At 38.8% G+C, this 60,948-nt stretch overlaps 1 protein-coding gene across 1 annotated transcript; it reads right to left on the minus strand.

Annotated features, from left to right (window-relative positions):
- Window positions 1-4,393: 4,393 nt before the first annotated feature.
- On the minus strand, window positions 4,394-59,551 carry CUL3 (cullin 3). The gene is made up of 16 exons (XM_059855278.1): window positions 59,376-59,551; window positions 40,618-40,815; window positions 33,702-33,815; window positions 26,826-26,986; window positions 25,827-25,941; window positions 24,320-24,548; window positions 22,550-22,695; window positions 19,483-19,659; window positions 18,278-18,448; window positions 16,813-16,920; window positions 13,570-13,694; window positions 13,110-13,206; window positions 12,004-12,138; window positions 6,917-7,103; window positions 6,027-6,172; window positions 4,394-5,387 (listed from the first exon to the last, which is right to left on the minus strand). Exons 1-16 carry the CDS (start codon window positions 59,439-59,441, stop codon window positions 5,256-5,258), a joined length of 2,307 nt encoding a protein of 768 aa, XP_059711261.1. The 5' UTR covers window positions 59,442-59,551; the 3' UTR covers window positions 4,394-5,255.
- Window positions 59,552-60,948: the final 1,397 nt, after the last annotated feature.

A 60,948-nucleotide genomic window follows, 5' to 3' on the forward strand; every position in this document is an offset into this window, starting at 1 on the left:
ACACTTGTTACTGCAGCTAAAGTGCAGAAGATGCCAAAGAATCTAAAGATGCTAAAAAGTACAGAAGCAGAGTGCTTTGAGAACCTGGAACCTATCTCCTGTTCTTTGTGATAGTATTTTCACTCTTTCCTACAATTCACCAATTCCTAAAAGCTCATTTTTCTGTTGCTCATCCTTTTATGATGCCATTATTACCTGAGCAGATTGAGAACGAGTATTATTCCATGTGGACATCCTTCTCTATCACAACCATCAGAGAAGAGCAGAGTGGTGCAGTTTCAGACATTACTCCCTCACCTGGGTTCCAGTTCAAAAAAGACCAACAGCTGCATTTGAATCACAATTCCTAGAACCAGAATTTTTACTTGCCTCTTGGTGAAATTTGCGTCCCTGGAGGAACACAATCCCCAGCTTCATCCAGAGCGCAATGAGACACAAACTGCAGGAGCAGCTGTTTAACAGAGCTTCAGCCAAGGAAAGCAGAGGGTGAGAAGGCGTACCGGGAGCCCTGTGAGACAACGGGCAGCGGGCTCCCCGCCCCAGGGCACAGCTCCGGATGTTCACAGCAGGTCTGTACTGCACACCCCGCATCCCAGTAACACACATGGCGTGCTGACAAGTCCCCCAGGCTGCCCGAAGCCACCAGCACAGGTTAACGTCTTACACATGGGGAGCACAAGTTACTGAACCTGCCTTTTGCACCCCTCTGCCCCGTGACATCCAGCACTACCTCGGAACACGTTTTACTCCAGCCCTCCGTCGCTCTCCCCCGAGATGGACCTTCCTCCCCGCAGGGCAGCCGGAGCGATGACAGCACCAGCCCTTCAGAGCAAACACACCTCCCTCTGCTGCCCTGAGCATCCCCCACCCGTGCTTCAGCTCCTGCCAGACCAAAGATCACTGCTCTGACAGGGTTTGAAGGACATGGCACACAAATGAAGTGGACCACAGCAACACAGTGTTCACAGAGGAGGAAGAGAGTAGCTCTGAGATCCAAGGGCTCCTCTGCATCTGTTGTACCTGGAATAAAAGTTAACTTTTAAACTGCAGGAGAAAGAATGATTAACAAAACATCACTGCTGTATGTTCAAATGTTCCTTTTTTTCCTACACATAAACTCTGTGTTCACCTAAAAGCTACTGCATGCATTAGCTCCCATGGACTTACATCCCGTGAAAGCTCGTTTTGGAGAAGAAAGGAAGGAAGGAAGGAGCAGAAATGAAGCTGTTTATACAGTTGACACATACTAATGCCAGCACAACAGGACTGTCCTGGGGCAAGAGGTCCAGCCATGTCCATGCAGTTACACCAACCACAGCTGAAAGATTCAGAATATTAAATGCAGTTTGGGGGCACAATCTATGAACACTTCCCTGCACAGTGAAGGACAGAAAAGTGGGTGAACTAGGTCTATTGTCCTATACCTTTATCCAGCTTTCAGCTGGATATGTAAGTTCTGCATCTTACAGTCTTTTCAAACAAACATTCCAGAGGACCGAGGAACTATTAAACTCACACTTCAAACTGAGCACAATGGTTATTACATTTTGATAGCTTGGTTATTACTGCCCAAGCTATCAAAATGAGAGTACCAACAGAAATTCAGCTTTGTCCCAGACACACACAAGATGATGCCAGCTGTACACATTATTTAGTCCAGTTCCAGGCTGTCAAACCAACCCTTGCTCTAAAGGGCTCCGTGGATGGGGAGCTCAAGATCAGAGTGCAGCTCCCCCTAAGCACTACAAGGACCAAAGCAGAGCCAAAGGGTTTGATTGAGCTACAGAGGTTCTGGCTAGTTTTGGACATGCAGAGGCCACAAGTAGTTCCAGTTTTTGGTACTTCTTTAAAGACTGGAACCCCATCTCTGTGCAAGCTTATCCCAACTCTGCATTATGAAAGGCTCTATTACCATATGTATATATATGCAAGTGCCACCCATCAGGCACTACACAATTTGACTGCAGTAAGTGTGAATGAAAATACTACAGCCATCCAGCATATTTAGTGCAAAGCTTCTGTTTCCACAAGGTGAGGGAAAGTAAATCTGACACCAGTGGCTGATTCTAAATAAGCAGTAGCCCGTAGAACAAATTGTGTTGCATTGGATGCTTCGGGTCAACAGAGCAAAGTTTTTCTTTGGAAAAGAGGAAAGACAATGCATTCAGGAGTAGTTTAACATCACAGACTTGGTCTGCTTGGCATTCATTTATTCTGTGCATTGTGAATTAATATGGATTAATTCCAGGGGACATAAAGAGTAAATCAAAGCTGCAAAGGTAGTGAACAGGGAAAAGACCAAGAACTGCACCAGGGATCCATAGGATCACCACATTTGTTATGATGGTAAATGAGGAATACTCTAAATCCTTTTAAATAAATTCATGTACAAGGAAAATACATGCCTACACATCTTCAAACAGCTATAAAACTCAAACCCTACTTTTAATTTTAAAAATTCCAAAGAATTAAACTCCAAGTTTATTAAGTCTTGTTACTGCATTTAGCTGCACATTAATGCAAAGAAACCAAACTTATTAATAACTGCACTCACACATGTAATCCATACAATCCTACAAATGAAATTTTAACAAAATTACAAAGAAGCTTTAAGTAGAAATTAAGAGAGAACTGAAATAAGGCTTAGCAGAATTTTACTATATATTGTAAATGAAATCCCTCTAAGATACAAACATGTAAACATCAAACTCACCTTAAGCACAGTCCTAGTGACGTCTTGTTCTCTTACTGGAACTTTCACATTCTCCATTTTTCAATCCTCTACCTCATGTTCAATGGTAAAGGGCATATTTTTGAAATCTGACTTCAGCAGAAGTCTCTTCCTGAATAGCATCTTCAAAATTCTATTAAAATTGAAACTATACTCTTAATATTTTTCACTGAAGACAGCCATCACCACCTGCTGTTCTTCTGGCAAACACTCTTGCCCACACAGCTTTTAAAAAGACACTCTTCAACACCTAATTATACAGTCACTCACACAACATTCAGCCTCAGCCTCCCAAAAGCCACCAGAAGTGGGAAACTTCAGCTGATGTACAACAGAAGTACAGAGGCAATGCACAGGACAAAGACCTCCTGCCCCAAATCACAACACTCACATCTCTGTAAACTTCATAGGGAAAAGGACTTGAACCCATTCCTCCCCTGCAAAGCACATGGGAAAACATTAACATGCAGTATCACAACACTGATGCTAATAAAGAGTCAGTTATACATAAAAGAAAACCTTCATGTTGGTACATGGAAGAGTGATTTACATTTTGAGGAAGATGTTTCTGTTGACTTTAAACAAAATCAAACCCCCAGATCCCTGTGTTTAGTACTGTTGTACTGTCTAAACAATGACATCTCTACTGAAGATTTGCATACCCTGTGCAGAGACAGAGGTGTTTTAGTAACAGCCAGCTAACACCTTTTCAATAGGGCCAATGGCCCAGCTCATTTCTTTTGGGGATAAATTCCTGATGGACAAGGGCAAGAAAGTTCTTTAGCCACCACCTCCTTCTGCTGATCCAAAAACTACTCTGTGTGTGTGTGTGTAGGTGTGTTGGGGGTGTGCAGTAAACTTAAAGCTTCATAAAAAAATCTTCCCAATAGTCAAGCTAAAATATCATGCTAATTCCAGTCCCTCTCTTTAGAAGAAATATCCTACTTTTGAACAACAGCCAGGACTTGTACCTTAACAGGCTGGAGAGGGGTAAAATTGTGGACACATTGTGAAAAACACCCTCCAGTCACACTGGAACGTTGCACCAGCACCATGTACTCGTTTAGCACAGCCCATCAAGAACTGCTCTGGCAGATGCTCTACAATCAAGCTTTTCTTTTTGCTTCATTTCTAGCTCTTCATATTGGAAAGTCCATCCTAACAAAATTTTCGAGATCTATGGGTGAAAGTAATGTGATCCAAGACAAACAAATACTGTTCTGAATTAAAGCAGAAAAATAGTTATGGCTGGGAAAGCACAGAATATGTGCATTGGAATGTCAGAAATATGGTTTAATAAAAACTGCAGTACAATGCACACTCAAAAAATTTCTAACTGTGAGAAGAATGATGCCACCAAACTGCTATTTTTAATCTATTTTTGCAGCATACTGTCAAGAAGAAAAAAAGTTTCAGGGTAAGAACTAAAATTTTCATTACAGTAACAATTTTTTATTGCATGTTTAAAATGCATTTTTAAAAACAAATAGTGCACGCTGGCTTCACTTTAATCTCCTGAAATATGCGTTTTTGATGGGAAGCCCTGGGGCTACACCTCCATCTATGATGTTTATTAACAAAATATAATCCCAGTACATACCCAGGGGACAGTATTTAGTTCCAAAAGATTGTCAACCCTGTACTCTAACACACTTGAATTAGTTGTTTGTGTACACTAAATCCATTTATTTTAAATTTATTTTGTCTACATTTAGTGAAATAAAAACATCGCCCTGTACAATCCACCATCAGCAGTGAGTACAACAGCAAAAATTATTATACAGTTTATACACACTAAAATCTTGTCCTTTTTCCTATTAAGAAACCAGAAAAAAACCTAATCAATATAGAGTTTAATTTAGAAGAACTCAAATTACAGAAGGGAAAGCCAAAATTATTACGGTCTTTTCTGAGCCCCCAGAAGTTCCTGATTCATGTTGTTGGAACAGTGAGTGCAGCTGGAAGAGTGAAGCATGCTCAAGTTGTCTTCTTGGGTCTTCAAAAAATTAGCAAGTATTTAAATAAACATGTCTAGTTAAAAAAAAAAACATTTGAAGCAGAGCAAGGTAAGAGGGAATTTTGCCTTACCACTTGTGGTTTCTTTTAAACCCAACTTATACAATGCGCGAAGTGCTAAGCAACACTACAGAAACACATTTACATCAACACTGAAGATCTGGGGAAATGAAATTCCAACAAATTTATTTTTTTAAATGAGCTGTATTTTCTAAAGTCATTTTTATTTCTCTGTTTTCGTACAGTATTGAAAACAAACGCGGCACATTCACATTTTCCCGAAGAATTGTAAGGATGATCTCTACAGGGATAACGTTGAAAAGCCTGAAGCTCAATTAATTCATGTCAAAAACTCTCAAAAGGAGTAAAAGGCTTGATCTGAATGGTCTAGAACATGTACTGTAATTTAATAGAGAAGATGGTCGTCTTAATATTAATGATTTAAAAGAACTTCCCAGTTCATGCGAAGAGTATAGTCCAAGAATAAATCAAATTTTCTGAACGCATTTTATGCTACGTAAGTGTATACTTTGCGATCCTCAGGTGTTCGTGCCAAATATTCTCTCTCAATAAGTCCTTCAATACGTTTTTTAATAACAACTGGACTTGGTAAGAATCGGGCCTTCAGCTGCTGAGTTACCTAAAACAAAATAAACCCAACAATATAAAATCACAGCACACCGAAAATCTTGATGTACCCTAACAGAACACAACAACCAGAAAAATGTATTAAGACAGAGATGGTGACAACAACAATAACTAAAAAGCAGCTTGCAGACTTCTGACAGTCCCTCCACTTGCTTGCTCATGTTGGGGTATGATTCAAAGCTCCACAGAGGCATGGTCACAAGCTGAGAATGCTCTCAGTTTCACAGCTCTAAGGCAGTTCAGAAGTGCAAAATGTGTCACGTCCTGGAGCTATGTGAGCTCAGCAGTGAAAAGCAGCAGGACTGCTTCTCTGCTAAGAGCTCAAATCTCTCAAACCTGGACCCAAGAGTCAGTAACAAGATCAAAGCCAAAAATAATGTAAAGCACACTAGTTTCCTTTTCAAGGAATTTAACATCATAACAGCACTAAAAGTAGGAAGGAAAATTACATACACCCATGAGTACATCCTAAAATGAAGGGTAAGGGTTTAGGTATGTCTTCAGATAGACACGGAGAAAAGAAAGGATGGGTTAAATACAGCATCTCTCAAAAGCCTTTCAGAATCATGTTAGTAAAAGCTGTGTAACTTCAATGAGATAACAGCAAAAGCAAAACTCTGTACCAGCATACCTCTGCTACTAGCACATTGTGCTGCATCTTCTTTCTAGATTTCATTATCCGAACTATAGCAGCTTCTATCTCATGTTTTCTGTCATCATCTACTTTCTGCCTTGTTTCTTTCCTTTCTGGATCAGATTCTCCTTGTTTGGCAGCAACTTAAAGAAAACAGAGAATGTAAATTATGTTAGCAAAATTAAAATGTGCTTCATTGTGTGTTAGCTTCACTATTTATTTTATCTAGACATCAAGTTATATTTTCCCGAGTTTTGACATTTTCAAAGTTGATTTTTTTTTTTTTTAAATGAAAAGCAGCCACAAGAACATACTAACACTTTCTGGCATATTTTGATAGCAACTGACAAGATAACAAACTGTTATTTAATTACGACTATGTTAAAATTTGAACAGTACTCAAATCTGCTTACAGGCACAAGCACCAGCACTTCTATAAGCTAATGAAGTGGTGATCATACACTCAGCTTCCTTATTTGTTAAACCCAAATCACTGCCCAAAACCATTATAAGCTACCTGGTACTTGAAAATGGCTGTTGTATCATGGGCTAAAAACATCACTCATTTCACTGCAGTACAGCAACTTATGAGGCAATTTTCCTATTTCTGAATCAATCAGTAGCATAATTTTTCATATTATTTTTTAATTTGAATTATATTTTTCTTTCAGTATTTCCTGTAAGAGATAATTATACATTTTGTAAAGTAAAAGGCTTAACTGACTTCCACACTTATCTTGGCATTTGAATTTTCATTTTGATGCAACTAATCACCAAGAAAATAATTCTCTCCTTTTACCTCTATGGACATTAATCCTGCAAAAGATAATTTGAAGTTTTAAGGCAGATTTGGGACTGCAAGAGAGTAGAATATAAGGCTAACTTACCCGTCTGAATCTTGACTCTGTGTAGTTTAGATGTGAACTGATCATTCACTGTAAATATATGACCATTTTCTATTTCTTTTGACTTGGGCTCTTTTGTGAGAACACGTTGTGTTGGTTTGCCACATGCAAGGGACTGTAGGGCTCTAACCAGTTCTCTTTCAGGGATATCAGTTTCTTGCTGAATTTCCTAAAGAAGAATACTTAGTTAGCTCACGGCTGTGGCAGAAGTATTGTGTGTTGCACACATCAGGGATTGCTTAAAAGTAATACTGTGACAGTTGTGGCACTTGAAAGGTCAGAACTCATTCAGCAACAAGGTCTCAGTGGGTACTGTGCAAAATGATCCACCTGGGTCAGCAGTCAGCAAATTCTGTCACATGAACAGTCACCATGAGCTGGAAGGAGAAGAATGAATAACCAGCTGCTCCATTTCCCTGCGATTTCTGAGAGGGCTGAAAGGATTTGTTAACTGTTTCCAGGGTTTGTTGAACAGGGTGAAACCAAACCTTGTGACTAACTCAGTGATGCTGTTCATGACCAAGAGCTGCACAAACACTTTTGTGTTCAGCCACACTGTTAAAAAGATCTTTATAAATGGAGCAAACAATGTCTGGTTTCACTGTAGCATACAAATACTCTAGATCATAATACCTCCCTTCTGAATAGCTCCAACAATTTATTTACAGCCCAGATGCCTTTGGCTAGAACTTCTCCAGGTGAAATACAAAAAGAGCCCATTACAGTGCAGCAAATATATGAACTTTGAAGAAGACTCTTTGTAAAACATGTACATAACCTGGTGTACCTCTGTCAGTGCTCTCAAGAGTCAGCTGAGAGATGGATGTTAGGCAAGTCAACAGTGGTCATGAGCTAGTAAATTAATTAGACTGGATGCAGAATGATGCCTTAATATGCTCTAGGAGAAGGCCAACTATGCTGCTCTCTCAGACCATATGTGTTTACTGAGCTCTCATTCAGTAAAAGTTTGTTTCTTCTCATCTCTTTTCTTCCTATTTCTAGCCTGAGGAAACTGCAGACACTTCTGATTTCACATTCCCATTCAGACTCTTGAGGGACTTGTAGCAGCTAAAGAGAGAAAACAAACCTTGCAGACATGCAGCTGTCCACAAGAGCTATCCCTTTCTCAGCTTCCCCAACTTTGTTTCCAAGGCCAGTATTCAGCCCTTACACTGTCCCCATAAACTCCTGATTCTTGTGGCACACAAGTCCATGTCATGACCTTAGATTAAAAACACCAGTAACAACTCCAAGTGGTCAAAATGCTAAGATCTGCAAAGAACTATAAACAACTTGTTAAAAGTTCTTTAAAGAGTGACCAGAAAAATCAAACTAAGTTCTATCAAATAATGTTATTTCTTGAGTATACTCAAGTTATTTCTTAAATCAACCCAGAAAAAACAGCCACTTTTCTGTCATCAGGCACCACTGACAAAAATGATTTGGATGTAGTGGCTTTGACTCAGACTTTTATCAGGAATTAGACTGCACCTCATGCACAGCACCTCACTACCACCAGCTCCCTGTGATGCCAAGGCTCAGATAAAATAGGCATTATTTTTCAATTTGACCCAACACTACACACAGAGAGGTGACTTTACGTGAAGCCATGCAAAACTGTTTTGACATAAGGTCAAGTTAACTAGAATGAGGTAAAAAGAATAAAAACCAAGTCAAAAAAAAAAAAAAATCAGGATTTTTGATATCTTCTGCTTATAGAAGATTTGGAAATACTAAAACGTTCCTAAGAGTATTCTTAGCATAATGCATTCAGAAACATTTATACCATTTAAAATTGTGAATATCCACATGTTTCAACTATTTCCTAGTATCAAATTGTTTCTTCCCTAGCTGCTCACAGAAAGTTACTATTTCTTCCTTTGCGGCTTTATTTCAAACACAGTCGTCACCTTCACACATTTTTTTTTTTAGATTCAGTACACAGTAGTATTAAAAAAAAAAAATCCCAAGAAGCTATAATCCTTTACATGGTCACAACAAAAAAAACCTTACTGTACTGATCAGCATAAGATTCACCAAACCAAGGGAAGGTGAAAGACTTTAGAGCTTAGATAAATGAAAAGCCTTGAAGGTTACAAACCAAACCCAGCTTATTAATGATGTAATGCCAGTGACATGCAGGCTCCCAAACTGTGATTTTTGATCAACAATTAAAATTAATCCTTTTAAAACACCATCGGTTCTACAAGGCCATATATATATATATATATATATAAAAAAATATTCTGCTCTTAACAAAAGTGAAACTAAGAGCAAAAGGGAATTTGAGGGGGTTTCATGCTATCCATCCTTATATAAACCACTATTTGCTGTTGTACTTCACTCTGCAGCTGAGCCATGAACACACTTGAACCATCTCACTTTTAGAATTTATAACCCAGCATTAAAGAAAGGACCATAAAGAATTGCACTGCAATATGCTGCCTCAGAAGGAGCCAGAAATTTCAAGCTGAATAAAAAAAATGCAGCTATGAATGTAAATGGGAATAACAGATGTTCCTGTGCTCTCTATGCCTCAGCCTGTGTATAACGTTTTCCTGAACATATTTTTATGTAGATATTTGATGTAGCAGTGAGAAATGTATACTTCTTCCTCATCTCCAAAAATGCCTTATTTTAAAAAACACATTAGATTTGTGCACAGGAGTAGTACTGATTACACAATCTCAGTGGTAAAATATTACCAAGTGAGAGCTCTGAGGGCTACAAAAGGATCATTCCAGGTATGGAACTCTGTCAAGAAGGAACTCTGTCAAGAACACATTATTAGAAAGAAAATGTGCAGAAAAAAACAAAGGAAAAGAACTGTCATCTTGTTGAAATAATAAAAAGTATTTTTAGTTTTATTTACAGACTGCAACTTGTGTACCTTCCAAAGCAGACAGCAAAAGAGGGAACAGGTAATCTAATTTGCAGTTCTAGTTTACAGTTCTAATTTCACATTTTTGTGGAATTATTCCACAATTCTACTATGGTCACATTTGTATTTCTTGTTTGATAAACATAAAGAGCCACACTTATTTCTGATGCCATTACAAAAAGTGAGCATTTCACCTTTGAAAATACTGAGTTGTAATGTAAATCAACTGAAAAATATGTTGAGTATAAGACTTGATTAGAAAATGAATTTGTAGAAAAAAATTAGCATTCTTTGAAGGCCTGCATGAAGATTCTTCCTCTTCCACTTCAGTAGCATTAACCTACACCTATATGGCCAATAGCTATTTTGCATATATAAATAAAATGGTGCTGTGCAGGAATACAATAAATGCATACATTTTTTGTGAAGAAATTTTTCTATGCAATAATCTTGTAAGTTTCCATAGTATTTTATGGATAATTTTTGCATTATCAGTATCCCATTTTCTCCCTCAATCACATGGCCTAATGGTTATTAGGATTATTATGAGGATCTTATCAAGTTTGCAATTAATAATCACACTGAATGCAAAATAAAACAGCAAAGTCTGTTCAGCTGTGAAGGCAACTTCAGATGAATCTGTTGAGCTGTGAATGTGCAGAAACACTTTGTGTATCAGACAGCTTTAGGATACACCAGCACACACAAGTCAGCTCACGTGCTGTGCTGCACTGAAAGCACTCATCTGACACAAGAGAGAAGGAATGGTTGCCCAGCACTCAGCAGTTCATCAGGGTATCCAGTAATCAATGAACAAAGATAAAATGCATTCTCCCCTGAAGTGTTCACAAGCTTTCCTGGCTGGGGTTAAAGACAACTCCCACATACTTCACCAAAGAAACCAAACAACACAAATATGCCTCCTTAATGTTTTAGTTCAAGTTGGACACAAAGCAAGAGCTTAAGAACTCCCAAACCAGAAATAAACAAAACATACAACCTAAAATAAGATGGACAAATTTCTCTGTCATCTGGTCTTGGTAAAATAAAGTATAATTTAGAGCATGTATTAAAAACTGTATTTTTCACTGCTCTCCCAAGTGTTATTTATTCATATATGGGTAAGGCTCTACTATCATTAAGCTTGCAATTTGGTGGAAAAAGGCAGCTACCAGCCCAAAATCAGCTTCAAGAAAAAAGAGCTGTTAAGTTCCCCTCCTTGTTTTCACTCCCTCAAATATTCTGCAAAGTCCTCAAAGCTGTAATGCTCCTGCGATGGATCTCATAACACAGAGGACTTTGTGTTCTAAAATAATGTTCTAAATTATCAGTAGTTTATTAAGAGTCCCTTATCAAATCCTGCCTTCCTTAATCACTACTGAGACCATTTCAAAGGAACTTACTTTATTAACAGGCTAGAAATATGCCAAATAAGCTGAAAACACAATCCAAACAAAAAGGCAGATGATTACTATGCATAGCACAGTCAAAAGCAGATGAGAAAACCTGGAAATCAACTGTTTCAAACTGCACCCGTACTGCTTTTCAAGGCTGCCAATGCTCTCTCAAACAGAAGATAATGTCCAAAACAAAACTAACAATTTATCTTAACAATATAGTGCGCACACAACAAAGCACATGATCCTCCTCCTCTCCTTAAGCCTTCTTCATCATCATCATCTCAGCAGACATTTCAACCTTTCTCAGCAACACCCCTCTGGTCTCCTTGTTAAGAATCTATCCAGACCCTTTTTCACTGTCCTTTCTGGCTGATCAGCTCAGAGTAGGGCTGGAAGTTCTTTGAAGCATGGTCCAGCCTGCCAATTTTACTTAGGTATTCAAGAAGCCAGGATACAAACTCTTCCCCACCCTCTGGCCTCTTAATCCAGCTTCTCAAAGACAAAATGAGGAAATGGAGCCACCTGCTGCATTTCAACTTCAGCTTTTCTACAGCTCAGTGGCCTAGAACAACCACACTCACAATTCTCAAACATTTCTGAAACCTTCAACCTCCCAAAAAATTTCCTCCCCAGAACTGCTTGCCAGATGCATTGCTAATGATCTGCTTGGCCTGATCCATACTCAAATAAAATGAGAGGCACCTGATCTTCAAATGCCTAACTCAAGAGGACAAGAAAGTGCCCAAACCAGTTTTATTTAGAATCAGGTAAGAAACCCACACACTTACCTCAAAAGTGTATTTTTCTCTGTTGTTAAATAGCATTAATATTGTCATCTGGAAAGTGGAGACTTGCAATATGTGCTTCCGTGTATTTGAGCCAGTTACTTGGGCACCTCCTACACCGACTTCTGAGCCATCTTCCTATTTTAAAATTCCAAAACTACTGTTAGATTATTCTTCACTGAAAAATGTTTTATCCTGATAAGATCAAAGCTTCACGATGAAACATTTCTCTAGGAGATCAGCCTACAGAAGTGACAGAAAAGCAAACACCTTGGGGCATGGCCAGGATGCTCCTCCAGCAGCTGCCTTACAATGCCAGGGAGGCTGAGCTCCATACAGAGTCCAGGCCAGGCCATCTACAGCCACCAATCAAACACTGACCACTGCTAAGCATGGAGACTTCACCACCTCTGAGGCCCCTGTTCCATTACTTATCCATCCTTCAAGTTCTCATAAGCTTATCTTTAAAGTTATCAACATATTTATCCTACAGTAACACAATTTCAACATCCTCACAAGTGCATGTTATTAATACTTTGTTGTAAGAATTTTGCTTTCATTTTGCATTGCCTCCTACATCCCCAAACATCATACCATTACTAGTTCCAGCTTAGCATTTTAGTGTTGGTCTAATCACTACAAAATGCCTTTCCTGTACACATACAAATTAAGCATTGTACTTCTATAAACTCTGCTAGAGTCTTGTTTTTGAAAAAATGTTGTCTACATTGCACTCTGCATATGAAAAGCAGGCTAAACTTGGCTTAGCAAAAAGAAGTAACAAGTCTCTTTTCACTTTTCACTGACAGTCAAAAAAATCCAAACCACTCAAACCATTGAGGTCCCTTCAAGATCACATTTATTACTTTTCTTCAAGTAAAAGATGATGCTGAGTGATGCATTCAAATTAAATTCAGAGGGGAAAAAATGTCAAAGCAAAACTTCTACACAGAAAGAATCAGACTATAAGGCTGATGGAAAGCATCTTTTTCTTATTCTTACATTCTCAATGGGTTTGCTTTTATTTTACAAAATTCTGAAGTTACAAAAAAATGCATTTGCTTACTTCTACCAAAAGATACAATATTTATACAATCTTGATTCTCTACCTTTTTAACAGGCCCGTAGAAAGTGGCATTGAGATCTGCAGAGCCCATGTGATGCTGGAGTGTCAGCTGTCGCCCACTGTGTTTGGCTAAATAAAATCTGTAATAGAATTGAAATGAAAACAATATATAGCTCACATTTTGTACTGACGAGGAAATAAATTTTAAAAGTTACATAGCCTTTTGGAGCTATTGAGGACATTCTTAAAACAGTTTTGCTTTTTCAAAACATTAACTTTTGTCAGAATTTTATTTAAAATCTCCCAAAACCTCAAGCATCATAATGCAAGTATTGCATTCTCTAATTTTCACATGAGCTGAGAAAGAACAGTTTGCCAGCACATCTTTAACAGTAAAGCTGTTAAAAAAAACATCTGTGCAGGTAAAAACCAAAAAATCTGTACAGCTAAGTTTAGAAAGTTTCTTCTTAAACCTCTACCTAAAAATCTGCAGTAATACATACCTTCTAAATATTTCAAAAGCATGTCTGGGAGCTGGAGGGATGTTGCACTTTGGTGTGGCTGACTGGGTAGGCCAGTAACCTGTTGTGAGGACACGCACTGTGAGATCAACACCTCCTAGTGAGACCTAAGGGGAATTGGAAGAAAACATACACTATTTTAAAACAAGACCATGTTTCACCACTTTGTCTGTATCAGTGTAAAATACTTATAATTTTGTCTAGCTACAAAAGAAACAGACATAGCTGTAAACATTCCTTTTACAAAACCAGACAAATACATTGCTTCATCACTATCAGAGTAGATGGTACAGCAAAAATCCTCTACATTATTCCCCTCTGGCATTTAAGACCATACAGAATTGAACAAAAGGAATTCTTAATCAAGAACTAAGTGTCTGTGATCATAAACAGAACTTGTGATACGTACAACAAATCTTTGTAAATAGGGTTTTTGATGACATGCAATAAAGCCAGGTTGCATGAAATGTGTCAGTTTCAAAATAACTCTTTCTAAATGCACTCTCTGGAAGTAGAGAGGAAATACTGCCTATCTAATGTTAAGCTCCCAATGGTTCATCTCTGGGCTGCAATGCCAACAGTTACTCACTTTTGCACAGCCCACCTACTCTCTTTCCCTAAGGACAGCCATGACTCTCAATATTCAGCACTGGTGAGGAAACATTTCCCAGCTCAAGTGCTGATCTATAAAGATGTGTTGGTAGATGATAAAGGTCTGGCTACCAGTGATGCATAATCCTCATTAGGTATCCCAACTAAGTTGAGCATTATTAAGCTTAAAATTGACTTTCAGCTTTAGGAGGTAGAACCAATACCTTCAAAGAACACACATTATGGACAAAAAAACCAAAGCAAACAATATTCAACTTCTATAAATCAACTACCCAGAAATAGAGCACATTATGTTTTAGAAGATCAAGACCTGCCACCCGAACTCAAACTTTCACTATTCAATAGCAGAGTAGCATTTCCATGCACTACAGGAGAGTTTTTGTCTTGTGTGTACTGAATGCCTGTGTGCACCAACCAGCTTGTGCTCAGGAAACTTCTGATAAACCTAAACAAGCTTCAACAATTTTCTTCCTCCAGACAAAGTGTGGGAAAAGGCCATCAGTGCAGACAGAAAGATACAGAAAATATATTTAACTGGAACTGAAACATTTGAGTTGAGATGGCAACAATTTCCCAACATTTTTTGGTCTTTGCCAGACCAGAACACAGCACTAATTCAGAATGTCTCCCATCCTACACTATGAGCACTAAGCAGTTGGTAAGACAAAAAAGTTTTGGCAGCACTTTATTTACAAGATGTCTTTTCAGCATGAAAATGGTATGAACTAGTGGAAAGTACCCTGAAGTGACCCAGTCTTTACAGAACTCCAAGATATGTTCCAGGATCACAGTTACAGAAATTTCTCAATCTAGAAGCCTGGACTTCCCCTGGTGCTGAGCTTTCCACTTCCTGAGAGCAAATCAATCATCTACACAGACCTTGGCACTGCCCACATCTCAGGATAGGAGACGCAGAAGGAAACTTTGCAGGTAGGATTATTGTGAGAAAAGCAGATGCCTGACACCTCTAGGAGGCACTGTACACATTCAAGGCATTGAAACTGTTTAAAAAGGAGCAAAACAGACTATTTCATATAAAATACAGTATCACCAGCAATTTAACAGTAACAAAATCCTCCAAATCTTCCTGAATTTCCTAAATAGTACTTCTGGAAATTTCATTAAAAGGCCACAATTAGGCTGACCACAAGGAAACCATCACATGAGCTGCTGGTGTCTTGCCAAGAGAAAGATGAAGTTTCAAATAAAGCCTAACAGAACATCTGTTAACATTTTCAATTCATCTTCTTAGCTGTATATAGCTAAAAAGAAGATAGAGATATCATTTATTAACTCACTTATTTTAAGATTGTCACGTAAAGTACATGAATCTTTAAGCACAACCCCCTCTTTCCCTACATGTCCAAGCCTTCCATGCTACCAAGTAAAGGGAATACTCCAACAATTTTTTATTGAAATTTATATTTCAAGCATTCCAGAAGCAAAACATGACTAGCCTCTAAAGCAGAGAAACCAAACAAACCAGTAGTAAAGCTGCCTGTCCAAAAACACCTTTATCCACTTCCTCTCCATCCTCTTCTGATTCCCCTTAGAGAACATGCTGTTCTCCTACTCATGATGAATCACAGAATGCTGATAAGGAGGACTTCAGCCAACTGCTTCAAGACAACAAAGATTTCATATCACCTTGCACAAGCAGGGACACTGGACAGAGTATATCCATGAAAATATTCCTGGCTTCAGACTTCTGAAACTGACTCTAACAGGCTTGATGTACTGACCCTACTTACCTGCACACAGGGAACTACTTGGCTGTTTATGATACACTATTAAGTGCTACTGTACTTTTTCTGTACTGAGCATCAGTACAGAAAAAAAATGTTTTAGAGCAAGTAAACTGATAGCTCAAAAAACAGTGATGTCTCCCTAAAATATTAGAGGGGCCTACTTTTACAAGACAGTATAATTTTCCTAATTAAACAACTAAATAAATATTTGACAATTTGCAAGAAAACTTCAAAAACTAAACTTTGAAATTTGCAATATAATAGCAGTTTTAGCAAAGACATTAACTGTGCAAGGAAAGCTCAACATGAGATGGTGTGCTTTGCAAATACCTGCAGCACGCGGTATTTTGCTTTCTCTTAGCAAAAAAATACACATCACAACTGACGATTAACCTTGAAGAACGGGAGGCTTTGCTGGGAAATACTCATGGGAGCTGGCAGCTGGTCCCTGGAGGGCAGCACGGCTGGGCTGGGCCGGAGGTGGGCACAGCTGGGCAGGCACAGCTGGGCAGGCACAGCTGGGTCGGGGGCGGGCACGGCGCGCCCCCTGGCGGTGCCGCCCGGCAGAGCCGCTGAGCCGTGCAGCCACGGCCCAGCCCTTTGGACAACACGGATTTTGTGGAATGGAACTGGCACTACTCGAGCTGTGGATGGAAGTCCCAATTGACTCCAGCATTTCAGGAAATGTTGATACAGTTTGTAAGATAAGACACACAGTAAAAAAAGGAACAAGCTGTACAAGCTGACCAAGTCCTTCTCACATATGCATTTACCAACAAATGAAGAACCTCAAGCATGGGCACATGTGCAGGGTGTGTACTGAAGCAAAAGGTCAAGCACAAAGCACACAGATCCCAGCACTTACCCCTGTTGCCTGAAGATGTTGCCTGAACTCATCCATCGTTGTGTTTGAGATGCTCATGTCCCTGAACATTCCTTCCAGTTTCGACGTGAATTGACATCCACATTCAGTCTAAAAACACACAAAATAATTTGTTGTACCAGCACTATGATAATAAAGCTTCTGACAGGCAAACTGCAAGACTAAATTTAGTTATAAATCCCCAAAATTACATTTCTGTACTTTTGGTTACTGGACTTTCCATTTGCATTACATTCAGCTCTCAGAAAAGATTCCTATCTTATATCAAGATCTAACCCTACAAAGATCTTAACTTGCTTTCCCTTCTCTTTTCTCCATTATTATATTTTTGTCTTAGACTTCTATATCATATTAAAAAACCGTGAAAGCTTATCAAATCAAGATATGCACCTTTACCTGCTTTTAACACAATTCTGTAAAGGGGAATGAACCCTATTTATATCACAAGGAAACTCCTGTTGTCCTAGGAGTGTTTTATTTTGAAGGCTGACTGCAGATTACCCAGCAAGATTCCTAGGCCTTGTGAGAATCAGGAACACCTGCACATGGACAGATGTGCACAGGCAGGTCTGTGTGCCTGTGAATACATGGGAAAGGAAGCCTGCTAGATTCAGCATCCTGACCACTCTGCAGCTCTGTAAGAAAAGAGGGCACTTCATGTGCACTGATTCACCTTGCAAATGCATGTGTGTCCTGTGCTTTCTGAATCACCAGGCTCAAAGTGGTGGAGGGGTAATTGAGAAGGAATTAATACTGAGAAATTTGGAGAAATCTGATACAAGCAGGCTTGGCTCACTGATAGAATATGAAGTTCAAAAATAAGCATCAGTGCAGTTTGATTTTAGGAACCTTCTGCTTCAGAAGTGCTCTAATAATTTATCATGCAACTTGAGAAGAAGCTGCAACAGAACTTTGTTGAAGGTCTAGTCAACTTTAGGCTTTATCTTCTTCTCTAACTCTTGGTCTATTTAATCAGTATTTACCCAGCTAAGGAAAATGTGTTTCTAGAGACTGATACAAAGATTATTTTTTCTCAAACCACTTAATCAAAAAGGACTTGAGCATTATAACCAGTCTGCTGATGGAGACAACTAAAAACCACACAAGCAATAACAAACTTGTACTGTAAATAACGGAAAACCCAGGACAAAACACAGTCTTCAAATTCAGTCGCAGCAGTGGTCCTATTATTTAAAAACTCAGAAAAAAAAATTGTTTTCTAGATTGCACTCTCATCACAGGGGCTTTTCAGTATTTCCTTTTATTTTCATGAAAATATTTGAAAAACCTTTTGTAGTTTCTCTTGGGGCTTTCAAAATCAGCTCTGCATTTAGCAGCCATCAAGATTAGTATCACCTATACGTCTCATGTAAAACCAGAAGAAACCATATTTATGAAAAATACAAAAGAAATAAAAACCCCTAAAAAGTATGCAAGTATGCCTTACCTTTAATTTGGAGATCATATTTTTCTCAGAGTCATCTGAAACACTCTTATTTGTGAGAAGCCTTCTTGCCAAGTGCTGCTTGTAATAGCGTTCAAAAACATCTTTCTCTTGCATAAACCTGAATAAAACCATTGCCTTATCCAATATAGTTTCTACTTCTTGCTCTGTTAGCTGTAAAAGAAATAATTTGCTGGTTTTAATCTTCCAGCATAAGTGTCTTACACAACCTAAGTACTTCAAGTAATTCAGAGCAGCAGATGGTCTAACAGTAGCCAACAAAACTGGTCCAATATATGATTGACAGCTGAAAGAACAGTGCACTAACTCAATAAAGTGGAGTAAGAAATAGATCTAAATGAAGGAAAGGCAAGAGCAAGGGAAAAGAGAAACAACTAATGGGTAGAATTGGATAAATACAGTAGAAGTTCCTGGGTAAGTTTTAAACAGCATGAGGGAAATCAGTATTAAGAGTAGAAAAATTCATTTGGAATTAAAGTTTTTAACTGTTAAGACATCTTTTGCAAAGCCTGTCTAGTGCCACACAAGTAAAACAATTATTTGTTTTATAAAAAAATAGAATTTACTATTTGATTCCCAAAGCCCAAGCTGTATGCTCTAATACTAAGTTTTATTTGGAGTAACTGAAGCCTCAGCTGAACCATCCTGTCCAGTTCTGGATTCTGTACCTCAGAAAATGTCATGGAAGAAGCTAAGACTGAAGGCAACAGATGTACTCAGAACTAGAAGACAGATATGATAATAGTTTTCTGGTATGTAAAAACAGTAAAAAGCAGCAAAGACAAACCCTTTTCTCTAACCAAATTAATTTTCAAAGGAAATTATTAGATAATGAGAATAGCTGCCGAACTATAATTATACTTAAGGAAATTATATGTAAGGTTTCAAAATAAGAGAGCTGCAGAATCTACCAGAACTTATTTGTTTTTGAGACAGTATCTGCTGTAAGTAGTTCAGGTAGGCTGCTTCAGAGGTAGGTGACAAGCCACACAGATCTCGTTATGCCTGATTTTTCTCTAAGTTTAGATCCAAGTTGTTATGAGCTCAGACATGTTACATACACCTTTTTGAAGATAAAATTGTAATTTCTCTGAATTAAAAAATAATTCTTAGAAAAGTAGCTTAGTTTAATTCCATCCAGGTTTACAGAGCAAAAAGCATGATATTTTGAGCTCATTTATACTTACCCCCTTGACTCCCTTTTTCAGCTTATCATCAATAAATAATGAGAGGTACTCTGGAGACCTGGAGTTGAGGTTGAGGAAGTACTCGAAGTCACCCGCAATCGTCTGCTTGAAGAGCCGGTCGTTATTGAAAGACTCTTGGAGGAAGCGATCAAACCTACTCTTCAAGTCCAGCAAACCCTGGCAAAAATGAGAAGAAAGCAAAACCATTTTCACTGATGTGAAGTTGTACGCTGGGACACAATAATAATAGATGAGGCCATAGAGAAGACCAGATCTACAGTCAGAGGTTCTGCAATGCTCTCTGTTCAGCATTGCTAGAAAGTATCTGAAATGTAATTTGTCTTTCTAAATTTCTATTGCTGCCATGAATCTCTTAGAGAAGCAATTTTCACATAAACTAGCTAAAAGATTGGTGTCAAACACTGGTGCAGTTTGCTATAATACACTTCTCAGATTAAGAAAGCTTTTAAACACCCTTGTTAAATAGGTTGACTTCCTGTATTTTTGAATCAACAACTTAAAGGAAGTATTTGTTGCACTCATTAAGCCTTTTCTATTCCAAACAATATAGACAAAGTCAGTATCATAAACACAGCATATGGGAAAGCTGAGGCTGAGCACCAATTAAGCGCATCCCTAGGGCTACTGAACAAGTTTGAGGAGAAAACACACTGCAACAACAGGCCTAAACTTGTCAGTGTTTGCTTCCCTAATTTAATCCAGGGACATGTTCTGCATTATTCAGTTGTGTGTTTCTTGCTGATCATCAGAAGTCACTGGGAGCATATGAAAGTTAGATACATGCATCAGGGTCCTGAACTGAACCACCTCCTCTGAACTAAACCACTGGACTCTCAGCATCATTTTTAGATCTCCACCCAAGGTTAAAGCAACTGAGTATAGAAGGGGGAAGCACCTTAAAATCACCTGAGCACCTTGCTAAGTAAATATGATACACACAGGTTTTAACTGAGACAGCATTTGGCTGGCAGGGGGAGAGATTTTCACTTGAGAGTTAGATTTGTCAGGGACAACCACCGCCTGCAAAAACTCTTTAAGTTAAGTGATATTTACGTCTTTGGGTTCTTAAGAAACTATTCATATGCGGTTACTTAAAGAAGCCATTCAAGAATTACTCAAAGAAGTAGTAATATTTCTTAGGAACTCACCATCTCACTTAAAGGAATGATCTTTAGACAGGCTAATTAATGCGTATTAGAAATTTTAAATTCAAAGTAAATCCCACTATCTCTCTGTTTACCAAGGTTAGCTCATGTCTCCTCTCCAGGAGTACACCATCTGAACAACCTGGTGTTAAACAGGAGAAACTGTTAGTACCTTGAATTACAAAAGCATTTCAACATCCCTTCAAACTATTATACAAAGTTTTAAATCTAATCCCCTGGCAATGCTGTTGCAAGCATCTCACCAATTATGCTCAGGGTGATGTAATGTTGTGGAAGCAGTGCTGAGCTATGATGGAGTTTTTTTCTTGATAGTTTAATGCAGCTTCCATGTCTGTCTCCTTAGTGCTATTGTCCTTGACAGAGTCACATGAACATGGCTGAGATGAAAAGAGCAAGGTGGTTTCTCAATTCATAGATATTCCTCTCTGCTTCCACCCCCTCAGTGGAAGTGGTGGATAAACCTTTCTGGGGGCTTTTCAGTAACTGAATGTCAATCCCTGCCCCAAGACATCTTCATGAGATGCTGGAGGCCATACTGAGGGGCTGAGCTCTGCCAAAGCACATGGGCAAGTCCTCCTCAGCCTCATTTTGCCTTCCACCTTTGTGACAGAAAACCTTGATACTATCTTTATAATTAAGTTTTTAGATCTGTTTTTCTCAGTTAAATTTTTTACGATACCTCTTTAGGCCCATCAGGAGCTAAAAATACTTCAAAGTAATCCAGACCCTTATTTTCCACATAATTTGCACACATTCCTGCCACCCCCATCCACTTTTTTTTTTTTTCTAAATCACACTACCACAAATGTAAGAGTCCTTAATCATTAATGCTAATCATTTTTCAAGGGCATCCTCTCTTTTTTTAACCAGGCCTTGAAGAGGTGACTATTGTGCAAGCCTGGTAAGAAGTTTGCTTCAGCATTGCCAGAAAATTAATAATCCAATCAAAAATGTTTTTATACTCAAATGGCTTCTTCAAAGAGTAACCAGTTCTAGCACAGTTATTGTCTTCAAACAAAACAGCAGAGATTGACAGACATCCATTAAATGTTTCTCGTGAAGCACAGACACAAGGACTTGAACCACACATTTTAAAAAACCTCAATGTTTAATGAATACACGCTTTCACAAGAAATATAAAACATCTTCCAGCTATAGAAACACAGCTTTAAGGTTCAACAAACTCTAAAGGTTTTATATGCAAATTTAAAGGTTTTATATGCAAATTTCAAACCATCTTCTCAGAGACAATAGAAGAGAAAAGATGACAATTCTGAAGCATATTTTGTGATCTTGATAAATTAATGGTGCACATCACTTAGTGAAAGAGAACAAGAAAGAACACTCACATCTTTTAACATGCAGAACTGTTCTGTTTCTTATGGAGACAGAGAATGGAATGAGTAATCTGTTATGACTGATAAACACATTCACCCCTCAGTTACAGCTAAGCTTGCCATGAAATATTGCCATGTGATTTTTGCCTCAATAAACACTGATAGCTAATGTTACATAAAATTAAACAAAGTAGACACTATAAAGCTATTTGTCAGCAGACATACAACTCACTCTGGAGGCACAGCATTTAGGGAAATCCAAGAAGTTTCCAGCAGTTAGATAATTAGGCTGAGTAAGTTGTTTATTAAAAGCAAGTACGAAAAGCACGAAAACTTAGTATGTGCTTTCCAACCAATTTCAGTAAAAGTTCTAAACATGCCTGAAGATTCAGAGAATGTACATTAAAAAGCATTTATAAATTTAGCTTATTAATAACAACCCCTTTTGAATCAATACTAAGGCATACCACATAAATTGTGTATGTGGTGAACTGCTAATGTGGGGAATGTAGGAAAGAAAAGGAAGTTAAAGTATTTAACTACCTGAATGTAGTCAACTGGATTCTTTCCTTCTCCCTCTTCAGAAACCAGTGCTTTGCCTTGCTCTCTCAGGTATGAGCTCATGCACTCACACATTGTCTTCAGACCATTTGGCACACGGCTGAACAACTTGTACATGCAAGCAAGGTCTGCAAGGAAGAATGAGAGATTATGCAGGACACCTCTGTGTGTTACACTTCTGTAGCTCATTCATCTCAGAGCTAAAGCTGACAGTTGAAGTTCAGCCTCTTGAGCCACAGAAAGCATCCTGTAACAGCTCAGGCACCAGATTCTTCTGATCTCTTTCCTTGAGCCCTGACAGATGCTGACTGCAGCAGCACCAAAATGAACAGCAAAGACTGTATTCAATTATTCTGGGTTGTCTGTAGCAGGGAACCTGTTATTGCTGACCTCCAGGCCAGCAAAAGATGATGCTAATTCTAAAGGAGAGTGAACCTATTAGACCTTCAGCAAGATTATGCTTTCCAGGGGTATTTAAGAAAGTAGCTTCCAAGATTATCAATCCCAAAATCAAGCATTGCATCCAACTTTTTTTTTTTTTTTTTGAAAGCAAGTTAAACCAAATAGGACAGAACTAATGAGACGCTTGTTTCTGTATTAAAAGCAGAAACTGGTAAAAACTTAAGAGTTTAATTTATATTTGTCTTAAAGCCAGTCATACACTTTTACACTACTATGTTTCATCCACCTAAAATAATGAGAAGTGGGTTAGGCTAAACATTGCTTTCCAAAAGAACAATCCATCCTTGTACCTTTGTGAAAAATCTCATCTTCACAAAGCAGCATTTCCACTTGACTAGTTAATTGAATCAAACCAAGGCTGATAAAAGTTAAACAAATTCCTGTATTTTATGAATACCCTTCAATATCCCTGCACCCTCAGCCTGAAGGTTATCTAAACTGGATATTAAAGAAGAAAGTGTTAAGTATAGTATTATCACTTTCTTTTTAAACAGAGTAATTCTTTTTTGCAGCTAGGAAATGTGCTCACTTTGTGCTCTGAGTATCACCTAGTAATTGTGAAGCTGCTTTAATGAACTAAGGCCATTAATCAGAGCAGCAAGGCTGCTCCCCATTTCTCATGGCTTCAGAGTGAGCATTGATTTCTAAACATAGATACTACAATCCCTCTCTTCGTATGCTGCTTTAGAAACTTAGGTTCTATTTCCATAATAACTTTCATTCAGTCACTCTGTCCCACATTAATCTCTGTTAGGGAAAAGCAAATCAAGCCAAGCCCTTCTGTTTCAACCACTTCAATAAGCTGCTTCTCATCCTTAAAAAACAGCCAACTCCTTTCTGCAACAACACCCCCTCCCAAGAATTGGTCCTGCAATGCTTCTGTTTAAGTCTTTTACACAAGTACTTTTTAAATAACTGCCTGTGGACCAAAAAAATGTGATTCATTTTCACAAATACGTATTAGAAGAATGGAAATAATAAAATAAAATGGCTTGTGGTCAACTGGTGACAAAAATCACTACAATATATTTGCACTTTTCTTATGAGATACTTGGTTTACCAAAAAACTACCTGTATCTGGCACTAAACAGAAACAAGTTAAGTGCATAGGCTCTGTTTTAAGAGGCATCTAATAGTCACTGACGATTCTCAGATGTTTGTGAAAGTTACTAAATGTTTCCACAGAATGATTACACAGAAACACAGGTGTTAAGCTTGACTTATCTATCCCATGTTTAAAAACAATAAGCAGTATCAGAAGCATTTGTGTCACAAATGATGCAGTCTTACCTTCTGTCTTCCCATTCTTCAGCATATGAACTAGCCCAGAGTTCTCCATTTCCACTATAGTTTTCATATGCTTGGAAATAAGCTCCCTCTCAACAACTTTCACAATGGGTTCTTCTGTTGATTTATCCAGACAGTGCATCACCCGCTCTATTTCTTCATTGATTCTAGCTTCTACTTTCTTTATATATACAGAAGCACTGTTTTCAGCTAAAAATTTCTGACTTTCCATCTGTGATTAAGACAAATTAATACTTTAGATTTTTTTGTAAAGGGTAAAAGGAAAACATGTCAGATCAGCATTTATAAGCAAGTTCAAATCAAACACAGAATGTCCAACACATCCAAGATCCACATACACACTTAACACAAAATAAAGGTTCTATTATACTAAATGTGTTACATAAGGGGGTACATGCAATATAAACAATGTATTTTTCATAGTAAAACAACCCAAGCCAACTTAGTTTCCAGTTACCAACTACAGTTTAGCCAGAGGTTCAAAGAAAACAAAGATGGGGAAAGGGAAGGATCAAAAATTCCTTCCAAATACCAGTTTATGGTAGTTCTCCTTATTCTCATTAGTGACAATGCTGAGCCCATTATTTCATGTCAAATTGTTTTTATTCATACTGGTCAGCAGAGTCTTTGGAGAAAAGATGTCTTATTTTTCAGGCAAAGCTAAGTAATAGAACTTACATAAAATTAAGAAAAAGAATTACTTTCATTCAAGCACCAACGAAAAACAGAATACTGACATTTAAAGGGCTGTGCAACATATGCTTCTGCTTTTCAAGGAAGTTAGCAGATCAGAGCATATGACAATTGATCCTGCATAAGAAATGGGAGACTAAAAAAATTACCTTATCTAGATATTTTTAACATAATTTTAAAATTTCTATCAATTTCCAGCAATAGATGATCATGATTACACTCCACAAGCACTTAACTGGCTCTTCTCCTCCAAGTATCACACAAAAAAAACCCCTCAGAAAATATTTGGAATGTATTATTTGATGTCTGATCAACAACTGGGGAGCCACTGGGATATGCTTAGTTCCTTGATTTGGTTTATTTTATTATAAAAAAACTCTCACAAATGTGGAAACTATGAAGGTATCAAAGTTTCCTCATAGGCAGTTTGACAGGTTTCCAAGCCTGAAACAGTCTCAACCTTTCATGGTACTGTCATTTGAAAAAGACTGTGGGGCAAAGCAGATGTAGACTAACTTAACTGAAATAATCTAAAGCAGGCACAAGATTAGCATGATGATTACTGTACAGGTCATTGGCACCCATAGCTCAAAACTACATTCAAATTATGCTAATTCTATAAAATCTGTGTTACCTTTTCCTGCAAAGTTAGTGATTATTTTTCTTACCTCATTTAATGGAGATAGACATACTCATCAAAAAAGCAACAAGTATGTAAAGTACCACCAAATCTGACAGTTCAGAGATCTGAGACTTATAACAGCATTCCAAATTTGGTATTAGAAAATTGCTGTACCTGAAAAAATTCTGCAGACATCTCCAAAAATGGAGCCTCGAAGTCTTCTTCATAGACTGACCTTCCTTCAAGACCTAGAATCATTAACATCTGGCAAGCATTTCTTATTGCGCCTCTGCCAAAAAGTAAGTTGTTAACAACTTGAGAAATCTACGTGGTTGTAAGACAGAGTACACAGCAGAATAACAACTCATAAGACAATATTAACTTTAATAAAATGGAGCAATAGAAAGTCCATTCTAATCTGTTTGGTACATGGCATTTTCAGGAACACTACACAAGCAAAGTTGTTTGGTTTTGTTCAAAACTAAAGAGCTGACAATGTTTACTAAGTATTTTAAATGCAATGACAGGGACAAATGACTCAAGTTCTACTAAGTCATAAAATTATGAAGAATATATATTAATATATAAGAAATATAACCCAAAATAGTACTTCAAAGAAAACTGCACACATAGGTCAGAACTGAGCAACTGTAACTTCAAAACAACTGCACATGTGGAAGTTGCTATGCAAAGTTTGTGGTTTTTGGATGGCTGGCTGTTTTAAAAAAAAAACAACCAAACAAAAATCTAAAAAAAAATAAAAAAAAAACCCAGCTGAAGACAAAATAAATGCCACCAAAATTCAAATGCATCAGCAATTTAATGAAAACAAAAGAACTGCATTAGAAAAAGATTCCACTTTCTGGCAGTAGGGGACAATACACAGCTGTAGCTGGGGAGTCTTTTTCTTTTCCTGAATTGCAGGTTGGGCAATCTTAGTCACAGAAATGCAGGCAGAGTAGCAAGGTAAATACTGAAAATTATATTAACAAGCTTCCCTGTTTACCATTATGCTAAAATATAATACACAAAGAAATGCTACTCCAGAATTGAAGAAATTTTAGTCACAAATGTGATCTTAAATAACGAATTATTTGTATATGTTCTTGAGTCACTCTTTAAAAATCGACAGCTATTCTTCACAACAAAAGACTCCACCTACAAACATCTTACCTGTCTACAACTTCTCCTTTCCTCTCTCTTGCAATCATATCCAGCAGGGTTTGCCTCAGGTGATCCCTGATGCAACCATAACGTACGACCTGATCTCGAAAAATGATCAGGCCCAAGTTGTAGACATTCTCCACGTTGTTCTGCTGCACATACACTCGGTCCTGCAGCAAGGGCATGAACAGCAATAACACTGTGAATTCACTGCATCAGTGCTATTCAAAAATACGAGAGATTGACTGCTTCTCCACAGTGGAAATATGACCAAATTGATCTTTTCTCTTAACAGAAAGAAATTATGCATACCCTTCAAAATTCAAAATCAAAACTTCATTTACACTGGAAGTTCTATTTGGCTTAGGAGTATAAGCACAGCATTTATGACTAAAGCATGCCATAGCAGATCTACAGCCTTCCCACTTTTTACTCTGGGTGCAGAGGAGTCTCCAAGCACTGACTAAATGCATAGTACTATTTGCAAGAGGTTTTACTTACCTACTCAAACCCTTCCATCTCTTTCTGATCTTTTAAGAAAAATAATTTAACTTCCCCCTCCCCTCCATGCATCTTCCTACCACTCCTTCTAGGCAAAAGATATTCAATATTCAGTGGAACTTCCTAAAATAGCATCATTAGATAAAGAGCAGCAAATATAGAACCAAACCAAAAAGAGTTACAATAAGAATCTTTATGGATTAGTACTGCAAAATTTTACATAAGACTTCTGTAGACATCCCCCCCTCCACCCTCCCCAAATTCACTTTCACTCCACTTGAGCAGTATTTCAAAACTTTGTTATGTTTCATTATAATCTCACCCATACACCACCTCCTCCCCAAAAAAAAGAGGGAGAGAAGAAAATATTTTTTACATTTCCATGTGTGCTTAAATGCTATCTCCCAATATAATCTCTGTCTATGGGAAGGATCAAGCTCCTCAACTACCCATTTTTTATACACCTACATTTAAAAATCAACACTGATCCTCAGATCAGCATTTTTAAAACTGCACAGTCCAAAATCCATCGTACAGATTTGACAGGGAATGCTAAGCAGACCCTGAGTCTCTCACTGCTACCCAAAGAAATGCTCCAAAAATTTGTCTCTCCTTTCCTATTCCTCTCTCCCAACTCAACTCTGAAAAAAGAAAGGCTATTAATAAAGTCACTAGCAGACAGAAAATGCATGTACTTGATTAATAGCTACTACTGGGTCAGGCCACTTAATATTATGAATAGAAAAACTGTGAGTTTTTGAAATCCCTTTCTGAGATGAGCAATCATTATTTTTGTTAATTTCTGTCAGGACATAATCCATTTCTCTTATATCATAGTTTGGGCAATTACTAAAAATACTGCTTTGCTATCATTTAAGCATCAGGACAATGGCATTAGAAAAAGCTAGGTGTACTCACAAATCTGACTAGGATGAGGTTTTGTAAGAATGTATATAGCTATAATAAAAACAATACTACTTTAAAAAATAATCAAATTCTATAAAGGATGATGGTTAATTTATGAAAATGAGTATAAAGATTAGCTTCTCCACTGGTTCCATCACAATCTTAACTGCTTTATCACACACAGAATTAAAGAGTAAAGCTACTCAAACACCTGGAAAATGAAATCATTAAAAGAACAAATGTTATGCTTCAGACTATGGAAAAAATATTCCAAAATTGCAAGTTTGCATAAATTCCACAATTTCAAAAAACAAGAAGGAAGAGACAGCCCAGCACTTAGCACCTGTATTCACATGGTAAAATTATTCCTAGACTAATTATATGCCAGATTGCCACTTGGTGACCACAGGAAAGCAAAACACTGGGTTCAGCAATTAATGTGTGATTTCCCACTCTCTGCCTTCAGACAGGCAGCCCTGAATTTAAATGAAAAAACAAGCTGGGAACATGTCAGATATGCCTCCTCTGTGGCTCCTGAAGCAAGCTCAGCTGTCTCAAAGCACAACATTTACTAATTGCTCTCATGAAGTCAGTTCAGAGATGTGTGGTGGACTAAGTCTTTGCAATAGGTTACTTTTGCTTTTCTGTTTTTAGAAACAGGGTTGTTTATTTCACTTCCTTATTTATACACTTACATCAAGGACAGAAGTCAATGTGATTCTCAAGTAAAACAAGCTTAAAATACATTTTCAAAGAGATGAAAGAGCAAATTAAAACATAGTGCCTAATACTACAACTTGAAGAGAAAAGAATATAATTATTATTTCAAAAAAATATTCAGGCCTCTGAAGCACAGGCAGCAGGGTATCTAAAAGGATTAGAGCCATGGCCATGACTCATCTGCATAGCTTCTGTTGTGGCAGTGCTGAACACTGCCATTGTGAAAGAGTGACTCCTCTCAGTTTATCAGCAGCCTCTGTTGTAGGCCAGACCTCTCAACAATACCCAAACCAGAGCAGCAACATGAACATTTCTGATCCTGCTCATTTGCTCACCCTTGGTAACAGATCACATTTGCTGGAAGCTCTCCCAGCCTAAAAAAGAAAATCACAGAGCCCCATTTGGGAACAGGTTTGACTGACAAGGCTACATACTACTGAACAGAAATCACTTCCCATGGGGAGAAGTGGTGGGTGCTTAAAGGTAGCAGTAACTGTCAGGAGACAAGGATGGAATTTCAGACAGCAATTATTGATGAATTACAATCCTGCTTCTACTCCAGAAAAATTCTACTGTAAGGTACCGGTAGCCACGTTTTACCCATCTCTGCATGGATGCACTACCTGGATGATGCAGCAGCCTTCAGACACCCTTGTGTATACAGTAAGTGTCTTTGATCCTAGTTCTGGAAATAAAAACAACACTTCTCTCTATCACCTTCTGTGTAAGCCATGGACAATGAGAGTCATTCGTCAAAACTCCCATATCCAACCTGTCAGTGCTGGCCTAAAAAAAAAGACACCAGCTTTGTGCACAGCAAGATGAGAAGGGAATGCTCTGCCCTCTGAAAAATCCACAGCTGTATTTGCAGGAGCAATTGTTCACTTCTGACAGTGTGTAACTGGCACTACCCATAGGCTGTAATGCAGCCAGGGGTGTGACTGCTGCACTTACATACCTGAAATTGCTTTAAATTTAGCAAGCACAAGTAATAGAGACACCACAGAATCCAGTTTAACCCAGTTTCCATTTGACATTCTAAGAATAAAGACATCTACACTGCTTGCAGCAAAGCCCAACCAACTCCACCTCCATTGCTCCCATTCCATACAGCAGCCAAATAAAGCCCACTGCAGGTACGTTTACCTGCACTGCCACTGTGAGGCTGAATTTCAGATATGCCCAAATGTACTTCAGTACTTCAACCTGTCTTAGTACCTGACTTGACTCAGCAAGGATGCTGCTTAGCACATGACTTGACTGCTTCAGCACCTCACTGCTTGTCACAGACAGTGCCAGAATTTACAGAGTGTATTATATCTACTCTGGCACCAATTTCTGCAACCTAAACATGTAAAAAGGAAGAGAGCTTGTGCTATATCAAACAAAATCCAGTGGAACTACATAAACTTGAAATTCAGTCAGGGAACTGGAATGTCTCAAAATAATCAAAACAAACCTTGCACAATAAGTGCAAAAGATTGCAAAAACCTCATACTACACCTGCAACAGAAATGAAAGCAACACACTTTTACCAGAGAGCAATCACAAGAGACAAGGTAATAACATTTTTAAAAGCATAACTATAAGGCAAACTTGAGAGCGTCTTGTGGAGGATGTTCTGCATGAACAATGAAATCCTGCCATAACCTCAAACAGCAAGTGTTCTAGTCATTAAGCACCATAAGGCACAAACTGCACTGTACAAAACACATACTTTCCTAAAAAAGATTTATTTGTATTGATTTTTATTTTAAAAATGGAAAAATTAAACAAAGGAAAGAAATTCGGGTGGGTTGAAAAGGTGTTTGTTTTGACTTAAATCATACAGCAGCTAATGGGTGAAACAAAGTTGGAAAAAAAGGTGGCATTAAAACAGAGACAATTTTGTTTAAGATGTTCAAGATGTAAAATCACTTGGCTGAAGCAGGAATTCAAGAGAGTAAGACCAGAATTCAAGAGGGTATTAAAGGTTTTACTTTCACTGATGTCACAGTGTGGCCTGTTGGGCAATGGGTACATTTCCTGAAACTGATGTGTAATCGAGATGGCCTACAAAATAAGAGAAGGATTGGGTCATGCTTTACTTACAAACATAACTGCAGACACTCCTCCTGCTAGAACACAAGCATATTAATTTACAATGCCTGGTGACTCAGGTTATACAGTGTTAGGTGCTTTTTTTAGATAAAATATTTTTAATGTCAGTTATATTAGATTTGCTTGAATAGAAGTGTATAAACTATTTCTGACATAAGCAGATCATTATAAACCTACGTGTCAGTCAGACTCAACATCAGAAAGTAAGGACAAATCACTCTTTATTTTATAAAATTCTTGAAAATTGTTTCTTTGAAAAGCAGTCAGGTCTGATCTTTCACAGGTGCTTTATAATTCTGTGGTACTGGCAGCTTTCCCAAGCTTTTTGAATGAACACATGTTCAAGACTGGGAAGTTTTTTACTCTTAGTCTTTTGTGAATAAAGAAAATTATGTCTGACTCAAGAAGACATCCCAGTGACAAAGGTGAAACTGCAAATCTTTTAAAGTAGTCCTGTTTTAAATCATTGATTATTCTTTAATTTGTAATCAAAACATGTATTACTGACAATTTGTCTTATGCCCCTCCAAGTCAAAGGAGGAAGACTGCCCATTGTATTAGACCTTCATACTAGATAGTTCTACCTAAAAAAAATTAAAATTATAGCTGTGAACCCCATATTACATTACAGAGGTTTAACAAACAAATATCAGCGCCCCTAGGTTTATATAAGCATTTTGAAAGAAAATTTTGTTCTATTTTTACTACTATACTATAAATATATTTTATTGTGGATAGTTTTTTTCTGTTTCTGTGGTAAAAGGAAAAAAAAATCTGTGGGAGTCAAATAATTAGTCAAGCAGGGGGCTCAACTGAACAACCACTTGAAATAATTAGGAACTGTCAACAGCACACAGAAGGCTGCATAGTCCAGAGATATTCAAGCTTATTTGTTATTCTGTCTTGAATATAAAAGACAGCCAATGAAGTTCAATTTACACTTGAAGGAATGCTGCAGCTTTCCTTCTCCTGGAATCCTGGTGGAAAAGAGAAGGCTGGCTGGATGTTTGAACAGCACTCTCATGCTTCAAAACAAAGTCAAGGCATTGCTCTTCTGACTGCAAATAATACTCAGGAAACAGCTCTCCTGCTCCCCCAGGAGTGGTAACTGAAGGAAGCAACCCTTCCTCAAAGAGAAAAGGTTTTGGCCTTTAATATACTGGTCAAGCCACTAAAACAAGGAAAGCTTATAAGCCAATTTTCTCTACCACTGTTTGAAAGATCAGAAACTTATTGATTTTAAGAGCAGCAGGTAACACTGCATTATCTATTACTTTGGACCATCCAGCACCTCCTGTGCTGAAATTATATATAATATTGGGCTAAAACACAACAGCTACTCCCCTAGAAAGCTCTGGATTCCATCTTCTAACCTTTCTGAAAATTCACTACTACCTTTGGTAGATTAATCTAATCATTAGATATTCTTGAATATACCTAGATGCAGTTAGCAGCAATTGATTTGTATTTTTCCTTCACAAACAAATTAGGGAGTCCAGGATCTCTCACAGCAAGGACAGTACATCTTCAAAACAATCTGTCCATCCTCTTTTTGGCACACAAATCATTCAGTGTCACTGATGGCATGTTATCCAGCACTCTATTTTTTGATATGTGGTCTTTTCCCTGCTGAAATAAACCAATTCCTCCAACATGAAGGGCAGCAAATCAATTAAAAAGAATTGATTGTGATTCTCTAGTTACTTCAAATTCTTTAACTTGCAGTAGCTTTTTGACCAAAGAGGACTTCACAGCTAATACAAACATGGTCAATGTCACAGCACGAGATCTTTAACAGCTACAAGACAAGATCTTAACTCCTGTTGTTTAGCAGATAGAGTACAATTCCAGTTCATCTGCTTTTTGGACCAAAAAATTCCATTGTTGTCTGTCCTTCATTGTCAAGTACTGCATCAATAATTACATTTAGGATACTTTGGAGAGGAAAAAATATTACACAAAAAACACAGCATCTCAAAACTTCCTTTTGAAGTCAAAACCTTTTTCTAGAAGGTAAGCAAAAATATCCTCTTGCATACTAAAACATCTCCAATATTATGGGAATTTTAATACTTACCAACTAACTAAAACATAACACAAAAATGTTAGGACCTCTCTCTTAAAAAAAAAAGTATTTTCTGTTGGCAATAGGTGAGAAATGGAAAGCATGCAACCAAAAATCACATTCTACATACACTGCTTAATCTTCTACACAAGTTGTTCATGAACAGCAAAGGATCCAACTACAATTTAACATTCAAGGACACACATTGTACCTAAGCAAAGTTATCTCTTTGAATCCTAAAGCTTAAAGAACAACCACACTGGAAGTTTCAGGAGGCTTTACACCATAGTGCTTGCCTCAGTAAGAAAACACCACTACCTGAACTAACATCTAAAATCTGCCAGAATGGATCTGACTAGCTCATTTTTTAAGAACTGCAAAGTTCAAATATTCTTTAGATCAATTTTTCAGGTGATAATGAGATAACCTAAAACATAAATCCAATTACAATTTGTCAAACACCTGTAGCAGTCTTGCATGCACACAGAAAATTGAAAAAAAGGGACAGAGAGTAGTCTTTGGAAGAAAACTGGTAAGCATGGTAAGAGGACAACTTACTACACTGTGAAATGTGTGAAATAGCAAATACCCACCATATACATCAGGATGTCTCTAATCATCACCATTGCTGTTTGATGATCATTCCACGCTTGGTTTAGTGTTTGTAGAAAGTTGTTATTCAAAGAGTTTAACACATCTTCTCGCACCTGAAGTGAAAAAAAAATAAAATAAATTGACATCAACTCAAGTCAGTTTCTCCTACAGCATTTAAATCTAAAACTTAGCTTCAGCACAAGAATTCTTGCTCCTCTATGGACCTGAATTTTGCAAGCAGGTTCTCTCTTTTCCTGGGTGCTGATTATCCCTACCTCATGTTTCCCTTCTCTGGAAAAATAAGTATGAAAAATTATGCTAGAAACAAGAGAAATAAAATAAACATGGGTTTTATATTTCAAAGGAATTCCTGAAGTTTCAAATGTTAAAAATAGTCTTTGATGACTCCTCATAGCTTTCATTTCCTGTATTATAGTGTTTCAATTGCTGGTAATTTTACTATCACAAGTAATTTCAGAACATTGAGTAGTAGCAGTAAATGCTACAAACAGGAACAAGTACAGGTGGAAAATTGGCCATGATGACATTTAGAGAGACAAGCTGAGATAGCATAAAGACACAGCAAACACCAGTTCTGAAAGGAACCAATTGCTTGGTAAAGATCAGACTCTTACATTAATACCAACAACAAGACTTCATAGAAAAATAGTCATATTCATTTTTTATGAATGTATTTGCAATTTGCAAGTTAATCAGTCTCATCAACTTCAGATTTTATGCCTCTTTGCCACTACTCTCCCTACTAATAAAAAAGCCTATCCAGTTTCATATTTTTATTTTTTTCCAACAGGCATATACTGCAGTGCTCAAACTTGAAACTAATGTCAAAGAGAAACCTGCGGGAATGTAAAAAAAATTTCCAGAGTTAATAAAATGTGGGAATTGACTTTTTACATAACATGCAAAATATATTCTGCCCTCTTTTGCAACCAGAATGTTCACATTCATTGTTTTGGACTGATACTTAGCTAACAGTGTATGTTTCAGTACAGAGACTCAAAGAGGGAAACAAAACACACAGGCCAGGCAGCCACAAGCTGCAGCAACATCTCATGCACTCACCTGACAGACTTCACTCTGTCATTCCAGTTTTATGAAGTTATTAGGCCAAACCAGAGTAACAGAATCCTGTCTGCCACACTACTGTACACACTCACAGTCAGATGAGCAAACCAGAGACACAGTGTGGAACATCATCCAACACAATGATCTCAAGAAGGAGAGGGATGAAGGAGAAAAGGAGAGGAATGAAGGAGCAGGAGGAGGTAGAGGAGAGGGAGGAAGGAGGAGGGAAACTTATCCCAATAATATTCACCTTGTTAGTCCATCGAGGCAATACAGGTATGCATAGGTTGTTCAAAGCTTTCTTACATCTTCAAACACCTACTCTGCACACCTGAGCAAGGCCTCTCCTCCTTGCTTTTGGAAAACATAATATGCAGTTATGAACACTGCTTAACTGCATCATTCTTTCTGATCATGATCATCATTTAGCCTTTGGTCTCCCAAATGTGTGCTCTGTTGTCACCCAGTCCAGGTAGTTTTTAGCCAAAACATAAATACACACTAAAAACTTCAGCAGACATACTTGTGAAGAATATGCAGAATCTCCCAGAACAAGACAAGCAAACATGACATGGTTGCTTTCCCTTCTTTGGTCAGTATGGAAAAGCTTTATAAACATTATTTGGTAGTTCGTCCACACTGATAAAATGAAGCAAAGCATGATTAGATTATAAGCGCAAATGACCAAGGGTAGTTACTGATCAATTTTTTATGATACACTTTATTTTGACAACACAGAGGCAGTGTGCCCCTGTAACTGAACACATCCCACACCCATCACACTAACCCTGCTGGGCAAGCCAGTGCCAAGTCACACAGAAGGGGGTGGACACCTGCCACCAGGTAGCAGTGACAACCTGCTTCCAAGCAGACACCGGCACATTCTGCAGTAGTGGCACCTCTGCTCCACATGGTGTGCCACGTAATTTTCTGGAAATGGGCCTGAAACTCAAAAATGGGTGCTGTACAATGGAGCTACCTTCAGAGTTTCCCTGTGAAGCTCCTCAATGAAATTCTTCTAGGTGTATTTGAAACTGCAGAAGAGGTTCAGAAAGCCATTCTTTCAGCTGCTACAAAAGCCAAGCAAACTACTGCCAAGCAAATTATCACTTACAGCAACTTTATAGTTAACAAGTGTTCAACATATTCCTTGTATGGGCCATTAATTCAGCAAAACTACAGGGAAACTGCTGTAATGCACAAAACATCTTAGCCATGCAAAGGTGCAGAGTCACACCACTTTGGTAGAATAAATGATCTCAAGTAAAAAAATGTGCATACTCACACTCTTTGAACAAAGAGGAGACACAGCTGCTACTCTGCCACAGCCTTAGAAAATTTCAGATCTCAAAGATTTTTATCAGCAGAATGGTACTTTAAATTAGCTGAGCTTGTGGTGATTTCTGTGACAGTATTTACAGTTACGAAGTAAATTCCAGGGAAAGCCAGCTTAAATGGGACTGTCATATTCAGAGGGACTTGAAAATAAATTAGCAACTTTGTAATATATGTAAGGTCTTCTGACAGTTACAAGGATAACATTTACTGTATAAAATGTTCAGGCCCAACTGCATTTTCTACTGGGTACAGGTCTTCAGGAAATACAGAAACCTTCCCCCAATAAGAGTAGTTTGTTGGCATAAGCTTTCAATACCTTTAAATAACTCTTGATTGAGTGTACATAAAGAAGACTTATGGCCTACTATTTCTATCTTACAGTGCCTGGCCTGATGCAGCAGCACAAATAGTTCAATTATGTAATTTCCACTACTGTAAGGACAGCCAGAACATCCTGAGGGGAGGAGCAGTACGGAACAGCACTTTCTGAACCAAGGCCTCAAGCTCTCAGAACTTTTATTATAGAGTTCCTTTTAGAAAAATCCAAGTAGTCTAAACGATAGTATTCTAAAATCTTAGGAGTCCCAAGTAGGCTAATGGATTGACTACCAGAAATGTCTGTTCATCCCTGCAGCTGCTATCCTATTGCTAAAAGGAAAAAACAAACACTGAAGAATACCAGGGATTCTCAAAAGTTATGTACTTTCGAGCAATTCCCTCACATCCTTTTGCCCTCCACATAATAGCAGACTTGCTCAAGATCATCTGAAAACATCATTAAGAAAATATAAAGGCAGATAACACTCATACATTGCCAGTCAGGCTGACTCTACTGCTCAGTAGGTAATTTGCCTCCTACACAACTTCTTGTGTCATTCCTCCCTATTTCATTGATATTATGGAAATAATTTCAAACTCCCTGATGGAGATGACTCTAATCTCTCCCTTTTCTCTGCAACACTAAGATAGCAAATTTTAAAGCTTGCAAAGGACCCCAGACATAACTTTCTAAGTCCCAGAACAGACACACTTCTTTCAGCCCATACCTGCACCAGCACTCCACTCCTGCACTCACAGAGTGGGTGGTCCACTACATCAGCCAACTCTCCTCAGGACTCTGGGATGCCCCTTATTGGGCCCTACTGACTTATATATAAAATGAACATTAAAAATATTATCCTGTAAGCTTTTTAACTTCAACTTTTTTTTACTGTAACACAAATGATGTTGTTTATCATCAAATGGTTTAGAGAGCTGTAAACTAAGGTCTGTGTGTTTTAAAAACACTTAACATTTGTGTGATGCAATAACAGACCAGGCTTGAGAAGTGTAAAGGAGGACCATCCGTATCAAGCTACAAGATTGTCAGTGAGCAAGAAAGGCAGAAATTAGTGAAATATCAGAGGCAGAGGAATTAAAAAAATAAAATGAAAGATTTCAGTACTTTCAAAATTCAACAGTATTTTTAAATAGCTCTAAATGTACCATACGTAAATAATGATGTCAAGACACAGGTAAAGACAAGTTTTAGCATGTTCCTACCCTGTAGTAAAAACAAGGTAGCTCAAGACAGCTGACTTGTCTCAGTGATGCAGAGTACCTGGCTTACCACAGCCTTTATCCCACAGCCAGAGCAGGGTGATTTAGAACTGCAAACCACTGGGGTCTGCAAGTCTGAAACCAAGCATTCTTGATAATAACTTGCTTGCACACACCTTGTATTGATCATATTTGCAAATATTATTTTATTTACAATTAAGCTGTCAAGACAGTGCACTGTACTATTCTCCTGTTGAGAAGTTAAAGACTTTTCTCATTAGTGTTTGATTGCTAATTAAAATGCTGAATAAGCACAACTTTCACCTGGCAATTAAATTAGCATAAATCATAAATACAGCTCTTAACCATGCCTTACCAAAAACGAAGGAATGCTTTCCAAGCTTTAAAACTATTTGTAAAAACAACTGAAAATATACACTGCCTCTACCTAGTCTCTTCATCTATTGCTAATTAACCAGCATGACTGGAATACCACAAGAATGCAACTTTTTCAAGAAGATAACCTGGAGATGTGGGCAGCAAATGACAGTTATGGCTGAAGGATTACTGCAGTTTCAAATCTGGGGTAGGCTCCTCAGCAGTGGTCCCTGAACTGAATACAGTTCTTCAGTAAAATCTATTCATCTGTGAACATTTCCATTTTTATAAAAGTTAAAGAATTTAATGAATAATATTTCAGTTGGCAAAACCCCCCTCTTCTAAATTCTAGCATTCACCACTGAATCTCTGAATAGAAGTTTTACAAAGACTTGTGATGAGATCATTTATCATTCATTAGCTGCTTAAAATTTACCAGAGAATTGCTCTTGGATAGGGACAGCGAACAGAAAAGATTTTGCTAAAATTTCTATGACAAAACACGAGGTTAAACAAAACTCATTTTTTATCTCTCTTACAACAAGTACCAATGGCTCAAACAGAAGATGTCATTCTAGAACTGATCCTATTCTTGATAAACAATGCACTATTTTTTCCATACTTCCATCTATATATGCCTCAACATAATGTGTCTAAGCAAACATTCAAAAGGGACAAGCAGCAGCTTTTAGCCTCTGTAAGTTTTTGTTATTTTTTCAGAAATTTTTGGCATAAGTCACATTTTTTTAGTCTTTTCCTTGAATTATTTTACAGGCTGGCATCATCAGAATAATTTAGCCTTTTTAACTATATAGCAATTACCTACTAAAACTCAGTTAATCTTTTGATTTGAAAAAGCTTTGGTCATCTTTTTATCACCCACACGCATGGATATAATCTGATTAATCACATTAAAGATCAGAATATTTGGTCATCAGAGATTTTATTTAAAGGACCAGAATAGGAATACTAAGTGTCAGAAAGGCATTTCTCTGCACTGCTGTCTGTGCAGTCCTCTCAGCCTCTGCACTGCAAGTACAAACTCAGAACATTCTGCTCTTTTGTTAGACCGCGACAATCAGCACTTCAGAATAATTAATTCTGCAAATGCATAATTTTTAATATGCAAAATAGCTAGGAACTAAGATAAGTGGCAAAATACCTAGGAACAAAGATAAAAAGACATCCATCAAATTAAACCAGGATAAACTAAAGCCTAGGAATAATAAAACTTTAGTGTCACAATTATTAAGTCCATAGACAAATACAAGAACAAGGCAAAAAAAAGCCTCAGCCATTTGCCACATTTTATATGAATAGTACAGATTATGAATGCACAGATAATGAAACCAGAAGTTTTTGAAAATCACAGATGTGCTACAATTATAGAAAAGAACTGCAAATTATTTAACCACTTCATAGAGGATGTCTCCTCTGGTGCACACAGTAAAAAAGCCCCACATTCAAAGCAGTTTTGGACTATACTTATCTGGACCACACCTTTGAAAACTAGGATTTCAGAAAAGAACACATTTCACAGCAGTAACTCCAGCTGGAACACACAAAAAACGTCCCCAAGCACCCTGCATTATTTAGCCATAAATCTCCCATCCATTCTCTGTAATTCAGCCAGAAGTAATCATCCAAGACACATGATGGTCTCTGACTTCCTTTTCAGATCTTGTAAAAACAGGACAAAAATCTGATAGTCCATCTGAACCATGGCCAGAATATGGGATTAAAGTAGACACGTACCTCTCTGCTAGGGATGTTGCCATGAGGTGTAAGGCAGGCATCTCCCCTAGGCTTAGAATCCTATTGCCATGAAATATTATCTGCGGGCCTAAAAAGCGACTTCCAACTTTTTCCACTTACATATTTATTAATCAATTCTAAACTTCTCTCCAAGACTAAACAAGTGGTTCCATGGTTTAACACAAGACCTGAAGATTCCTCTTCTCAGATGACAGATCTTCAGAAAGTTTCTGCATGTCATTTTGACTGACCTACATGGTTTTGCAAAGGCTGACATGGCAGAATGTGAGCTACTCAGGACTTTTGCTATTGCTGAGTTGCTGTTTTTGAACAGTGCCTACCGCCTCTTTAAAGAGCATAATCCCAGCACAACTGTCTCATTAACTGGGAATTAGTTCATTAGCCTATAGAAAACAAGTTCTTACATTGGTATTTATTTGTTCCACAGATGAAAAAAAACTGACTGGCAAACAAGAAAAAATTTGGCCTAAGAAAGTCACAAAACGCCACCAAAAATGACACAAACTGTAAAAAAAAAAAAACAGCTTTTAACAGTTATTCCTCAAAAAAAAAGTTGTTTCCTGTTACACTCTTTCAAGTGCTTCCTATGGTCTGCCTTCCATCAGTAATTTACCAGAAACAGTACCAGGAACATGGAATCATTTGAGCTTAATGTTAGCTCTATGCTACCATTTTTGAGAGAAGCTACACAACTGCAACACAAGGTAACATAATAAAGTTAGATTTTCTGTCATTTAAGTAACTGTTCAGAATTCTTTCACATAAGACACGTCTATTTTAATTCACAAATGGACAAACCTTATTTATTAGGTGCTCAGTGACCACTTCTCTTAGTCCAGTGTAGAGTTTTTCACCATGTTTATGCAACACCATTGTATAAGCATTTCTATACAGCTCCTCAAAACTGAGACCACTATTGTTCTTACGCTGAATCTCTTGGATTGCATTTTTCAGAAGATCCCAAATGCTGTTCACATATTTCTCATCCATAGTCATCTGTAAAAATAAAACATTACGTTATTGTTTTGAATAAAAAAAATAATATAGATAATATGAGGTAATTGCTCTGCCCCATCTTGTTCATTCCATTATCACAAGATTTCTCAAACTTCATCAAAAGAAAAACAGTATTTATGAGACTAGTACAGATTTCAAGAAATATTTATGAACATTGTAACTTGTAAAATTTTAATGCTTTTTTTGTCTCAGAACTGCAAATGCCCAGAATCCAACCCTAGAGCCTTTGGGGGTGGAAAGGCAGGTAATTGTGGACAAAAGTCTCTTCCTCACTCTTCCTTCACAGGTTAACAGTGATAGATGGTTCATTCCCATTCCATATTAACACATTATTTGGCACCTCATAAATTGTACTGCAATACTAGTCTGCTTTACCAGACCTGTACAACAAAAGATAATAATGTCTGACACAGATTTAGGAAACTTGGTCATCTGCCTGAGCTAACTAGGGACTAACAGCTAAAGAATTACATACCTACAACATTGTACCTACAATTTAAATAATTATAGGTACCACTGAAAACCCCACAAGTGCCCAACTTAAACACCTGCATTGAACATATTCCCTCTGCACAAATACAATTGAATACCTTTCTAAAGAACATGTACCAAGCACTAAGCATCTGCCTGATCTGTTATTCAGTTGCTGTAAACTTCAGTAAATACACAGAAAGAAAGAAAGGAGAAGGAGAAAAACTCTTATAAAAATAGCCTCAATACAACAGCAATCTTCTATCTAGTACCTAGTGTGAATCATTTCACACTCGTGCTTTACCAACGCAAAGATGCTTCAGTATATGATGTGTTATAGATAAAGCAGTATCTGGGATTGAAAGCAAGCATAGCAAAAAAAAATATCAGATGCCAGTATTGCTTAAAGTCTGTGATTCAGCCAAGTTTTATCACCCAAATGAAAAAAAAAACAAACCCAAACACTTAAAAGGAACCAGTTTTATTTAAAGTTAAGATTGGTTTAGTTATACAAAATCAGGAACATATTTAGCATTTTATAGCTACAGAAAAGGGCTGAAGAGAGAAGGGAAAAAGCTGCTATTCCCAGAATTACTATGGGAAGTGAAAATATCCCAGAGTCTATCAAGACTGTCAAAGTAGTCTTGAAAATAGGAACTGAAAGTATTAAAAGAGTAAAGAATAATGGTATAACACTATAGAGGAAAATCATGACCAGCCCTAATCCACCTCTCCTTCCAACAAAACCCACTAAGTAAATAGAGGAAAGATATGAAGACTAGATTTGACTGCACTTGTAATCAAACGCAATTATTTAGCAGAATCTTTTTACTCCAAGTATATTTTTACATGTATTTTCAAAATATCATATCAAGTTTTCTAGGCACAATAAATAACAATACAGCTCACAATAAAGAGAAGCCATTCACTGCCTTGGGAGGGAATGGGCTGCTGAAAAAAATGAAAACAAGACATACAATCTTCTATCATGTGCATCTTTTGGAGTTTTAGTTAAATACAAGGGTTTTTTTTATAAAAATAATCCTATTGTTACTTTTTCCACTTCTCTGATACCAGATCCACTTGACTACTAAACTCTATGTAGCCCAAACTTAAGATGTGCTATTATATATCTAAAAGCAAAAACAAAATAAAATCACAAACATGCTGAAAAATTTGTAGCTCCCTATCTCCTAAATGCAAAGCCTCAAAGTAACAGAGGAATGGTAGATGGAATGTCACAGGTCCCGCCACACTTCCTTTTTCTGCTATGCACAGCATTGAAAGGTCAGTAATTTTGTTTTTAATTTGCATTTGCTACATTGGTGCTCCTTCAGGGAAGTTATTTTCTACAGCCTTCCTGAACCAGCAATTTCACAAGTACTGATAATGAAGGCAACCATTTAGATTTTCAGACAGCAATCCAAGTAAAAGCTTTTCAGCTTTCCTTTCACAAACCCAAGGTTTTGTTTTCAAACAAAGGAGAGGCTCCCCCTGCTAATTAAAAAACTCTCAGCCAACACAACCTTTTTATCTCAACTGCAATTTAATTGCACTTGTATTCTGAGCAAAGGTATGATCTGTATAAACCAGGCAAATCACTGGGCACCAGTCTGCAGAAGTATTACAGTGCTCCTGTTTCTGGGCCACTCACAGGGAACATCTCAGTACATTACATACAGAGATAAAGCAGCACATCTGGTAATTCAGATCCCTGCAGCAAAAAGCTAAAAGCAAAGTGTTAATTCTTGTACTTTTAATCCAAATGCTATAAAATAGAAGGAATGATTGCAAAATTATTTGCTCCAAAGTCCCTGAATACAAACAAGAACACTGAGCTTTTTGCCACTTAACAATTGACACACAATGAGCTACTCTGACAGCACAAGAAAGGTCAATAGAAGGTAATTGTAAGGAGTACACGTCTCCATGAGGTAAATATTTGAAAAAGTACTATAAAATTTTCTTATTACCTTTTAGGATTAAGCATTAAAATCTCTGATTTTCAATGCAGCTTCTTATTCTGTTTCTCACTCAGATTAACATCAGCGAGGTTTTATGGGAACAGGTTTGCTCAAGTTCTAGAATATCATATTAGAAGAACACTGTCTTCCAAAAAGATCTAGCATAGCTAACTTGTTTGCAGCAGTGTTTTCTAACAAAGCAAAGACTCCTAATACTTTAAATAATCCCATTCTATTTGGCAGTAAGTCACTGCAGTAAAGTTTGAGCAAAAATGTATTATTTCCTCCCTGCTGCTGTAAAGTTGTTCAGCATTTGAGCAGAAGAGATCTTCCTGTATTCTCAAGGGTATGTAAGAATTGCAATGACTAAATCTATTCTTGGATTATTTAACTCACAGGTTCATGTCTTTTCATCCCATTCCTTAAGTCAGGCTTGTAGACAGATTTAAAATCCAAAACCCCAGTAAGTAAGTTGTTGATGCTACTAGAACACTGGCATTTTTCAGAATTCTCTACAAAGGCATCCATCTCTGACAACACAACTGCAATCCTAATCTCCCAGTCTGACCCACCAATGAAGATTTATGCAACTCTCTAGATCCCTAGCAACAAAGTCTGTCGGAGATCTTCCACAAATACAGGATCAGAGCCAAGATGCTTCTCCCAGATTTCTTCTAATGGTTATATTTTAGAACTAAAGTCCATGGTTAGAATGCAGTTGCCTTGCTTGTGTCTTTGTATTCTCGCAGATTTAAGCGGAATGAAGATTGCTGCTTCTGCTGATCTTTGAAAAAAACCACACAGGTTTGGAAAAGCTTTCAGAAGCAAAATCCCAGTAATTTCAGTAGTGTCTACACCCAGATTCACCAAGATAGCAAGAAGCCAGTGTCCAAGCAGAGGAAACATGTTAATGTACTCCTGCTTATCTGAACATTACCTTTCTTGGGGAATGGGAAAGCGACCAAGTCTGTTATTGGCAGGAGAGAGAGAGCTGTTTATAAGAAGCCGCCGGTTGGAAAACTTCCACACACTGCTGCCCAAACGCTAATGATTCAAAGATGCAACTCGAGCACAAACATCTGAACTCAGAGTGTAGCACAAGTACATCTTGAGGAAATCAGACTAAAATGTCAGTGTACATGAAAGTACACTCATTTCACAAAAAAGAGACTACAAAGGACTCTAAAGATCCTTTATTCCACAGTGTGGGATCAGATACACTCAAGCCCCTTCCTTTAACAATACTTGTCTACCCTATTAAAATCATCAAGTCAAATAAACAATCACTGTCAGCAATCTATTGCCATTATCACCTGAAAAGTAGGTAATGCTGGCAACACTCCTGAAGAGACTTCTCAGCCTCTCCCTCCTAGAAGCTAACAGGCACCACCTGTTCCAAATAACCTACCACAGCATTCAATCAGAATGAGCAAACAGCTCAATTCTTGTTATTTTCTGATCAACATGTAACTTCATACAAAATGTTAATCAGCCCCCTTCCAGACGTATAGTTCAAAGAGAAGTGCAACATCCCATCCCTAGGGGAAAGGAACAACCTCAAGCATTAATGCCTGCTGGGGCAATGTCTGGAAAGCACATTTGGCAAAAAAGAACCCAAGGCTCTTGGTGGACATCAAGCTGATGACAAACCAACGGGCCCTTAAGGCAAGGAAGATTAATGGCATCCTAGGCTGCATATGGAAGAGTTGCCAGCAGGCCAAGGGCTCTACTCAGCACTAGAAAGCCATATGTAGAGCACTGTGCCCAGTTCTGGGTTCCCCAGTATAAGAGACACAAACACACTGGAGACGGTCCAGTGAAGGGCCACTAACAACTCTCTGGAGCATCTCTCACTGAAGGACAGAGTCAGCCTCTAGAGCCAGCCTAGAGAAACCCTGCAGAGATCAAATCAGTACATATAAAATTCAAAGAGAGGGTGTACTGAAGAGGGAACCAGCCTCTGCAGTGGTTCAAGTGACAAGAGCAGATACAGCAGGCACAAACACAGGAGATTCCCTGTGATCATCACGAAAACTTTTTTGTTGTGAGGGTGACCAAGTACTGGCACAGGTTGCCCAGAGAGGCTGCAGAATTCTCCATCCTTAGGGACATTCAGAAGTCCTAAGCAACCAGCTCTAGATGACCCTGCTTGAGCAGGAGCAGTGGGGCAGGACAGGATGACTTCCCAAAGTGCCTTCCAGCCTCAACCACTGGGTGATCAGGTGACACACATTACAGCTGGAGGCTGAGGAAGTTGGAAAACCAGGGCTCCCAGGAAATGTGACCTTTCCAAACTGCCTGTACCAGTCTTTCAATGGAAATGCATTGTATGGTAACAAAAGGGGAGCAACAAAATACTTGAGGTCATCAGTGGAACCTGGTGTTTGCTTCCTAGCTTCTACCAACTACAGTCAAAAAAAACCCCACTAAAACTCCCATATTCAGGAACATCCTGTTCATACATATCTGTTGCTGGAAATCCAGATTACTTTGCAAAGAAATAAATGTTTTGGGGTATAATTTCCATTCTATTTACTTTAACTTCTACAACAGCTTCATCTGAACACAATTTCATTCCACATTCATCTTTTTTTTTTTTCTTGTCATCATTTTGTCCTTAACACTACACAGCTCACGCCTCTTATATAACCATGCTTAAAATGCTGTGAATTGCAAGGAAAAATTACAGAAGTAAACTGCTAGGAGCCTGCTGAAATCTTGATAGTTTATACCAGCTTTAAGTAGCTATTTAGTCTTCTTAGCAAGAGGGGGTTAAGAAAGAAGAGAGGAAGAGGTAAGCAGATGTCCTACATACAGAGTGTCAGCAGGAGGATCCCCAGTAGTCCACCAGCAGCAACAGGAGATACATAAAGCAGTACTCTCAAGATTAGTGACCAGACACAGCTTCCTATCCTTCATGCAGAAGAAATTTCTAGACAAGTTCTAGAAAGTTCACACAAAGATCTCGGATCAAACTTGTTTTAACAGACTGTCAACACATTTGCAGGACATTTTTACTCTCAAAAATATTACAAACACTACTAAGTTTTTCTACAGTAAAGCTGGAGAGTGTTTACCATGATTCTACACATTAGCAGGTGAAACATGTCAGTCTGGAAGTGATTACTGCAGAACAAGGCTTCTCAAAGTTTTCAAAAAAAGCAACCATCTGCCTCATTCCTTCCCATGACATCCTTCACATGTCTAATACCACAGAGCACTGGCACAAGAACCAACTGGAATTACAGAATACAGGTGTTTATGCTCTTTACCTTGAAGGAAGGGAGTGGATACCAACATTTAGTTACCAGTGCTGGGAGTAACATTTGCACCTAATAATTGCCACCTATTGGCACACCACCGTTTCCAATCCCTGTGCAGAAAAAATGAAAAAGGTCCAACTGCTGTCATCTAAAACTGCCACCACAGGGGCACAGTCCTTGAGGCAAAGGAGACTGTCATCAACAGTGTTCCCTTCCACTGCAAGACTGGCCATTCATCAAGATGGAATTAAATAGTCTGTTACACAGTAACTCAGCATCTTGAGCCTGTATCCTTCATTCTGGATGAAGTTTGGCTGAGGTTATCCAAAAAAGGACAACAGCAGCACATTTCCTGCCTCAGAACCTAATCACTATTTGAATTTTTATAAACCCTTCGAATATTGTTAATTTAAAAGACAAGAATTTACAATGACAGAGATACATTGTCTAGCATTTGCTCCAAGAATATCTCTGAAAAATGGCATATTAAGATACGGAACTACATTTTTTTTCAACTACAGAGCAGATAAAATGTACTCCTATTAATGTCAAATTGAGAGTTCAATGTCCACACTTTTCTGAGTTCTTAAGTTTTCCTCACTATGTAACAGTGAGTATATCTGGAAGAGGATGCATGGGCTACACACACTCTCCCACAAATAAAAACAACTGATCTCTGAACAACAAAAACCACCACAAACAAAGTTTCCCAAAGTTCCTCAACTGTGTTATCTGAAGGGGTTGGCAGTGACACACCAAAAGCATGACTGAAGGCTAAGAGAAGGAGCATGAAGAAAGTAAGAGGCACCCTGTCTCACTGCTCTTCTCCTGCATCTGGGCTATTCATCTTAGGACATCTGCCAAGAATCACAGGGAAGTCCTAGAAATGCTCTACCAAAACTGTCCTAATAAGTAGGACACCTTTTGCTCCTAGGTGACCTTTAGCAACAATCAAAGATGACAATACAGTATCATCCCCATCTCCTAAGGAGTGTCAGGAAATGCCTATTACAGTATTATACTCGCTCAGAGGGTGTGTGTGGTGGGGGGGAATCAATGCCTATAACTTGCTTATGACATCTGCCAGCTGTCATTTACAAGATTAAATATTGACACAATTTTTAATATCTGTGTTTTGTTTTTCACTCTTCCCTTGATATTCAAGCATTGACCTTGTTTGGGTGGGCAAACCCTCCACTAAAAGTCTCCAAATTCCTTCTGCAAGAAATATTTCCAGCCTGCACCATGCTCCATTCCAGGCTCAACAGATGAGTAACCAGTGCTGAGAAATCCTCTGAAGGCCAAGGAAAGAATCAGCTCTAGTCTCAGACTCAGAAAGGCTTGAGCCTCTGCAGGCAGGGCTCCGTGACAATACTCAACAGCGACAGAAATGCAGGAATTGCAATATCCACCTCTCCTTCCCAGGCTTTACTCAGCAGAAGCAAGCAGAACATGCAATGAAATCAAAGAGGAGTCCTCCTTCTCGACTGAAACATCCAAGAGCTGCAGTATTTTAGACTAAACCCTTTCCTTCTCCACTTGGCTTGAATGGGTGCTGCAGCACTGAAAAGCTGTTCTGCCACCATGGAGCAGTTGGGTTGAGCAGCCTCAAAAGTGATGGCTTCTAAAAAGCAGGAGTCACTCCTGCACCATGACTGACACATCTGGTTTACCTCCAAGGCACTGTCTCAGAGCAGGCTGGTCTCCTCACCAAACAAGGGCTGCTCTGGGGTAGGAGCTTGAAGAGGAAGGCAGGTTGGCTGGCTGGTTTTGAGCTTTACGGCAAAAGGCAATATGCTCCAAGAACTTCCTTTTCTAGTAAATCCCAGGGAAAAAGGATTTGTTTCTTCTCTCAAAATGTAACGCTTGCCTGCATTATAGCTAGGCCTGACAGGAGTTTCACTACACAACAGCAAAATTTAGCAGCCTACACAAAGAGTTTAGAACAAGTCTTTATTAGAACATGTAATACTGCAGCAACAGTTTTGACATGTTTAAGTAACTGAACAAAATTAAGGATCAGATTTATCTGTCAAATTTTAGGAACCAACTCAGAAGGATGAGACTAATCTTGAACTACCAACATACCTCTCTCACTCTAGATTTCAACTTCAATTTAAAACAGTTTCTTTGTTTTTCCCAAATGCCCTTCCTCATCTTTAGTCTTGCAAATCTATGGAACATAAAATGCTGAAGGGGAGAAAATTGAGAAAAACAACTCCCAAACACCTGCTTCATCTGAACTGAGACTAAGAACTATATAATTTTGAGCAGACATCACTTACCAGATAAACACAAGGCAAAAGATAATAAAGGTTTTGTTTCATTTCTTTAAAAAAATGCAAGAAGCAGAGAGATTCCGAAGAGGCAAACAAACTGAAACATGAAGTTACACAGTGGTGATTCTGTGAACAAAGACAACTTTCTTCTTACAGACCTTTGCACACTTTCCCAACACTATCTCATACTAATGGGCAACTACAAACCGTTATACTCCCCAAAAATCAACTGATGGGTTCACTTGGCAATTTATGATGTTCAACTTACAAAAGGCTCCTTCAGTCACTCTATTATTACAGATAAAAAAGAACTCTTATTAATACAGACAAAGGCAGAATACTGCTTGTCTGAGTGGACCAATGAAAAATGGATGCTAGCTCACCAGTCTCATTTTTCATCCATTTATTGGTGTATATATATGGATTCACACAGACCAGTGTTCAAGGCTCTCTCTAAAATCTTTATCAGCAGGTTAAGTAACAAGAGGGGATAAGCTGGTAGCACCTGCATCTGTGATCATTTATACCAAGCTTAACTCTGCCTCTTCCTCACTCATCTGCCTTGCTACTTATTTCCCACAAGACTCAAATTGCTTGGAAAAAGCATATGCTTTATTCACCATGGGTTAATGAATGTTGTCCTCCAAAAGGGTTGAATACTGAGAAAAAACACAGAAAACACACCAAAATAAACTGATTTTCAACATTAACTAAGATGCTACTACTTACACTAAAGAGCTTATTCTACCAGTTGCATGCTTTGCCCAAAGAAGACACCAGAATAATATTTAATTAAAATACAGAAATCCAAGTTTTTAAATAACATCTTTTTTCCCCAGCATGTGCAGACAAATCTAAATGCCTTTCAAATATCAAAAGGCGTTCACTGCGAATGAGTAAATCTCCCCTGCCACGATGCAAGCTTCTGCCCATCTGACATTACATTATGAAACTTATTTTTTAAAAAGTTGTATTTAAAAGAAAACAATTAATTGGTTTTGTTCAAGCTTCTAGAAGAACTGAACTGCTAAGAGGCTAAATCTAGGAAGTTCTAGCTCAAAAGATAGTTGTCACTGATACAGAATGGAAGTGCTTAAACAGCCAAAAGAGTGACATTATTAACCAAGGCTCTTTTCAAAAACATTCAGTGACATTTCTACAGTGCTCATTACTACAGCACCTGAAAAGAGAGGAGGATTATAAAACACCTGCAATGAAAATACTGATTTCCCAAGAGCACTTCAAACTAACAAGGGTAAAGAGCTGTCTATACTGCTGTATATATACTCTCCATATACTCTGTATACTGCCTACACTCTTACTTCTCGGGAAATTCAGAGCTGAAGTCCAGATCAAAGCCACAGTTCACAAAGTCTGATCTTTCACTTTCAGCTTTGGAAATTAACATGAGCATTTTCAGACCTGAAGTAAGTTTTTGACTTATTTCAGTAGATGTACTGTCACTTGTGGTGCAAATAACATGTGGGGGGGAAAAAGTGCATTGTGTCAGGATTGCTTAACTCAAGAAAAATCCATTCTGAATGAAACAGAGGAAGAAATACAACAAAGATTTGACACCAAAGATCTACCTACTTCCTCTGTCTTACCGAAAAGAATAAAAATTATTATCAGTATTTTGAAAACTAGTGAGAAGTTTAGAGTCCTCCTGACTCACTTCAGAAGTAGTAATCCTAAAACAACTTTCTTCAAACTAAAGCTGTGTAAAAAAATTTTGAAAAGGCTTTTGTAACAGGAGGAAATATGTTCCTGAAAGAAATACAATAGCTTTGTTTCTATGCTAAACAAAGTTGGTGTTAAAAGAAAATATTTGAAGCTAATTAGAACAGCAGAATATTGAACAAAGAAAACCTGGATTTCTGGCAGTGAATCATCCCTCACTTGTCAGTAGGATCTTGGAGATCTGTAAGTGTAGGGAGGGACAGGTACAACTCAGCTGTGTGTCTGTGGCTGTCAAAAAGGCTCTTGGCAAAGGTGAAATGACAAGACAGTGCAAACAGTGGCACAAAAAATCATAAATTACTGGGAATGCATTTTCCCATTTACAAACAGGGGCAAATCCTAAAAATTTCATTCAAGCCATTTAGCATTCTACTGCAATAAAATCTTGTAAGAGCCAAGGACAAGCTCTTCAAAACCTGAGGACTGTGTGACTGTGAGCAAACTACAAAAATTACACTCACCTGCAATTTCCTCAAAGCTGCTTACTTGGGATAAGGGGACATGTGCAGGCTCTTACACTGCAGGAGAAGGAAGGTGGCTCCTTCCTCTTCCACTGGAGTTACTTCCAATTTACCAAAGACTTGAAAGCAGAAAGGGAAGGTGTTTGTTTACGTATAACCTAACAAGATTTACTAGCAAAGACTGAAGACAGCTGGAAATCTCAAATTTCGGTGGGATTTAGGTCCCTGACCCTCTTCATTTCCTTTTACAACAGTGGGAGCTCAGCACTGCAGGTGATGAGCAGCAGGTTGTCCTGAGAGTGCCATACCTGACAACAAGTCACTGTCAGCAGAAGCAGCACCACTATACCCCAGACTGCTCAGATCATTCCTAACTCTAAGTTAACAGAAATATTGTTTTTAACCTAGTCAGAACAGACTAAAACTTTGATTCAATATGTGATCATATGTCCATTAAGTTTTAAGACCATTACCTAACAAACATTAAAAAGTAGAAATAAAAAAATATTAACTTAATAAAGGATTAAATTAATTAGGTTTTTTGGCAAATCTTTTGTATTGTTGACTTCTATAATATGAACATTATAACAACCCTAAAAATGACAGATGCTGCATGCCTCAATCCCAGTTAAGAAGTGCCAAAGGAAAGAGCAATGCTGTTCTGCCCATCCATACCTTCTGTGGAAGGCACCAAGTCTCCTCAGGGGTATCATCTCTCCAAGTGAAAAAATCTATTAGTTCATTAACTTTCCAGCTTTGATGACCTGAATTCAGAAAGCTTCCCTGAACTACAAATAGCCCATTCCTCACCTACTCAACACTGAAGGCAAATCCCACAGGAATTGTCTCTGGCTTTTTTCAATTAACCTACAAGTAGCTCAGTATTTTACTATTGTCCAAAAATCAACTATGTAAAGAGGAAATCTGTGAAATACACAGCAGTTTATACAGATTGCAGACACATTTCCTGTAGTCATTTCAAAATAAGGAACACAATCAATGATGAGGGGGATGAAGGAAGAGAGGGAGATGGTGGGGCTGAAGGGCCTTGAGAGGTTTTGGGGGCTTGATGAAAATTCATCCTCCATAAAAATAGCAGCAAAACAATTTGAAAACTTGCATAGGAATAGAAAGAAAAAATTTTATGGTAAACAGAGGCCAACAGAGGATGATTCTTTTTTCCTCCTCAGCTTCAGGTAGGAGAGAGAAGACACAATTAATAAACCTCTTACAAATTTACAGATAATCAATACCACTGTGTCCTGATAATAACCTCTCTCTGGGGCATTTTTGTATCACACAGTGCAAACACCATGATCAGATGCACAGATCAGCAGTGCCTGCAAGACTTAAGACTAACACTGAAATTTTTGCAAAAGAAAAAAATTCACAGCTATACAGAAAATTAAATCCACATATGTAATATAAAAAACCAGGTCCACTCAGATGCTATCAACACTTTAAAAACAAAACTAGTGTGGAAGTGAAATGTTTATTTCAACAAAGATTTTTTCTTACATTTTGTAAGTGAAGAAACATGCACAGCCTATGCTCAGACCACATGCAATCTGAGAAATTCATGTTATGAATTTATTATATAAGCTTGTCCAATTTTATATCATTCACATGTATAATTTAAGTTATTGCCCTAATTAATGTTTATTCTCATTAGCATTAAACAAGAATTGTCTTTTCCACAAATGCACCTCATTCATAACCATACACCAATAAAGCAAGTTATCTGCTCACATTTTGCATAGTATTATACCTTATTTAAACTACAAGCAAGACAGTTTCAGCCCTCAAACACTGATTTTACACACAGCTAATTAAAGAATTGAGGCCACTCCACTGCAAACACCATCCACACATAAGTGTTTATTACAGTTTTGTCCTCCTTGCAGTACTCATGTATGAAGTGCACTTTTTACCTTTCCTAAAATGTTGAAGTCAATATGGAAGTTCTTTTGTTAAGCCATCTAACAGTATTTACTTATGCTGAGATGTCAGTACTTGCACCTTCAGAAAAGAATCATCAGTCATTTAAATTCCACCAGCTTTAACTGACCTTCAGAAAAATAAAATAATCGTGTGATTAAAAGTGTGTCTGGCCAGGCTAGTGTTTTCTACAATGCTACTTTCCTGCTCTGTGTTTCCACAAAACCTGACTCAGAACGAAAAGCATGACCTTACTTCTCAAGAGCTGCTTTTCCACTTGTACAGCTACTAGAAATCAAAGATAAGATCCAGTGAGCATATGTACAAGGTCAAGAACCTATTACAGACTGTAACACAATCACTCTGTTTTATGAATGGACTCACTCAAACTATCTTAAGAAAAATCTGTCCCAGTCTATCACAAAATGTTTTCACCACATACAGAGACACTGACACTGCACATCAGTCGTGGTGATGGAAATTTAAAAGCACCTGCACTTGGACTACCTGCCCTACAGATCAAAGCCCAAGACCTCAGAATACTTGCCTGAAATTCTGAAAAATGGGGTCACTTATACTGTGTGTACCTGTCCAGAACAGATTAAAAGGAATATTTTGAGAAATTTTACTAGCCTTTACAGAAAAAAGCCTAATTTTACATTCCATACTACTATTACAATTATTCACGTAGAATATCAAAAACTCTTCATCAGTTTTGTAGTACTCTCATAGAGTTCTTTTACCTACCACTACCAGGGAAAAATAGTAATTCCTGTTTAATAATGCATTACTGTACAACTTGAGTGAAGGGATGGAGAACCCTAATGAAGCCACTTGAAAAGGCTCAGATTGAATGAGCCAGTATAAAAATCCTAACAGATCACTTCAGCTTTAGCCTTGCAGTCCTGTGCAAAATCAAGCAAATTTCAAATACAGCAAGATTCATAAATGGCACTGCTCCTTCCTGAGCCAAGCAAAGGCACTGCCTCAAAACTCTATACCAACACAAATGATGATTGCTCAGAACTTAAGATCCAGTTAACAAGGAAAATCAAGAAAATTTATAACTGAAACCGGAACATCTACAGAACTGAGGAATGCTAACGAGATTAGACAAAAACTAAATGATAATATCCACCATGTGTTACAAATTAAACAACCACATAAAAACCCATCTACAACTAACTACTCAGACTGCCCTGCAATTAGTGCTCTCACCTTTTAAAAATTCTAAATGTATTATCAGGACATTCAGTTTGCTCACAGCATTTCATAAAAAAAAAAAAAAAAAGAAAAAAACTGCAAGGATTTCATAAGCTTAACTGTGCAGTAAGCAAGTCTTTCCATGTTTTTCTTAATTTGCACAAACCCCCCTTCCTTTTAATAAGAAAGAGTGTTTTAGTGTTTTGTTCCTAGTTTTTAAGCCTACCAAAATTTCAATTGTGAATGTGAACTCATGACTGTGAACGCTACATGGGTTTAGCTAAGATGCTCTCATAAATATGTCTGAGAACACAAAGTAATCAAGATTCACAAGCCAAGCATGTAAAACATGGAGTTAACCAGGTGATCTCACAGCACCTGGTATGCTCACAATATTTTATTCAGAGCTGAAAAATCCTGCAGTAAACCACCCCCCATTCCACTCTTTTCCCACGTTCCATGCCTCTCCCTGCTCTCCCCAACACCTCACACAGGCTCTGAGGGTTACAAGCCACAGCAGATCCTCACGTACCACTTACATAACCTGAATGCTTCAAAATTTAACCACACGTCAGTGTTTTTTCTAGGGGCTATCTGCCCTAAGATGTTCAAGATGGACCATCAACTTCTGGAATTGATAGATCTTCATGTTGTAGGCTGAAGCATAAATCTAACAAACCTCATCTCAACTTGCATCATCAATTCCCCAAGACTCAAAACAAACCACAGAAGCAGTTGGTGCTCCCTGAAAAAAAAAGCCTCCTGCCTACACAAAGCCTAGAACAAGTGGCTGTTAGATCGAGGAGAAAGGAATGCTGGCAATGAAAATATGAGTCTTAATACTTTCTCATGGAAGAGCTGGAGTTATTTACTTTTAAGTTTATGTAACTTTCTTCGAGGAAGAAGTAACATCAATCGATAACCAGCTGAAGGAAACCAAAGGCCGTCTGTCTTTCTGCACAAGATTGATCAAAATGAGAATTTCCTTGGGCACAAGTATTTCAAATAAAACTAGTCAGAAGTTTACACATTTTTTTTAAATGACACAAGTAATTGAAAGACTTGTTCTACTGCAAGTCCACATGTAGAATCTCTCTAAATGCTGTGCAGAATTCACAGTGTAACTGTGTAACACTGATCCACCAAAATAGTTCTGAGAACTGGCAAAACACTACTTTGTAGCACTGCTCTAGAGAAGAAAGACATCTCTGCAGGAAAGGAAAATTATTGCAAGCATTCAAAAAAAACCCCTCCAACTGCAATGATCAAACCCAATAACCTACACTGGATCATGCTGACTTACAGAAAGATCTGTCCAACCAATTTTATGATGATACCTGCACTGAGAGAAGAATGAGCTCTTGCAAAAAAGTTCATTCAAAACAGCTTAATGTTGCTTGTTTAAATTTTGAAAACTAATTCCCCAAATGCTTTCTGAATTCCCAGATTCTAATTATTTCTGTAAGAAATGTCAAATTTTGTTTACGATGTACAACATCCCCGTCAAAATACATTTAAGGCTACAGTTTTCCACTAGCTAACCAGTCCCAGCAAAACAGCTCAAATACAGGAAACACAATTTATGCATAAACTTGCAGGAAACATAATTTATACATTCTAGATCTCCCCTACAGAAATCACATCTCTCCAAAAGTTTTAAGTGCAAACCTACCATTTTTGGCAGCATTTTTGACAGATCAACTAAATCATCTCAAGATTTGCTGCAAACTTGTTTGAGAGCTTTGAAAGTATTCTTGTAGCCAGCAGTAATGGGCTCACAGAGTTAAGGAGTGAGAGCCACTTTGAGACCCTGAGAGCACCTTTAAACCTGGAAGAAAACAACTCCCAACACTTCTTCAAAACAGGTGCAATTAATGTTCTGCAGATGTATCAAACCTGCATTTTCATATCATGTACATGAAATCAGTAGACCACTGCACTCTTCCAAATAATTTAAAAAAACCCAACTTACTCACTGCAGTCAATGTATATAATGGACAATTACATGATATTTCTGAAATATTGTTATTTTTAGCATCCATATTCATATCCGTTGCAGTGTGTATGAATTTGAAACACCAAAGCTTGAAGAGTGCTTGAGAAAAAGGAACCTTCTGTCTTCTGAAAGCCCTCTTCCACTGTTCCATTTCTGGCTTTAACATCACCTTGAATGATCTCTGGATAGACCTTAGGTAAATGTGGAACAGCTAGATTTCATGGAGGTGTTAAAAGTACCAGAAGTGGATCCTGAAAGTAGCACACTGGAAGTCTTCTGTGGTGGTACATAAGGATAATTGCACAAGCTCAACCTCATGAATTTGCTTTCCTGAATATACAACAAACTGTCTCAGGTTTGAAATACACTCAAGTCTGAAGTCTCAGAGAATGCATCCTCATCTGGACTAGCTCTAATGCAAAGATTATCACCATCTTTAAGTCAGGATGAACAAGAGAATACAAAGTTCTTTATAGTAAGATAGTCTATAAATTAGGAAAAGAACAACTGGGTAAACATTTAGAGAAATGTTCTTCTCAGTTACTCTTGATTACTCTACAACCCACTTGTGCACAAGCAAAACAGTGTACCCCATGCCATTGACCCTGAGGTAAGAAAAAGCACATCACAGCACACACCAGGAGCTAGCAAATCTTTATGGATACTTGGGACGACCAATAATCGGGCACCAATTACAAGAATAATAAAAAAGAAACCTAGAATGAAACTAACTCCTAAGAATTAAGATCTCCAGGTAGAAGACTGGTGCTTCTCCAATGTTTTGGTCCACTTCTATCAAATTTTTCATAAGGTAGAAAAGGTAAACTTTGGTAATGTTTGGCAAGTTACTATTTCTCAATTCCTTTAGCTATTATAAAACATATTAACAGAAGTATGAAGAACATTATAAAAATGTAAAATATGAAAAACCCAGAACCTGCATGAAGGAAGTTATGCTAATATTGCTATGCTCCAGGAACACCACCATTCCAATTTGGCTGTTTCTAGCCTAATGTAACAGTAAATAACTACCTCCATGCAAGATGCAAACTAATCTAAAACAGAAAGACCTCCTGAGGAAAGATGATCAATAAGAAGACAAATTGAAGGAGCCTACAAAACCACCTCTGGAAGCACTCTTAATTGAGAGCCAAAGAGCAGAACCACCATATTTGGGACAAAGGAGCCAGGGTCCATAGCTGCTGCATGAGTACCACATTTTCTAAACACAGACTCTACTCCCCACGAAAATGCAGCTCATTGACACAAACAATCCCACTGAAGTCTCTAGCACCAAGTCATTTCCTGGACCAAGCTTCAGAACCACTCAGGCATACACAAAATGTGTGCTAAGATTTTTACATCAACTACAGCTGCTGACTTCTGCAATTAACAAAGGGAAACCCCTCCAAATCTCTCAACAAAGTACATGCTTCTTTTCTATAAACACTTTATCAACAGGATTGTCAACAAAATGTCTTAGGTAAAAAAAAATATCTGAGGGGACACCTGGAAAGTTGCTATCAACAGATGTCCCCATACAGCTGCAGGCCTTTATGACTTCTGACTTACTGAGTTATTTCAGGAAGAAGACACTTTGTTTTTCACATTTTAACCTAGATATTCTTTAAGCAACTGAAAAGAGAGAACGCTAGCAAAAACAGTTTTAAAAAACTTGACAATGTTTAACTTTATGTTAAGAACAGGGTTCCATTAGAGTATTTCTCACCCCTGCAAAACAAATTTCACAAACAGAAGAGGCGAAATATATAAGCTTCAGTTTATCACATTGTCAAGTCTGCCTTTGTTGTCTGACCCATAGCTACATATTCACAGTTGGAATACATGAATCTGTTTATCAAATTAAAAGACTGCTATCTTAGGTGCAGCTTGTTACAAAATATACACATTGCTTTCGTGGTGGTTTATTTTTGTACAGGTTTTCCTACTGCTTGTTAGTCAAACCATGGCAGGAAGTCTTCTTTATTTCTACAATCCAAAACTGACATTCTTGGAAAAGGCTTTTTAAAGAAATAAATGAAATATGGAAATGAAAAACTATCATCAGCTAAAATTCCTAATCTCACAGTCCACTTTTTTCTTTTTACTTATACCACTAAATACAACTATCAGCGATTAAAAGCAGAGGAAAGAGTAAAACAGCATAACTCAGATTGCTGTAAAGCTGGCTGCTGAGACTATAAAGACTCTTCTAATTTCATCAGCAAGAGTTTGGATGAAGCAAATATATTGATATATGCCTTGCCAGTGAAATGAGATAAACAGGTATGTCCAGTTTCTCTATAAAGGCACAGCACATTAGTTCTACAGCACTGCATACTGGGATCAGACACAGCATTGAAAAGTTCACAGTAAACCTAAAAAGCCAACGCTAAGCCTTAAAAGCCAGCGACTCAACTAAGTATCTTCTTTTTAACACACACCCCGCTGCACACACACACGCTTCCTGGTAATCCTCCGGTAGACTGAACCTTTCCTATTCCTCTCGTTCCCCAACGCCATTACTTGTGCTGTAGTTGTTATTCTGTTGTAAGCTTTAATTGAACCGACTGTCAAAACACAGCAGCGTTATGGCACTTCAAATTAATAATCTGGCTCCTTCCCCTCTGTAACTCAATGCGAAGGAACGCTCACGACTCCACCGAACCTGCAGAAGTTACCTATGCCTACATGTTTATAGTAGCACCTTCTCAGCAGCTGGCATTGTGCCACCTAAATTTTATAATCATACGACTTAGTGCCTCTTCTACGGAGCGGAGAGATAAATTCAGCAAGAGGAAACTCCGCAGAAGGCATAAATAAATATTCCCCCCCTCACCTTCCGGGGCTAACTAATTTTGTTGATGAAGGCGCATAACCTTCGGCTCCCTCTTTGAGGCCTTTTCCTTGAAAACAAAGAAATCGGTGCCCACTGCCCCCCTCCCCACTGCCGTACGTGGATTTTCATAATTGATTTGTTTGATGAGGGAGCGATAATCGCAGGGACCAGCTCCTCCGCCTCCCACTCTCCGTGCGGCACCGCTTCCCCGAGGAGCGCCTTCCGCACGCTCCCCCCCGCCGCGCAGGGCCCGGGGGTGCCCAGGCCGGCTGACAGCTCCCCCGCCCCGCTCGCACCCGCTGCCCGCGGCCCCGCCGCACAGCGCGGCCCACGGGGCGCCGGGGCCTGCGGAGGCCGCTCGGCCCGGCCCAGGCCCGGTACTCACGGGGAAGGCGCGGATCCGCATCTTGGTGTCCTTCCGGCTGCCCGTCCCCTTGCTCAGGTTCGACATCTTCGGGTCCGGCGGCGCCTCCGGCGCGGGGCGGCAGAGCCGGGGGACGCGCGGCGGGGCGGTGGACCCGGGAACGGGGCCGGGGGAGGCCGCTGGCGACCTTCGCTGCGAGCGCGGCCCCCGGGGGGGCGCGGAGGGCGCGGGGGCCGGGCCGACCGGGCCGGGCCGGGCGGGAGAGGCGGCGGCGCGGGCCCCTCGCTCCGCTGGCGGCGCTTCCTTCAGCCTCCGCCGCGATGGCGGACAAACATCGCTCACTGCGCAGGGCCGGGCGCCCCCCCTTCCCTTCCTTCCCTTCTCTTCCTTCCCTTGCTCTCCTTCCCTTCCTTCCCTCCCCTCCCACCGCCCGGCACACTCGGATCCGGCCGCGGTGGGGCGGGGGCGGCGGGAGGGCCGGGGGCGGGGGCGGAGGGGGGCCTTGCCGCTCTCGCGAGGTTTCCGCCGCTCTCGCGAGATGTCCCGTCCCCGGCGGGCCGACACGGCCGCGGCGGGCGGGGAGTGGAGGGCGGGCAAGGCGCGCGGGCGGGGAGGGCGCCGGTGATTGGCGGAAAGCAGCGCCGCGCGAGGGGGGCGGGTCCAAGGCGGGGGGGGCGGCGCGTCCCGTGAGGGCGGCGGGGCCGCGGCTGCCTGCGCGGGTTCGTAGCCCCGCCGGTGCCACGGGAGCAGGGAATCACGGCATCACGGCGTCGTCGGGGTCGGAAGAGAGCTGTAAAATCATGCGGTCCAACCGTCCACTCAGCGCTGCCCCGTGACCACTAAGCAACTGAACCACATCACCCAGCGCCAGACCCAGACGCCTCTTAAACACTTCCAGGAATGGTGACTCCACCACCTGCTCCACATCCCACTCGTCGGGCTTGTGGCGGTTGTTTTATTAGGTTTAAAGTGCAGGCTTTGGTACCACTACAGGGTTGTGCCCGTGGGCCTCGCAGCAGCTGCAGCCCCGCGGACAGACGGGGCACGGCCCCGGCCGGGCAGCACCTGCCCCCTACCTGGTACCTGGTGTCAGCCTGGCACCGCGTCCCTTTTTCTGTTCCTTGCCCTTGGCAATCTCCCGGCTGCCAGTGCTGCCCCTGTGAATCATGCCAGCGGCACGCTGGTCCCGCCGCACAGTGCCGTGTTGCAAGGCAGGTGTATTCACCGATGCTCCCTGTCTGTGCAGTGCCAGGTGTATCCAGCGATGCTCCATAGCTGCACAGTGCCAGGTGTATCCAGCGGTGCTCTGTGTCTGCATTGCAGTGCATGCTTGGGAAATGAGGGTGCCACCTGAGGCAACGCTTACATGTGCCTGGAGTCAAATATAGGTCGTTCAGCCAAGGGCAATGACTGTAGAATGGTTAGAAAATGTCAGATTCTGTAAGTTAACAGAGGGGCACTTCTGGAAGTTAGGCTGGTCAGCCAGAAAGAATCTAGCTCCCAGATGCCAGGGGGCTGACTGAAAAGTTAGTGGGTTTTGAAGTGAAATGTGCGTCAAAACATGTCTTGCTCAAGATTCCCTGAAGGAAGGAGG

This window comes from Haemorhous mexicanus, chromosome 10 (genome assembly GCF_027477595.1).
Source record: "Haemorhous mexicanus isolate bHaeMex1 chromosome 10, bHaeMex1.pri, whole genome shotgun sequence".
Classification (NCBI taxonomy): Eukaryota; Metazoa; Chordata; class Aves; order Passeriformes; family Fringillidae; genus Haemorhous; species Haemorhous mexicanus.

What these genes read in the sequence shown, in the direction of transcription:
- CUL3 (XM_059855278.1), bottom strand. Translation starts at nt 59,441, where the DNA reads ATGTCGAACCTGAGCAAGGGGACGGGCAGCCGGAAGGACACCAAGATG. An exon ending in GAGACATCCTGATGTATATG is followed by an intron (nt 26,987 to 33,701) that starts GTGGGTATTTGC and finishes CCCTTGCTGCAG; the next exon opens with GACCGAGTGTATGTGCAGCA. An exon ending in AAAGGAGAAGTTGTAGACAG is followed by an intron (nt 25,942 to 26,825) that starts GTAAGATGTTTG and finishes ACTTTTTGGCAG; the next exon opens with AGGCGCAATAAGAAATGCTT.